Source organism: Tyto alba, unplaced genomic scaffold (genome assembly GCF_018691265.1).
Source record: "Tyto alba isolate M040663 unplaced genomic scaffold, T.alba_DEE_v4.0 Super-Scaffold_14, whole genome shotgun sequence".
Lineage (NCBI taxonomy): Eukaryota > Metazoa > Chordata > Aves > Strigiformes > Tytonidae > Tyto > Tyto alba.
The window spans coordinates 58,793,964-58,849,003 of NW_024881276.1; the positions used below are offsets into that span (position 1 = coordinate 58,793,964).

The 55,040-nt window shown below is 49.1% G+C and overlaps 2 protein-coding genes across 15 annotated transcripts in view; both read left to right on the forward strand.

Moving 5' to 3' along the window:
* LOC116962314 (PILR alpha associated neural protein) overlaps positions 1-9,489 on the forward strand; it is a 12,827-nt gene extending 3,338 nt beyond the window's left edge. The window contains exons 2-6 of the mRNA XM_032995670.2: positions 3,514-3,582; positions 3,732-4,297; positions 4,473-4,554; positions 4,812-5,039; positions 5,186-9,489. Coding sequence (XP_032851561.2) covers positions 3,566-3,582; positions 3,732-4,297; positions 4,473-4,554; positions 4,812-5,039; positions 5,186-5,207 — 915 coding nt within the window. The 5' untranslated portion in view covers positions 3,514-3,565 and the 3' untranslated portion in view covers positions 5,208-9,489. The remainder of the gene's footprint in view (positions 1-3,513; positions 3,583-3,731; positions 4,298-4,472; positions 4,555-4,811; positions 5,040-5,185) is intronic.
* A 20,718-nt stretch (positions 9,490-30,207) lies between these two features.
* Positions 30,208-53,129, forward strand: ZNF384 (zinc finger protein 384). Of its 14 annotated transcripts, none has more exons than XM_042788194.1 (13): positions 30,208-30,728; positions 31,269-31,317; positions 32,014-32,167; positions 32,253-32,442; positions 35,122-35,192; positions 35,345-35,585; positions 35,935-36,265; positions 40,875-40,952; positions 48,259-48,483; positions 49,136-49,318; positions 50,127-50,205; positions 51,102-51,260; positions 51,424-53,129. In XM_042788194.1, exons 5-13 carry the CDS (start codon positions 35,127-35,129, stop codon positions 51,697-51,699), a joined length of 1,638 nt encoding a protein of 545 aa, XP_042644128.1. In that variant the 5' UTR covers positions 30,208-30,728; positions 31,269-31,317; positions 32,014-32,167; positions 32,253-32,442; positions 35,122-35,126; the 3' UTR covers positions 51,700-53,129. The 14 variants fall into 14 exon arrangements, with proteins under 14 accessions (XP_042644128.1, XP_042644120.1, XP_042644132.1 ...); XM_042788186.1 differs by having other exon boundaries at positions 35,126-35,192; XM_042788188.1 differs by lacking the exon at positions 30,208-30,728 and adding an exon at positions 30,733-30,790 and having other exon boundaries at positions 35,126-35,192.
* The last annotated feature ends 1,911 nt before the right edge of the window (positions 53,130-55,040 follow it).

Below are 55,040 nucleotides of genomic sequence, written 5' to 3' on the forward strand. Positions count from 1 at the left end.
GGAGGGAGCACAGCTGGGTGCCTGACACTGGGGAACAGCAGCAGGATTTGTGCTTCCATCCTGCATGCTCAATGAGAGCAGCTCCTAATAGATTAGCCCCAGGGGTCTCTGGTCGGAACCAGCAGTGGGGTCCATACGCAGTAGCAAAGAGCAGCGGAATTCTTACTCCCAGCTTTCAAGCACCAAGATTCACAAACTGATCTCAGTCAAGTGCCCATGGGAAATAGCTTTGTCATTCACACTCTGTCATCTGTGCATCACGGGATTAGAACATTGCGATAAAGGCTAAAGTGAAAATACACAGGTCCATCTTTGGACCCTGGGAGTAGCCCTGTCTGGTTTTATCACAATTAGACCTTGGAAACAGATCTGAAAGCAAGCGCTATGCCATGTGGTGCTGGTGCAGAAATCCAGTCTCTCTGCTCTGGCACACAAAGGCCTCTTAAACGGTGTAAGGTATGCGGATACTCAAATTTTTATGTCCAGGTAGTAGGAGCATGGGCGTCCTCTCCTCCTCTCTGAAGATCTACCAGTGTGTTCCACACTGGGAGCTGCATACAGAGCTGAATGAAGGGCATTTGTTACACTTGCCCTCCAACACAGGAGGGTCTGTGCCCAGGACACAATCCCCACTGCCAGTGGCTAACTGCAGAGTGCCCCAGACAGACTTTATCTGCTGCTTTATCAATAAGCCACAGGGACATCCATGCTCTGTTTTGAACATGTAACGCTCTATGCACAGTGGAGTCCAACCCTCACCGGCTGGCATTTCCACCTGACCCCTTCCTTTGCTCTCATGGCATTCATGCTATGGAAGACACCTCTCTGCTTCTCCCAACTCCTCCACAACCATGCCTGGGTGGGCCAGTGCAGGACACACTCAGTCTCCAGCCACTGTATGATCAGTAAACCAGAACGCGTTGACTGAGACCGACTGACATTGCCTCATTCCTGCGCTCACCTGGAGACGTCTTTGGGGTAGGGGCACCAGGAGTCATCTGCTCTTCACCGTTGACAGCAGGACCTGTGCACAGTAGTGTCTCAGGCTTACACCTGATGTCTGGGCTGTCGCTTCCACAGCATTATGTGTTCACAAGGGCTGGGGGTCATTCCTTCCCCTCAGCTCCAGTTACAGCCGTTACCTGCTCTGTAGGGCTGAAATTCAGACTACCAGGTGTGAAAGCAATTCAGGATGTGGCTCTGTAGGGTTTCTTATTCTCAGGATTTAGACCCTGGGAATCCATGGTCTGGGGTGCTGTCGCTGGTGCTCACAATCACTGAGAAGTACAGCAAGGCCTCCATTATAAGACAGCCCAACAAATGAGAAGAGCTTCGTGAGCTGGGTGACCCAGCACACTGCACCTATACCTACACCCAGGCACGTTTCTGCCAGTAGAGCCAAGGAGGAGTGTTAGCAGTTACAAATGCACCCCTAATGTACCATACTCCCCTGGGGGACTGGCACCGAGGTCTACCTGCACCCGGAGATCCCCACTCCTGGAGCGGCACTGTCCAGATCCACATCTGCTGCTGGCTGATGCAGAACAGCCTTCAGCCCCTGAAGACCAGAGCTGTAACTGAGAATGCTGTGCCACAAGCAGCACCCTAGGGAAATACTGTCCCATGGTGAGTCCCAGGCATGGCCCCGGGCACTCCAGGCCAGGCTGAAACCCTTCCGGCAGTTTGTGTGCACCAAGAATCACACAAGGAGGGCCCTGATGCTTGGAATTCCCTCCCTTTCCAAAGTCCAAAGGAAATTCTGTCACGGATTTGTGTTGCCAGACATGATCTTCCACAGCATCGTGATCATAATCCAGATGGCCAAGATCTTGCCAGCCTCTAGCTTCGGAAGAAACTTGTTCCGTTTTGTTGCCTCTCTGCAGAACCGCATTTTAATACTGAGTCTCCTCCAAGACTTAGAGGTTCAGAAGCAAAGTACAAAGAAATGCTGAGAATAGCTGCTCTTTTCTCCTTGTCTTCATCTCAGGATCCCTCCAGAGACTGATCTTACCCCAGAGGGAAGGGCAGGGCACTAGCCAACAATTAGGGGTTTTTTGTTGTTTTTTTTTTTTTTTTGTTGGTTTTTTTTTTCTTTTTCTGTTAACTTTGTTTAAATATTTAACAGAAGGAAACTAAAAATATCCCCAGTTCATGCAGCAGGAGCTAGACAGCTACTCACTCTTGGATGCCCTTCCTCCCAGACCCTCTCCTCAGGTATACATTGCGGGGCATGAGTCCCCTTACTGCAGCAAGCACCAGGATCTTCCCTCAGCAAGAGGAAGCCTCCCATTCAGGAGGGGCTGCAGTTTTGGTTCAGGGCATGGACTGAGCAGGAGGGGAGGGCAGTAACCCCTTGGAAGCCAGGAGGTGCAACACAGCTGGCTGGGGGATGAGGTGCAGGGTTGGCTTCTGCGTTGACTTCCTCAGCCAAACAACCCTGTTCCTCCACCCCAGCAGCCACAGAAGGGCATGACCATGGGTTGTTGGCATTCATGTTTTCCTCTTCACAACGAAGGAGCGAGCTGAATATCTTGAATGATTTCTTTTTTTTTTTTTTTTTGTATGCATGTGTGTGTGTGTGTGTGTGTGCGGGGTCTTTGTTGCAGAGAGGTTCCCAGGTCAGGCACATAATATCTGAGCAAGGAAGGGCTGGCGCTGTGCTGTGCCCAGCCAAGGGAAGGGGCAGACAGCATGAAGGGCAGCTGTGCTACTGCCGGACTGATGCCAGTGGGTGGTGTGCAGCCGGTGTAGAAATCCAGCCGGGGGGACCAGCCGTTGCTGCCTAGTGCTGCTTGGCCATGGGAGGTGGGAGAGAAAGGGGGGGAATAGGGGAGAAAAGGAGGGACAGTACAGCACAGAGGACACTAGGACAAGGAGTGTGGGAAGGTAATTCCATATTAGCTAAGAGGAAAGTAATTACCAGATATTTGATAGGCATATTTTTGCTCTTAAATTCTTTAGTAAGGCTGGACTTTTCTCGCTGATTCACTCTCTCAGTCTTCTTCGTTTATCACTCTCATGCTTCCCCTCTCACTCCCTCACTCTGGCACACAATGAAGAGGCTCTTTTTTAATAAATGGATTACACGCTCTACACTATAAATAAACACAGGAGTTAAGATTCCAACTTGTTCCAGTGATAAGCAAACAAAGATGCCGAATCCCCCTTCTCGTCCCTCAGACAGGAGAGTCCCTGGGGAAGCTGCGCATGTGCCTCTGCACGTGTGCTCCTGAGATTGTTCCTTGCTTTTGTGTGCATATGCTAATGCGTGTGTTTCTGTGCAGTGTTGGGGTCGGGGTGTGGGGGGGGGGACACGATGCACCTCTGTGCAGGAGAGGGCGCAAGCACGGGGGGCACAAGAGCTGGGGTGGGTGCATGTGTGGGTGCAGGGGCACCCCGTTGCCCTGCCTGCCAGGGCCAGGAGCTCACCTGCAGTGGCACACACTGCCTCCGGGGAGACACCAGTTGCTGCTGGATGAAGGGACGCCGACAACTCTTCCTTTTGGTTTCCAGTGAAGAAGATGAGACAGGATCCTCGCTGAGCAAAGACGCGGTTGCACCTGAGATGGAGCCTAGTGCCTGGTAGGTGAACAGCTTCCCACATTTGTCAGCGTTGTGGGAAGACAAGGGGAGCATGGGTGGTGGGCTGCTCCTGGCTGCTCAGGGCTTGGCCTTTCGGCAGGAAAGATGTCTCAGATAAGGCTCTCTTCTTCCTCCCTCCCACCCTGCAGCAGGATGCCTCCGCTCCTCTCCTGTGTCCACTCCCTGCAGCTTTGGCATCTCCTCCTCCTGGTCTCGGCTGTCCCTCCTCCTGGTGTCTGGTCTCTTCGCTCTCGGGGCCCAGGGGCTGCTCGGCCTCTTTGCACCCGTCGGAGCCCCTCGGCCCCGCGGTCCATTTGCATCTGGGACAGGACCTCGCTGCCGGAGAGGGATTCTCGCTTCACCCCGCCGCGCCAGCGGGCCCTGGCACCCAGAGGGGGAGAGCTGCGGCACGTCGTGCGGCTGAGGCGCCAGGCAGCGGGGGCCCGCCCTGCCACCCCCTCCGGATTTGAGGACGGCATGCCCTCCTCCCAGTACCCCTGGGCCATCGTCTGGGGCCCCACAGTGTCAGATGAGGACGGAGGGGACACCAACTCGGCCAACCCGGGCTTCCCGCCGCTGGGATACACCTTTGTCTCGCCACACGGGATGGCAACGGCGCAGCCCAATTCCCACTCGCTCCTGCACAACGCAGGGCTCAACTTGCGCGAGACCCCGGCCACCCTGCGGCCCTTCTTGTTTGGGCCCCGGGGAGAAGGTAAATCTGCCCTTTGGTCCTTTCGCCCCCTGTCCCCGCAGGAGCAGCTCCTTCTGCAAAATTCACAAGGGCCCCAGCAGGAACCTCCCCTTGTCCTGCTGCTCTGCTGGGACCGGTGGGCATGGCCATTACACACACACCCCCTCCCCGTCCCCGGCTCCCCTTTGTCTCACAGGTGTGGACCCCCAGCTGTACGTCACCATCACCATCTCAATCATCATTGTCCTGGTTGCCACGGGGATCATATTCAAGTTCTGGTGAGTGGGCTTTGGGCCAACGGAGGCTGTCGCCATGCTGGTGTCTGCGGGAGGGCGGCTGGGAGGACTGTGGCCCTGGGACCCCTTTTTCCCAAGGGTGCAGATCTGGTGCTGCAAGCCCTCGTGAGCTTTGGCACACAGCTGAGCTGGGCTCTAACGCTGAGCACAGCAGGTTCCCACAAACCTCTCTGTCACCGAGGGCTGGGGCTTGTCTGAGGGGGGACATCCTTTATCTCACCCCTTGTTTCTCTCCAAAGCTGGGACCGTAATCAGAAACGCCGGCGTCACTCAGGGCAGCAGAGCGGTGGGAGGCAGCAGGAGAGCCAACAGCCCCTCACGGACCTCTCTCCCACCACTGTCAGCATCCTGGGGCCCTACGGTGACTCCCTGGCCCCCACGCCTGAGGCAGACGAGTCTGGGAAGGGCCAGGAGGGTGTGGAGAAACTGGGGGGCCACGGGAAGAGCACGGCCTTCCAGCTGAACCGGTGAGTGGCTGGGGCAGGAGCGGGTGGCTGGGGACAAGGGGACAGGCAGGTTGCAGCAGCGCAAAGGCGTCAGTCGGATACTGGGGGGCAGTGGGGCAATGTAAGCGCCTGTTGCTAATTAATTTCAAATTCCTTTTCCCCCCCAGAATCCCACTGGTGAACCTGTGATGCTCACAGGAGACGCAGAGCTGGCTCCCTCCACCCTCCTGTCACAGCCGGCGAGCACAGACTCCTGCCACCTCTGCTACCCCGGGATAAAACGACCTCCTTGTGCCACGGCCCGCCACCACCATTATTAACCAACTCCACCAGGATGTGCCTGGGCAAATGGATGAGCTGGGCCTCCTTAGCCTCCTCACGCAGGACGGGGTGATGAGAGAGCAGGATGGCGGGAGGGAAGACAGCTGGTGGTGGTGCGAAAGCTTGGCCTCCCCGGTCCCTCTCCTAGCACACACGCACGCACACACACACACGCACACTTGGATCTCTGTGACACTCTCAGCAGTGCATGCCTGACACTGGGGGTAGGCAAGGTGGAAAGGCGTACCCCTGTCCCTGTGGGCCCTAACCCCTCTGTATGTCCCTTCCCATGTTGTGTGCTTTGAAGTGAACGTCTGGAGTTTAGTGGCTGCAGGATTGCCCGCCGGGGCTCGGTCTCCCCTGAGCCGTGACTCAGGTGGTGGCAGGTTCTTCTGTACCCAAGGCTCTGGCCCTCCTGAGGGTCCCAAGGGTGGGTGAAGCTTGGGCAGAAGAGGCTCACATAGCACCTGGGCCCCCTCAGCAACCCATATCCTTGAAGGAAACATTGCCTCCCCCCTAGATGGAAGATATTCACATCTTTCCGTTTTCTTTTTGCCTAACACTCCTCTGGTTTTTTTCTCTTCAGTTTGTATCTTTCTTCATCTTTCTCTCTCCAAATTTTTTCTTTCAGTTCCTCCCCCTGCCGTTTCTCTTGCCAGTTACAGTTCGAAAAGGCTCCTTTTAGCTTTTCAAAAGTTTTGGTCTCTTGGAAGCCTCCTTGCTGTCCCACTCCACCCCTTTGGTCTCCTTCGACAAGGATTTTCTGAAGAACATCAGCTCACGGTGGTATTCTTCAGAAAATCTGAGGCAAAGCCCTCGGCCCATCATGTTACTTAAAAAGTGTGTTGTACATTGGGTTACTGCCAAAACATTTAAAGCATGGCATGCAGATATAACTGGGCATAAGGAACTTGAGTTTTGCTGGGCTGAGGTAGGGAATTGCTTTCAGACACTCATGCCACAGGCAACGAGCAGCCAACATGACTCTGTGTGCCTGGGATGGCAAAGAGCAATTTAGACTTGACCTTGGAAACGTTTGGAGGGTTGCCATGTACTGCTGGTAGGTCTGTCCTAGAATGCAAGGTGACTGGAGGCTCACAAGGCAACGCTCACCACGGGCATGAGAGAGGGGATATCTGCAGTGCCAACCTTCATAAGTGTATTGCCAAAACCTATGGCACGGGTATTGGTGCAAACTGATTGCCTGAGCATGTACTGTGGTGGTCTGTATGGCAGGCAGCCACATTGTCGACTACTTGTGTGAGCAAGATCAGTGCGTTTTAACCTCCTCCTATGTGTGGACCCATGGATGTCACTTTGAGGAAGTGTGAAATGGCAAATTTCAGCTTAATGACAATAGTTTCTCTCCCTTGGCTTTTGTGGACACCTTCAAAGTAATTCACAGATCCCCCATTGACAGCCACTGAGCTGAAATGATGCAGATTTAGGTAAGGTTGCCCTTATACTGTACAAACACCATCAGCTGCTGGGCTGATGTGGCCAGAGACAGAAATCTCACCCACAATTTGAAGGTGCTAATGCAAGGTCTCTGACAAAAGCCATGTTGGAGAAAAAGGAAATTGCTCTTTCATCTTTTATCTCTGCAGTAAAATCCTATTCTTTGTAGGACAAAGCACAGGGAATTTCATAAGAGGACTGGTTCTGCCCCTTTACCCAGCAGAACTATTAGGTGATCTTGGGTCCCATCTGACTCACTGTGAAGAACATTCAAATGAGAGTGTAAATTGCAATAGGCTTCACAAAAAACAGTAGAGATTTGGAGAAAATGACAGGTTAAATAAAATTACTGGCTTATTAAAAGCACAGAATGGCTGAAAGATGTAGGTGGGAAAGGACTCTGGAGGTCTCTAGTCTTAGTACAGGTTAAGTCTCTGCTTATAGCAGGGGATATTACTGCTTTACCCTAGATCGATTTATTACTGAGCCTGTTCTCATTCAGGCTCCATTCAGAGCTTTGTTGGACGTTCAAGCTGCGGATGGGCAGGTCAGGGAAGGGGGCAGATGGCTGCTCCCACCTGCTGCCCCACTCACCACAGCCCCTGAGAGCTGAGAGCAGCTCAGGGCTCTTCCCCACCCTCCCTGGCACATCAGTGCCGAGCAAGGACATCTGTGTGCAGTCTGCACGAGCCTGCACTGCTTATTGCTGGCAGTTTACAATATAATGTCTTGAACTGGTTTAAGTAATCTTTCAGACCAGATTAATTAGATTGCTCTTTGATCAATAGCACTTGTTGAAACAAGGCCAGAGTTTAGACTCTACCACTTCAAGAGCTGTCCTTGGACTTTCCACACGCTGCATGGAGAGGTTCTTTAAGAAAGTAGCAGGGCACTGCAGGAGGCACAGTGAAAACATTTTCCGACACCTGATGTGGGGAAGCCCTGTGCTCTGCTGGCCAGGCTTTTGTAAACTCTACAAACAAATCAGATTTCGGTGTTTTGGGTTGTTTTTCCCCCCTTAATGTGACTCTGTTTTTGTTAAAAGTAACTCCAGGGAATGAAGCCCTCCACGGATGCTGTGGTAAGGGGGAAGCTGGGAAATGCAGTAGAGGAAATTCTTACAATGACAGAAGCTTGGATATGCTGAACATCTTTTCTAAGACCATTTTTTTCTAGCCAAATATGTTTTTATGACAGTCATTCAGTCTCTCTCACAAAACAGGTTAGATATGGGAAACAACTTCATTGCCCTGCCCAAATTTTCATTGCTACATTTTGTCCCTGGAACAGAACATTCAAAGCATGTGTGGACACAGGAGCTTCTTCCAGTTGATGATCTCACTGGGTCTGTTTTCTCTACGGCTGGAGCCTTATAAACTATCTTCCCCTATGTAGACTGGAGCCAGAGCATGCCTGCAGTCTCTTCCCTGACCCAGTCTAATATTCTGTGGGATGTGCACACAGATGGGTTGACAGCACCAACCACCAAGCCAGGGCAGCGGCCAGCACCTTCTCAGTTACAGCCCATCAGGTTTCCCTGTCTTTTAGGTAACTGGAGGAGAAAGATCTGGATTATTTTTTTCCAGTGGAAATTTTACAGAGAGAAAGGCGTGCGGGGAAAACGACTGAAAGTTGTGCTGACCCTGCCCAACGTTTGTGTGCAATTAAAAGGAAATGCCTGGGTGGGTTGGGTGAGTTGAAGGCACCGTGTCTGCACTGAGCTCCTGGAGAGAGGTGGCTTTGTTAACGCAAGGGCGGTCTCTGTGAGCACAGTGGGAAGGAGAGAAAGGCTGGGGGAGAACCCCTTCCCTCCACCCGGTATTGCTTCAGGGCAGGAACTGGAGTCTCTCCCTGTTTACCCAGCAGGGTGGCATGATCACAGGGCCAAATCCTGCTTGGGCTTTCCCATCTGGTCGGTTGTGTCTAGTAGGCAGGGGAGCAGACCTCCAGTGTGTGCTTCCACAATGCTCCTCTGGTCCAGTTGACAGAGACTCGCGTCCAGCCAAGCATCCCATGGCTTCAGAGAGGGTTATCTACCTCTTCCTCAATGGCACCTAAGTGCCCTTGCAAATCTGGTCCTTTCATTCCCCACTCACTTTCCCAATAAGGAAAAATGCTTGGAAAGGAGCAGTTTGTTCAGTCCCCACAAGTTCTCAAACATGATCACCCCCAGACTACTCTGAATTAAACTATGGCACTGCCTTAGAGCCGAGTCCTGCAGCACAGAAGTCCTGGGCCACACTCCAGCTCCCCGACTGCACCCCTGCTGACGCCTCACTGTAGTCCTGGCCTTACCTTGGCAAGACCATAGAGGGGGCCCCCTTTCTTCACTGACTGCTGGCTCTCTACTCCTTTTTTCCTATTGTTTCCCCTCTCCCTCTGTTTGCCCGCTCCCCACTCCTGTCCTGTACCATGGTCTCCCTCTTGGTTATCTCTCCCTTCCTGCTGTTTTGCTCTCCCCACTCCTTTCTTGTTCTCCCTTTGCCACACAGTCTTGTTCTGCCGCAGCTCTCATCCTCCTCTCTGTCCTCACTCCTGCTTCCCTGCTCGGTCTCGCTCTTCCCCCTCCCCTGCCCTTGTGCGCTGTGATATATATTTTTGTAGGATTTCTCTTTTCCTTGTCGTGAAATATTCAATTCTTGTGGGATGTTAGTTTCAACATTTTTAAATAAACCTTTGCAAAATACTGAAAGCAGAGCTCTTGCTGCTGTGGAAGAGGCCATAATGAAGATGTCAGGGTGGGATGAGAGGGACTTCACCCTGGACAGATCCCAGTGGGACGGGGACTCAGACATCTGGCATCCTACAGTCTCTTCTGTGCGGGTGGGTAGTCGGGGCAATTTGGCCCCACATCCATCTTGCCTTGGTCTCCTTGCTGGCCAGAGAGGCCCTTTAACCATCTTCATGCATTTTCCACAGGAGGTGGCCCCTGATGGAGGAGGCCTTGCACACCTACTCCTCCACCCAGAGCGGCTCTTCTGCCTCTGGAGCTGCTGCCTTCCAGCCATGCTTCGGGGCTGTTAGTCACACGCTGGTTTGTGCTGGGAGCTGGGCTGGCCGGGATGTGTGAGAGAAGCTGAAGGGAATGGAGGGAGACGGAGCGATGCAGGCGCAGAAGCCTCCCTCACTCTGTTCCCCGTGGCTGCCTCCGCAATTTCTATTTACAGCCCTGCTGCCTCCCCTCCTGGCCACAGTGCCGCTGCCGTTGCTGGTTACCAGGGCTGCTCTGTAATTAAGCATCCTGTCTCCTGCAACTCCCCCACTTCACAAACCCTGGCGGTGATTGGTGCTGGGGTGGGGGCGCAGAGGGGGTGCTGGAGACCAGCACCAGGCGCAGTGGCTACTCTGAAGGGCCGCTCCCTGGAAATGGTAGGAGGACTGCTGGGTGCAGGGGATGGTCCCTGGCCCCTGCTCTCTCTGCCCGCTTGCTGCCCCAGTCCCTTGAGCACTGGAGGTGTCCGTGATCCACTGCTTTACTGTCAGAGGAAGGAGCAGGCTCCCCAGACCAGACCTGACCTCGAATTCTGTCCTGGGGTCTCTGCCCACTGGAAGGACTCAGGACCACCTCCTGCCGTGGGGTCAGATCCCTCCCCCATGGCACCCTGTGCCCCGGACAGAATCTCTGTGGGCTGGAGGTGGACCCAGGTCCGCTGGAGAGCAGGCACATGCCTGTGGTGGCTGTCCCAGGGCATGCACATAAGAGAGGCTGAATGGCACCTCTTCTGCCCCTGTGCCGAACGTAGGAGGATGGAGCTCCTCACCCCTGTTGCTTTAAGTGGCTGGTCACCTGTCCCTCCAGCTGATCCTCTCCAGTCAACCGCACACAGCGGCTCTGGGGCTGGGCAGGCTGGAGAGATTTGACTGAGGAGGCGAAAGATGCTCACTGTGCTGAAATTACAGTCTCACGTACTCATCGGTGCAGTGAAATGTCTTGCACAACCCTCATCTGCTTCCAGCCAGAGCTTCAGCTCTTCCTGCTGACTTCTCTGTCATCAGATGCTTTTTCTCCAGTGCCCCCTTGGCACAGGCTGAGGCTGCAGGCGTTCAAACGTTCCCTTTCTTCACCGGCACCCGTTCTCTGCCTTACAGGAGAAGCTCCACAAGCTGCCCCTTTTCCTTCTGACTTCCTGAAACACCAACTCCCTCCCTCATCTAGTCCCCTCCCATCACCACTCCCCACTACATCACTCTTGCCCACCTGCCCATGTAGCTCCCCACCCTTCCAGTCTGCTCCCAGCCCTGCCTTCTTCCCCAGCATCTCCCCAGCATCCTGTTCTCCAGCAGGGAGCTAGAATGGGGAGCTGCATACTGAACAACGGGAGATGGGAGCAATGGCTGTGATCATTTAAGCCCAAGAAGAACACCTAAAAACTGTATGACCACATGAAGACACGTGGAAATCACTCCAACAAGTGGTCAAAAAAAAAGCATGAGATGTTATTGACCACTGTGATTTCTGGGGAAAGAGAGTACTTCAGAAAAACATAATGAAAACATATCCCAAAGCTGGGATTCCCTCCAGCTGAGTGCCTTCTACAACCTGCAATAAATTATCCCATTATGAAAAAAAAAAGTAAAAAAACTCAAGCAACTGTCAGCTGGAAGTGCCTGTCAGTGCAGGGATTTGGCAGTGAGCTAGAGTGCTTGCTTGCCTCCCCTGCTCAAGGAACTTCTCCAGAGTTGGGACTGGAAGTGACGGCTCCATGTGCTCCATCTCTGCCCTCCTCCCCGGGCCTGTCCTGTTGGTTATCGTCGCTTCATGTGCCTTCGCAGCGTGCCCTGCAAGAGAGCCAGCCTGACACTGTGGGCACAAGGGTAGGGGTGGGAAAGCACTCGTGGAGCTGTGGGCATCACTGTGCTCCCTGGGGCTGTGGTGTGGACTGGGCATGGCAGCCTGGACGAGCTGTGCTAACTCAAGTGTAAGCAAGCCTTGGTGCAGAGGGGATGGTCAGCTTACGTTAGAGGTATTGCCGCACTCTGCTAAAGGGACGTGGCTGTGTAGATGGCCATTTAATTAGGAGCAATGCACAACTTCAAACTGCGATGAAGAATCACCCTGAAACAAGCAACCACTCATTTCAGCATCATGTAAAGGAGTTGAGTAGTTCCCTTGGTTCATTCCTGCTTTGATCCTTGGAGGCAGAACTGAGTCTTTATTGAGGGCTGCTGTGTCTCCGAATGCACATGCACTCAGTAAATAATAGACCATTCAGTGACGCATTCCACATTGATCCAAAGCCCAGCTTTCTCTAGGAGTGACCAGAATACAAGCAAAACCATCTTCAACTTCAGATCAATCCCCACAAGGGATCTGGCAGCAAAACAAATGCCAGTCTCTGCTCCAGGGACCTGTCCTGCATCTCTGTGGCTCCTAGTTAGAGCTCCAGTGGCAGGAGAGCAGATGCTGTAGGGCAGCCAGTCTAGTTTGAAGCCCAGACTTTGTCGATGGCTGGACATACTGTGAGGGTTCAACAAACAAGCAAGGAAACAAGCCTGGGGTGATTAATTTTCTGAATGTCAGAGGAACATAGTGAGATGTCTACGGTATGCACTGGTCAAATCTGCATCACAGTCTGGCCTGGCCGAAGAGACGGTTGGTTTCCCAGTTAGTTTGACTAAGGAAGGATGTTTGGACAGGCATAGTGATTCCCCCAGGTACCATCCGACCCTTGGTAAAGGGACACAGAAAGGAGCTTTTTGATCCTTTCCTAAACCAAGGGGCAGTCAGTGGTGGGTGTCCTCTCCTAGTGTCAGGGGAATTAGTCTATCCAGGCTAGGCTATGAATGCACACAGCTTTGGTTGAAGGTGTTCATTAACCAAAACATGAGTGCAATTGTTAAACACACCTACAGTGGAGGCTTCTCCCAGTCTCATTACATTGATTCAGACCCATTCGGCGACACCAGGATGAGTTATTTAAGCCTGAAATGATTTTTCTCCAATGCCTTTTTCTGACTTGCCAGTTCCTTTCTTGCATGACAGATTGCATGTGAGTGGACATCACGCAAATGAGGTCCAAGGCTCAGCTTAGTGTTACCCTGTGTTGGTTGTATATGCAGCAGGAGGTGACAGAGATTTCTCTTATTCCAGGCATCAGGGCCTCCATGGCAAAATTGAAGATTAAAAATTCCTGGCTAAATGGGGGTTTCTTATAGCTACGCACGTTGGCCAGCTTACTTGTAGCTAACCACGCAGTGCAGTAATTCTCAGTGCAGCAAATGAGAGAGAGACAGATTTTCCCCTGGCACCTGCAAGTTAGAGGAGGGCTGGGATGAAATGGTGACTAAGCATAACACTGCCTCTTCCAAAGTTTTGGTGACAGTTCTTTGCTGATGCTCAGCCAGTCCTGCGGAGAGAAACAGATTTCCCAAGAAGGAGCTGAAGCTGTTGAGCACAGACCTCGAAGAAGAGAGTTATGAGGGAACAGGAACATGAGGGAGGACAGGAAAAGGCAAGGTGAGGAGAGAGTGGGTAGAACCAGCAGTTGTGACTAGAATTAAAAGTTGGGGCAGGAAGGAGAAGTAGGATCAGAGGAAAGGATCAGGATGGAAATTTGGAGCTCGGGGGCTTTAAAAGAGCTGGGTAAATGAAGACAAGATGGGTGAAGCAGGGGTCTGGAAGCTCCCGGTTATCAGGGTGCTGCTGGTGCTGAAGCCTTTGTTTAGCCTGATTCCCGCGTCCCAGATCTCCTGATCTGGGATCAGGAGCAGCAACCAGATCCCCCGCTGCCCGCCTCCTGGGGAGGGAAGGGGGAGCAGATGTGATTGTACGTGCTCATGGCTCAGCCCTCAGCCTTACTGCCGCAGTGCACACCCAGCCGATGTGTCAGAGATACGGGATTGTCACAAGATGTAGGTCAGGGGGTGAAAGTCCCTTTTGCAGGCTTAAAGGTCTTAGCCCTCCTGATGTTCGCTCTGAAGGATGATGCATTCCCAGTTGAGGGATGTTGTTCTCTTTTCTTGCCAGCTTCCTTTTCTAATGTTAATTCTTTGGTCATAATTTTCCAGGAGCTGAGATGGAGGCCACATCATCCGATCTGCAGGGGCACCGAGAACTAAGCCACCGCCACCGGGATTGCACTCTGAACATGCACAGGACTGAGACCATCAAAAATGGGGCTGTCAGTGCCTGACCTTGGGCTCACCCCAGAGCCAGTATTTTGGCCTCTGGCCTTTACCAGTAAAGGGCAAGAAACACCACCCTGGGGTGGTGCGTGGTGAGAAAGGAGTCGCTCAGATTCGGAGATGAATGCACTAGGAAGCCCAGAAGGAATGACACATGAGAAAAGTGTTTTGAAAAGATGAAGCCAAGGATGCAAATGTGAAGGAGTGAGCAGTGGCATGATACAGTGAGCACCATCCTCTGCACCAGAAGGGCCTGGTGGAAAAGTAGCACATGCTTATGTATATGATAATGTGAATTCATCTATCAGGATGGTGGATGAAGGAAGAGGCTGGTGTTTCACAACTTCTGAGCTGGCTTTGCATCCTGGGTGGTTGCTGCCATTTGTTTTCTTCTTCTGTGGTAATTGTACGTCGTCTCTCTGCATGGTTCACTGCACAAATGATTTCACATACCTGCCCGAGTTGTGCTTTATTGTATTTTGTTTAAATATGCAAAATTGTATGCAACTCCATGTGACGTCTTATGCAAATTGCTTCTTGTGTTACTGTGCATATTTGAAATTAATTTGAGTATGATCACAACTCTGACTCTGAAGCCATTGTTTAGGCTGAGGACTCACCCAGCTCCCCTGATCCTTCCAGTTATCTCAGGAGCAGCAGCCTGAGCCTCCCCCGCCTGCCTCAGCCTTGATCCAGAGGCAACGTGCACTGGAGGTGATGCGGCTTAGATGAAGGTCACATTCCAGGCCTCTGCTGAGTTTGCCAGCTAGTTCAGTCAGAGCGTGAGTATTAAATGGGGAAGCTGGAACACCAAACTTGTGTCCCAGAAGAGTTCGCAGACACGCACTCACGGGGAACGATTTTTAATCCCTGCAGAGCCAAGCTAGACTCTGGACAGTGACATGCTATCCAGCAGTTCAATAGCTCTCTAAAATGTCCAAAGGCATCTGGGCTTAGAAAAAAGCACTTGTGTTACAATGTCACGAATTAAAGTTGCTTTCTGGAGGTTTCTGCTTGTTTCTTAAAGATTTGCTCTTTATGGCAGTGGCTCTGCAGATATAGGCAAATGCTCTACGTACAGGTACCCCATGTTCTTAAAATTATAAGATTCCATTAAAAACGTCTACTAAACACACCAGCCATAACACAGGCTGCAGTACAATATCTACACTAATCTCTGAACACATACAAGCCATTGCAGCAACATTCTTCATGCTAATTTTCCCTTTTCTCTTCTGCCTGATTATGACTCAGCAGCTAGGCTTGAAACCCCTAACCTTCATCATTGAGGAAGATGTAGACGTCACTCCGGCAATGCCTTAATCTTCTATTAAAAAAACAGAAAAGAGACAGTCAACCACTGAGTTTGCTGTAACACCCATTTTATCTGCATCTTGTATAATCCACTGTGACCTGGCAGTGAAGTATTTCGTGCAAGGATTTCTGCTTTGGGCAGCCAAGTGCAGACAGGTGCCTAGAAGCAAGGGCGGATGGGAGCTGTGTGCCATCTTCCAGGGCTACTGGTGGCCAGGGCTGTTGGTGGCCAGGCCTGGCAACAGGAGGGGGCAAGGCAAGAGGTGCTCCAAGGCAGATGCTGCTGATTCACTGCAGCACCCAGCCTGCAGCTGCCCTGGGAGAGCTACTTGCCATCTTTCCCCTTGACAGCTGCTCTTGGGTGTGGTGGGGCATCCCCTTCTCTCATCCTGTCCTGGGCTTCAGTGAGTGGTGGGGGCTTTGGGTAGCAGGGGAGCTTGTGAGAAGCTTCCCAAGATCCTCTGGCTCCAAGTCGGACCCACCTCTGCACCAAGGCTGAGCAAACCAGCTGCACCTCTGCAATAATGTATTTAAGAAGGGACCTAGGAGGAGGAGCTGGAGTTGTGAGGAGGCGTTGAGACATCTCCATGAACACCAAGGTCACTGGAGGAATGGAGGAAGAAAGGAGGGGAGGTGGGGAGGTGTGCCAGAGCAGTAGACCCCGCTGTATCCTGTGGTGGGACAGGAGGGTGGCCCCCTCCTACCACCCATAAAGGTCTACAGTGGAGCAGATGCTGCTATATGGTCTGTGAGGGGCCCCACACAACCTGTTAAGGTCACTGCACCCAAAGGAGGCCAGGATCCTGTGGGAAGAAGCAGCCCCCACTGTTGTAGTTCAGTGCTGGGAAGATTGCAGCATGCAGGGGATGTCCCATGCCCGGCTTGGGAAGGGCTGCATCCTGTGGGAGGGACTCTAGTTGGAGAAAGTTGGTGTCCCACACCAGAGAAGCTAGGGAAACACTGCGGCCTGTGGAAAGGACTCAAGTTGGAGAAAAGTTGTGGAGGACTGTCTCCTGTGAGACGATGACCATGCTGGAGCAGGGGGAAGATGTTCCAGAAGTTCCCCCCCCCCCCAAGATGGAAGAAGCGGCAGCACTGACTGCACCCCCTGTTCCCTGTCCCTGTACCACTGGGGGAGGAGGTAGAGATATCAGAAGCAAAGCTGAGCCCAGGAAGAAGGGAGAGGTGGGGGAGAGGTGTTTTAAAGATGTGGTAATGTCCTACTCTGTCTGTTAAGTGGCAGTGTTGTTAGCGTCTGTAATAAATTTATATTCCTTTTTTTTTATTTCCCCTAACAAGTCTGTCTTTTTCCCGTGACCATAATGGGTGATTTATCTCTCCCTGTCCTATCTCGAATCCCAAGCCTTTGCTTATTTTCTCCTTCTCGGTGCAGAGGGGGAACAAGGAAGTGAGCGGTTGCGTGGTGCTCAGTGGTCCCTGAGCTCAAACGACAACACATCCCCTTTTGCTGTCCTGTGACAAGCTGGTCTCATCCAACTGACTGCCCTTTCTGGGAAAGCAGTGAACAATGGGCCCTGGCCCAGGCTAAGCCTTGGTTAACGAAGATGAGCGAAGACAGTAGAAGAGCTGGCCTCAGAGCCCCTAAATACCCAGCTCACACAGGTGCACAATCCCCTGGACTGCGGTGTGGAGGATCCCTCTTCTGCTCATCAGAAATCCCCTCAGATCTGCAAGACACCCAGCTGTCACCTGAGGCAATTGTTCCTGGGCCTATCTGTCACTTGCTGTCCCCTCCAATTTCCATGCTAGCTCTTTACCCACTGGAGGTGGCCGGGATGCGCATCTTGCGCTCCCAGGGTAATTACAGCCCTACAGCACGCTCTGCAGTGTCCTCAGGACACCATCCCCACAGCCCCAAACAGCCAGCATCATTTCCAGGCGAGCCCTGGGCACTCGGCTTGGCTTGTGATGCTTTAAGAGCAAAGTCGTTATGAAAATGTCCTGCAATTGCATAAGAAGAGGAGACTGGCAGAGATCTCCTGGCCAGCGGCAGGCAGCCCCATTGCATACTCTTGCTCAGAGACTTCCAGTCCCAAAACACATTCAGTCTCCTGGCCTCACTGCTGCTGTTGCAAGGCTGTTCCAGATCCTTGCACTGGCAGGTAGGAAGCTCCTTCTAATTTCCAACCTCAGCATACCCATGGCCCAGCCTGTGACAATTCATTCTTGTGCCAGCATTGTCCTCAGGCTTAAATTCAATGTCAAAACCCTTTGTTAACACAGAGTTAATGTTGCTTGGTGATAGCTCATTCCTTCCTAGAACATTATGTTCATCAAAATGCAAACTTGTGGAAAAACAGGACATTTAGAGTTAAAGTACATGCCCAAGCAACCTTACTTCTGCTCTTTCTGAGCTGGTAGCTGCCAGAAGGACTGCCAGCTCTCCGTCTGCATTTACTGCGTCAAGTATAAAGTGTTCTGCCATGACTGGAGGGAGCATTACCTGGGACACATTGCAGGACTGTGGGCACCGGAGGGGGTGAGCAAGGAGGAGAGAGCCAGTCCCTTGGGAACAGGCAGGGGGATATGCCTGACTCCCATCTCTGTGATGAAAAGCAAAGTGTTTCCGTCCGTGGGATACCCAGGCACTTTCGGTGCAGCACTTTCAAGGACAGAAGGAGATGATACATGATTAGGATGTTCTGAGGTAAAGATTTCACCTGGCACTCCACTCTGCAACAACACTGAAAGGAAAAACTTTTTGGCAGGCATCAGCTCATAAAAATGCAGATGTGTGGCATCAAGTGTCCTGGGAAGAACACCACCAGTGTTCACTGAGAGAGCACGCCCTGACCCACTGCACCACAAAGTCACTGGGGTTGAGGAGAGCCATCTCCAGCACCAAGTTTAGATAGCCCAGCAGATTCAGCTCTACCACAGCTGGGGGAGAACTCGCTTGATTTCTGGCAGCAGCAAGCAGTTTTCCCTTTCATGCAGTTGCAGTCATGCTGTTCCTACCAGGGAGGCTGCTGTGGCTAAGGTGAAGGATGCTAGGAGCCTGCCATGAGCTTCAGCCCCATCCTGGGCACTCCATATTAAAAGCAGGGAATTCAGGTCAGAATTGCCAGCAGGGCCATGGAGATGCACAGTGCACAAAAGCCAGGGCTGGATATTTTGGCAGTTTTAATACATCATGATCACAGAAGCAGAGAATGACCAGAGGGACTCCATCTCTACACCCCTCCTCAATTATCCATGCTGCTGCCATTTCCAGCTCACCTTCCTCACTGCATTAAACCATTAGTGCTTTAGAAACTCCTAACGCTTAAAAGGGTTTCTTACAGTCTTTGCTGCTAGGTATGCACTTCCTAAGCAGTGCCTTACAGGAGGTTCAGTACAAAGTGCAGCCACAAATCTGGTCCTGCCCTAGACAGTCTGCTCGGCGTCCTTCTGTCCAGCCAGAATTTGTGCTAGACTCCTGATCTTTGGCAGTTTTGGGGTCTCAAGCAGCATTTCTAAAATGTATCACTTACTTTTCATAGTTATCTAGATGTGAATTGTGTGCAGGACCGGCTCTCTGCCCAGAATGGTCCCCTTGCTGACCCAGAAGGGCAGCTGGCCATGCCTGCCATGCAGATGATGGGAGCTGATCTGGGGGAAGCTAGGGATGTCAGCTGGCAGGCCTGAAGGGCTCCATTCCAGAAAAAGGAGATTGGGAATGATCATGGAGTGATTTCTCAGGTGGCAGCTGCTCCCCAGACAGAGCCAAAGGCTTCTGTGACAGATGCACACTCTGCCTGCGAGGCTGGAGGAAACAAAGCCCCAAGTGACCGTGGTGCTGAGGGAGTCCCTGGAAAACACAAGCATCCTTGCTAAAATGAGGCCCAGCAATAATGCAAAAGATTTTCTAGGAACTCTTGAGCATCTAGGTGAGACTGAGAACTGCCCTGAAGATGTGGAGATCATCATGCCAGCCTGCCAGGGAGGAGGAGCTCAGCCAGCTGAGTGGGAAGGAGGCACTTGAACCTGCAGAGCACTACCTCCTGCAGTTCTGGACTCACCTGCCCAGGGACTCACTGCTTCCAATGAGGGACTACGCAGGAAACTTGTGCCCCTGGGGCCCACGTCCATCTGGGCAGAAGACTCAGCAACTTCTGGATTTTCTAAACCTGTATTTAAACTTATAGGTGCTTCCACCTGGAGAAACAGTAAATAATCCAGGATTTTAGTTTTGGGGTCTATCAAGAGGCCCCAGGAACAACTTTGCAGCTATTGTGTGCTCAGCTTGAATAGTGGAAACCTACCCAGAAACCAGACTGCACTGTGGAGTGTGAGGAACATAAAGATGGAGTGTACAAAATGAGAAAAGGACAGTGCCCTGTCAAATGGACAGAACACACTTATAGATACAAGGCAGCTGGACCTGCTTGCCTCTGAAACAGAAGAACCACATCAAATCCTGATGCGATGCACCCACAAGTGCTGAGGGAGCTGGCAGATGTCATTGTAAGGCCACTCTCAATAAACTTTGATCGATCATAGCGCCTGGAAGAAATACCTGAAGACTGGAGGAAAGCAAACATCACTCCTATCTTCAAGAAGGGAAAGAAGGAGGACCCAGGGAACTCCAGGCCAGTCAGCTTCACCTTGATCCCTGTAAAGGTGAAGGAGCAGCCAGCTAATCCTGGAAACCATCTGCAGGCATGTGGATGACAAGAAAATCATCAGGAAGAGTCAGCATGGATTCATCAAGGGGAAGTCATGCTTGTCCAACTTGATAACCTCCTGTGATTAAATGACTAGCCTGGTAGACATGGGGAGAGCTGTGGATATGGCGTACCTTGAATTCAGTAGGGCCTTTGACACTGTCTCCCATAAGGTCCTCACAGACAAGCTGTTGATGTATGGGCTGGATAAGGAGACAGTGAGGTGGGGTGAAACCTGACTGAATGGCTGGGCCCAGAGGGTGGTGATCAGTGGTGTAAAGTCTAGTTAGAGGCCAGTACCTAGAATTGACCCCCTGTAACTGGGGCTAGTCCTGTTCAACATCGTCATTAGTGATGTGGATGATGGGGCAGGGTGGACTCCCAACAAGATTGCTGATGACACCAAACTGGGAGGAGTAGCAGATACACCAGGAGTTGTGCTGCCATCCAGAGGGACCTCAACAGGCTGGAGAATGAGCTGACAGGAGCCCCACGAAGTTCAACAAGAAGTGCAGAGTCCTGTACCTGGGGAGGAACAACCCCATGCACCAATATATGATGGAGGCCACCCAGCTGGGCAGCAGCTTTGCAGAAAAGAACCTGGGGGTCCTGGAGGACACCAAGTTAAACATGAACCAGCAGTGTGCCCTTGTCACAAAGACAGCAAATGGTTTCCTGGGACGAATTAGACGAAGTAATGTCAGCAAGTCAAGGAAGGTGAGCTTTCCCTTCTACTCAGATCTGGTGAGGCCACATCTGGAGTGCTGTGTCCAGTTCTGGGCTCCCCAGTACAGAAGAGACATGGACATATTAGAGAGAGTCCAATGAAGAGCTGCTAAGATGATGAAGGTACTGGAGCATCTCTCCTATGAGGAAAGGCTGAGAGATGGGCTTGTTCAGCCTGAAGCAGATAGGGATCAGAGGGGTCTTATCAATGCATTTAAACATCTGAAGTGAGTGAGGGTGCAAAGAGGAGGGAGCCAGGCTCTTTTCAGTGGTGCCCAGTGACAGACCTAGAGGCAATGGGCACAAACTGAAACACAGGAGGCTCCCTCTGAATACCAGGAAACCCGTTTCTACTGTGAGGGTGACCAAGCACTGGCACAGGTTGCCCAGAATTGTGCAGTCTCCCTCCTTGGAGATACTCAAAAGCCACCTGGATGTGACCCTAGGCAACTGGCTCTAGGTGGCCCTGCTTGAGCAGGGGGAGGTTGGACCAGATGACTTCCAGAGGTCCCTTCAATCTCAACCACCCCGTGATTCTGTGAAACCTCTTACTGGGAATGGTCCCTGAAGTGTGCCACCTCTAGCTATGCCTGGGCTTTGCCTCAGGCAGTAGCAGCGGTAGTGGGATTGGGCTAAAACTGTACCAGTGGTGTGACAGAATGGGTGGTTGAAGGTCCCCACTCAGCTCTGTGTTCTGGGGCTGTATACTCTGTAGCACAAATACAGTCATGGCTTCTCAGAGATCACCTCAGGAGATGGCAGGCTGAGGCTGTCTGCAGTTGTGTCTTCTTGCAACAAGGTCAGGGTGACTTCCCCATCCCAGGTGGAGGTGGAGTGAGGGAAGGATGGAGCTGTTATGGGGAAGAAGGACATGATGTCAGGGATGCTGACTGTAACTTGCTCTGCTTCTCATCAGGAACTATCCCCTCTTGCCATATGGCTACACACCTTGCCTGCTGGGGAAAAGAAGTGTCCAGGTATGTGATACGGGTTGAGAAACAGTAGAAAGCTTGCAAGATATGCTGTGACTAGGTAACACTACTGCTGCTGAGCTTAGCAATTTGAGAACTACAGCATGAGGAGGACGATGAAGTAATCCTGGGAGATAAGTTGTCTGCGATACAATGAGGGGAAGCAAGGCAGCTGGTGAGTTTTCCCTGATGATGTTGTAAACAAATCTGAAAAATTACTTCCCTGAACATTATGTTTACCTGAAGCTTGGGAGCCCTGCCCAAGGGGATTTGCTCCAGACACTGGGGAAGCTTAATAAAGGGGCAAGAGCTGCTGAAACCTGAAAAGCCATCCAGAGTGACACAGCTCAGGCCTGTTACTCTGAAAACCTCGCAGTGCGTCCGAGTCAGTAATGAATTCCAGAGGGGTTCATGGTGCACAGACTTGACGCAACCCTGATGTTACAGACTGTTAAAACACTTGTAGCAGGCTGTCCTTCCAGAATTCTGGTGCTTACCCAAGGGGGGCCCTATCAGACCCTGTTATCCCCAGAACCCCAGCAGCAGACTCCTTGTTCAGCACTGCATTTTATCCTGGATGGATTTGCCTCCTGTCCCTTCAGCTTGCCATAGTCCTAAGTCCCTCTCCCCCAGCCCCTTTCTCATCCCTGTCAGGCAGCAGCTGTGCGTATGTACTAGCTTCCCCTCCAATATGTACTTCAAACCTGATAAAAACCCTCCAACAACAACAACATCAGGAAGATCCTATCAAGCCCATCTAATCTCACTGTCTGACAGTGTAGCTGCCCTCACGGACTGAGGGGAGTGTAGATGTGATACGTCTTGACTTCAAGGCTTTTGATGCCGCAAAAAGCATGAAGCTCTCATAAACAAACTATGGAAAAAAAACACAGTTGGAATTGCCGAAAGGTGCATGCAATTGCCAAAAAGTATATGTAGCAGGTTTGGGGACAATGCACTGTCAGAGTGGAAAGGCACTTTCCAACAGGGCCATGGAAATCGGCAGATTCATTTTCATCAGCGAAAGCTTAAGCTGTGTGGTGGGAAAAGCTTTTTAAGTATCGAGCAATAAAAGGCTGGACTAGATTGGCCAACGGAGCCCTGTCACTGGAGGCAGTTGAGAACAGGTTCAACAAATATCTGTCAGGGATGAGTTGTACTTAATCTTGTCACTGGGTCAGGAGGATGAATTAGATGATTGCCCGAGGTCTCGTCCCAATTTCATTTCCCCCAATTAAATTAAATAAACCTCAGAAATCATTGGCAGAAGCAAGCCAAAGCAAGCAAGCTGTACTCACTGTGTGCCCCCCTCCCACCTTCAAGTCAGGCGTTAGATCAGCCCTAACTCTGTTCGGGTGTAAACCAGGTTTTGGACCTATCACTCATGTCCCTGGTGCTGAAAAGCAGCAGGATGAAACCCTTTCAGCTCTGCTGTCTGCAAAGGCGTGTGTGGTACATTTAGTTCAGACAGGCTTTTGTCTATTTCTCCGAAGAACCAAGCCTTTTCTGAGACACTGGGGTTTACAGTTGCTTCCTCAGAGGGCTTATGGGAGCAGGCGTTACGTGGGAGAAACACCAAGCAGTCACCTGCATAGAGAACACAAGACTTTAGACTGATCTCTTACCCTTTGAGGAAAAACTGCCTGGGTAATGGAGCAGGAAAATATGGGCTTGCAGGACTGTGTTCAGCACCTCTTTTCTTATAACGCTGTGCTTGTCATGCTAACCTGTTCTGCCTGCCAAGGAAGCATAGCAAATTGCAGGCAGAGGTAAATCTGTGCAGCCTTAAAAAGAGCCAAACTCTGAAGAGAAAGGGAGTGTCCGACTCAAACATGGCTGAGCTCCTTCCCTTCCATAATGGCTCATTTCTCTGGGCACATCCCCGTATATAAAATGGATTTCTAGAGAGAAGTTCACCCATTTCAGCCTTTCACTAAGCTAAAGAAGCCAACCCTCTTCTCATCCACTCACACAGAGAGCAGGGGGGGGCACGGAGACAGACTGTTATTCCAGCTCCCTCACACTGCTGCCAGCCCCGAGCCTACTTCCGAATATGGGTGACAAATTGTATATAGCATCCTAAATAAGATTAACGTAATGATCTCTTTAAGGCTGTTGTCTTTGTGATCACGTCACATCGGAGCTTCATAATAATCTCGTGAATGATGAATGAACCCAGATCTGTCTCTTCTTCTGTCATTTCTAACCAGTGAATCTCTGTGTGTAAAAGACATTCCCGTTAGCAGGAGTGAAGAACAGGACCTCACACTTCTCCGCTCCAGACTGTGAGTAATTCTTCTAAATGCATTTAATCAGCAAACTTCCTTTTCATGCTGCTTTTTTGCTGAGCTAGAGCCATTACTGCAAGCAGAATTATTCCCAAGGCCAGTAACATTCCTCCATGGTGGCAGTTCCCTTTTGACTCCACGTCATCTGCCTTTCCCCAGCATTTTACTCACCTAAAATTCTCCTACTTCAGTTTATCTAGCTGCCTTCCAGCCTTTACTGCATCAAATGCCCTACTAAAATCCAGCTAGATTAAATTCACTGATTGCTTTTTTTTTTTTTTTTTTCATTCAGGTAAGGGAAAGGAGGTAAAGAAAAGGATCAAGCTAAGGACATCCAGTGCTTTTGTTGATAAACCCATTCTGAATTTTCCACTTACATTCCATTTTCCACTTACTGTTGTCGCGTTAATTTTGTTTTCTTTCTGCAATTTGTTCTTAACCTTATGCTCTATTGAGACTAGACTAATGGGTTTGCAGTTGCCCAGAGTACTTTGTTTTCTCTCTTTCTGAAATATAGCTCCCTTTTACCAGCCCTGGTATTCTTACCCTGAATTTGATGGACATGCTGCAGATCTTTGCTCCCAAACCTGCAGTTTCCTCAGGCACTTTTGAAAAAGCAGAAATATGGAGGTGAGGTGGTGAGCTCCAGTCTTGCTGTGATGGACCTTCTTGAGTTTCACTTCTACTTTAACACAATAATTTACTGTTCTCCACCCTTTCTTCTATCCTCTTCTCCCACCTTTTTCAGCATCATCCTCCTTATTGAGAAGTGATATGAAGCAGCTTGTAAAGACCCAAAGGTGCTTTCGCAGCACTGTGGTGAGCACAGAAGGTGGTGTGATGAGCACATCAGCCAAGCACCTACCTCTATGCCCTCCTGGCGGACTAAATGCTGCAGTTTAGGCTAGTGGAGGGGTGTGTTTCTCAAAAAGGAGGGACTTGTGAAGTGACTGTATAACTTCTGAATGAGAACAGAGATCCCCTGAATCTTGTTACATTCTCTGACTGCACAGAAACATGCAGACACCTAAGCCAAGAATGTACAGGAGTTATCAAGGTTTCTCTCCTTCTGAAGAGGTGAAGTTGGTGTGTGTGGGGAACTCTTATATGCTGTAATATAGTTTTAAATGACATTTTGGTGACTGCTGCCATTCAGAAGAACACGAGTGTCATGGCTTAAGAAGTCACCCCAAAACCAACCAGCTTCTGCTGATAGGAGATTCATCTGTACTTGGAACTGAATAAGATGGGTCAGTTAGGGCTACAGAGGGTGGCAAGCCAGATGGAGAAGAAATGTTCATGTGGAAGGGCTTTACAGATGCTAACGCTGCTGTCAACATACATGCATTTCCACAAGGCCAAGCAAGCATACTACCCTTTTGGCTTCCAGCATTATAAAAACACTGAGCATAGGCTCATGGCAGATCAGCAGCACAAAAACACTGTCTCAAATTGAAAATCAGGTGGGAAGGGATCTCCAGAAGTCTCTAGACTTGCTTAGAAATCTCTAGTCTGTGCTTACAGCAGGGTAACTCCAAAGTTAGACTAGGTTGCTCAGGGCCTTGCTCACACAACTTCTGAACATCTCCAAGGATGGAGATTCCCTGGTCTTTCTAGGCACCTGTTCTGTGGATGAACTGCTCTCAAGGGGAAGAAATTTTACCTTATATATAGAGAGAGAATTTCCCTTGTTGCAACTTCTGTCCATTGTTTCTTGTCCTTTCACTATGCTGCTTTTTCAGAGTCTGGCTCCATCTTCTCTACAGCTTTCTTTTAGGTAGGAGCAGACAGCAATTAGATGCCCCCATGGCCTTCTCTCTTCAACAAACCCAGCTCCTCCGGTCTTCTTGTGCACTGTGTGCTCCAGCACTCCACTGCGGGGCCCTTTTGCTGGCCATGCTGCAATTTGTCAACATCCATCTTGTACTGAGAAGCCAGTCTTGGGCATAATCTCCCAGCTGGGGCTTCACACCTCTCAAATGGAAGGGAACAATAATTTTCCTTGATCTGTTGACTACACTTTTGCTAATGCAGCCTAGACTGCAGGGATCCTTCATTCCTTGAAGGGCTTACTGCTGAATCATGTTCAGAATGCTTCTTGAGACTTTTTGTGGTGATCCAGTAATTTTGGTTTAAGCCTGTTGGGGTTATTGCCACGGAGAAGCTATCACTCCACTAGAACTGGTCTTGCCTGTGCACATGTGGTGTGCTTTGCTGTGACCATGCAAGAGAGGTCCCCCTCAGGCACTTTTTGACCTATGCTGAAGGTCCTCAGGCACAGCCCCTCTGGCTGTCTTGATGCATCCAGTGATACTTCTTCCCCCTCCCAAATGAGGGGATTTGTATTTGTGGCACATTTGCCTGAAAGTTCGGTAACTAATTGCCTCTTAGTACAGTGGCCAAATGAACTCAGTCTGTAGCTAAGGTTGAGCAATCGCAGGTTACCACATTCCTGCCCAACAGGGACCCCCACATCCCCAGTTCCAGAGCAACCTACTTCTTCCAGTGAAAAAGCATTGGGTTGTTGTTGCATATGCTTCAAATTCCAAAGTGCAACCCAGGTGTGTGGTTTCTGCTCCATGCCCTTGAGAGAGTAGATGTCACTATAATGCAATGATTCAGGCAAGCGTGTGCAGGATAACGCGCACTATAACTCTCTGTTACCATGTATTTCTTCAAACCTTAAACACTAACCATAGAAGTTACCAAGCAGGGGAAGATGCAATCTATTTCCATGCAGCAGAAAAAAAAAAAAAACAGGAATGACGTGCTGAAATGCTCTCTGCTGTGTGCTGCCAGGGGATTTAATCAGCCGATTGCCAAAGAGATGTCAGTTCCCTGAAAGAGTGAGGACAACACGCCTTGCTGAGAAATGTACTCACAAGATTAAAATACCAGCTTCAGGACAAACCTAATATTGTCCCACAACCGGATGAAAATTTGGTCAAGAATGAACAGTCTCCATCCTTAAAATCTGTGTCACTACATCATTACACCTTCCAAGCCATCTGTCCCTCTCTGCCTACTGCTCAGGTGCCCCCAACAAATTCAGGTACCACTAGAGGCAAGTGACTGAACACGTCAGGCCAGGTCTACCAGCCCTAGAAGCCAGCCAAGCAGGATCCCATGACACAAAGTACCATCTAGATTATTGGGACAGCTGCTGTGAACAGTGCAGTTTACACACAGCAGGCAAATGGTGTTCAAGCACAGAGCATACAGTGGCACCGTGAGCGGATGGTCTGTAATCATTATTGAAGGTCCAGGGGTGGGTGCCTTGTGTTAGGGTGTCAAGGAAGGTGAGAGATGAAGAAATCAGGTGAGCAGAAAAAAGAAGGGAAGAGTTGAGGTGGGAACATGACACTCGGATGTGACTGTGGAGGAGGTAACAGGGATAAGAGATGGAACAGGCAGTCAACATGAAGGTGTGTGTTTGCCACCCTCCTGGGTGAAGGTTGTGTAGAAGAGCTCGTTACAAAAGATGTGAGAGAACTGTTATTGTAAACTTGGGCTCAGCTGACTTTCTCCACACATTTTCTTTTCTGAGCTTGTCAGGAGCTGGTGCCCTGAGCAGAACGTGGGCATCCAGATGTACTATTTGCATGCTTCTGCTCCCAGGAGGGAGGCCCCGCTAACCTCCACCTACCACCTCTGCCAGGGCTATGTTACATTCTGCAGCTGCTTTTACGTTGCTGCTGGCTTATTTTCTCACCACACAATTGTAAACCTCTCTCAGTCACTCCCTCTCCAGCTACCAGCCCGGGCTGGCAGTGCCGCTGGGTGAACCTCACAGCTGGTGCAGCACGGTCGCCCCTCCTCGCGCAGCTCTGAGCCTGGAGATAGCACGCTCTGAACAACAAGTTGTATAGATGGAGACTGTACCAAAGCTGACTTTTCTAAAGAAATGAGCTGGTCTGAAAGCAGCCACTGGGCCTGGGGGTCTCCACTACGTGCAGCGTGCTACTTGCCCAGGGGCCAGCTCTTGGCCAAGCTTGCCCCTGTGCATGAGCATGGGGTAAGGAGGGCACCTCTTCGTGCCCCCGCCCCCCCCCCCCCCCTGCTGCCCACACTGCTCCTCCCGCCCCCAGCACCAGCAATTATACCCAGTTTTTTAACTGCTGCAGTCCTCAGTCAAGCCCAGCTGGCAGGTGTTATGAAATGCCAGAAGCCCTAAACACGTACGTGTGGGACATGGACACACCCCACCGGGGAGAAACCTGCGGTGGCGGCCAGGATGCTCTTCCCTGGTGTGGAGAGGGAGCAAGGGCAGGCAGGATAAGTAAGGGAGGGGGAGGGGAGGGCAACAAAGAGCTGGGAAAGACGGTGAAGAGATCATTTGTACTCTCCAGAGATGCATACCCGTGTTTCTCCAATTTTGCCTCCTCCTAAGGAAAGGAGATAAGAGAAATCAAGTGTCTGTGACAGATGTTAGTCACGCTGCCTCACGTGCTACTGAAGGGTGCTCAGCAGTGAAGGGAGGGAGGGGAAGCAGAAAACTCTAGGCACAGTAAGAAAAAATTAGCCACTTGTCCCACTCCTCAGCTGGCAATTACCACTCTTCCTTGTCCAATATAGAGTATTTTGACAAGCTCTCCCAGTTACCAAGCCCAGGCCAGCCCTCTTCTTGGAGGAGATTCTTGCTCTTATTTCTTTCTAGGCAGCATGCAGAGAGGAAGGAGGAAAGCTGAGAGGCTACAGGCGCCTCTGGGGCAAAGAAGAGGCAAAACAGACATCAGTGCCAGGACACAGTTCCTCTTCCAAGGCATAAGATTGAATACACTTGCCGCGTTGCAGAATAAGGAGAGAAATGTCACCTTCAGAGGTGAACTGACAATCACAAAAATAAATTACATAGACGACAGAAGAAAAAAAAAAAAAAAAAAAGAGATGAGCATTTGTGAATATTCATGAGCAAGTCAAAACCCCCAAATTAACAAGGAAATTAATTTCCAAACTGATTAGGCTGCCAACTCCTTTTATTTAAATAAATCAACAATTGCCTTCATGTGACTCCTGCTGAAGAACACAGGGCTAATCCTGGCTCCTCCCAGGAGGAATTTCTGTGCTGCCTGGGATGACCAATACCCCAGCACCTTCTGGGGACAGGTGGGTGCTGCGGCTCCAGCCGCCTGCCTCTCAGCTGCCAGGAGATTTCCCTTTGCCCACTGCTCCGGATGTTGTGGTTTCATGATTGCTCGAGCCAATCTTACCGCTGGCTGCTATAGTTGTGCTTTCCCTGGTCCCACCCTCTTACTCATGCTAGCTCTGAGAAGCTGTTCCAGCACGCCAAGCTGGCAGAAAACTCAAGCAACAGAAAAAAAGATTAGAAAAAAAATATTTCTCCCAAGTCAGAAAACAGCTCAGCCAAGTGCCCAGTGAGCAACACCACGGGTGAGGAAGGTAACTTAACCTGACTTGGGAGTTGGGTCCAGTGCCAAAGTTAGCCCTGCTGCGAGTGGTGGAATGGAGTAGATGGTATCTAAAGGTCTCTTTCCACTGAAATTGGAGTGTAAGGCAGGGCAGAGCTGCAGCTGCCAGCTTGGCTATCTTGTGGGGTGTCTCCAATTTGATGTGGGGGTGATGAGCGAGCCGGGCTCAGCAATCTTGCGGAGTGCCTTCGTGTTGTCTTCCCGGGGAGCAGGCTCATGCCTTCGCCCGCACCATCGCTAAGGCTCGAGGGACTGCCTGCCTGCAGCTTCGAGCGCGGGAACTCGTGCTGCACAGCAACGCGCCTGGTAGTGCCAGAGCACACGGGAGACGGGGGGAAACTGCCAGCCAAAACTTAGGTGGGTTGAAGCTGTCAAACTGAATTCTTAATGAGTGATAACGAGGGTGAGCTGCAGCCCTGCTCTGGGGGTCAAACTGCAGTTACAAATGAAAAAAATCACTAGTTGGGTGTGGTTATACCGAGCCACTGCCCTGCAACCGTGGAGAGAGGGGGAACCCTGCTCCCCTCCACACCTCGCCCTGCTGTTTTCCTGTTCCCTAGAGGCCTTGGGTGACTGCGACGGTCGTTTGCCAACCCGGTAGAAAAAGCAGGTTGCTAAAACTCCTTTACGTTGACTTAGCACAACGAAAGCGTTCAGCATTCGGCCAGGGAAGCGCTAGAGCCAGCACACGCAAAGGGGCAGGCAGGGACCGTCCCGCCGCGGTGGTGGCGAGCCTTCGGGCCCAACTCAGCTGCAACAACCGAGCCGCCCCGTCTCCCCGGGCTGGCGCGGCTGCCCGAGCCGCCGCCCGCCCCGCGCCGTCACCGCACAGAGCTCCAGCCGGGCCCTGCGCAGCGGCCGCCGGGCCGAGGCGGAGCCGGCGGGGCGGCCACTCCCGCGGAGGCCGGAGCGGGGCAGGCGAGGGCGGCGGGCCGAGGCGAGGCGCGGAGGCGGCCGGGGCTATTCATGGCGCGCCGCCATGAATTATTCATGAGGGCGGCTGTCGTCCCCCCACCCCCAGCGCCGCGCGCGTCACGCCGGGAAGGCCGCCTGGCCGGAAGCGGGCTCGCGGCCGGGCTCGGGGACGCCGCGCGCCCGCCCCCGCCGGCACAGCCACTTCCGCCCTTCCTCCAGCCCGCGGTCCCCGCGCGCCGGCTGCCCCGCGCTTCCGGTAAGCGCGCGCCCGCCGCCGCCGCCACCGGTCGGTCCCCGCGCCCGGCTCGGCTCGGCTCGGCTGTCCGCGGCGGCCCCGCTAAGGGAAACCTGCCCCAGGCTGTCGGCCACCACCGCTCCGCCTCTTTTTCAAGCGAAGCCGCCGATGACGCCGTTCCGCCGCTCCGGTCGGCGCCCCGGAAGAGCTGAGGCGCGCTCCGCCCCCTGATCCGGAAGCGACTCGCCGCTCCTCTTTCCGGTGAGGAGGCCGCTGCCGCCGCTGGAGTCGGGGTCGGGGTCGCCGCTGGGGGGTGGTGCCCGGTAATCCGCCGGGTGGCGGGTGTGGGCGCGAGGGGGCCCGGGGGAGCGGGACTTCCGGGGTCGAAGCGATCCGGAAGCGGAAACGGTGGAGGGCTGTCTGTCTGTCCGCTCGCCCGCCCGCCCGTCCCTCCGTCCCGCTGTTGGGCGCAGAGCGCGCCCGGGGGCTCCGTCGCGGGGGAGCTGCGCCGCGGGCCGGCCCCGCCTCGCCCGCAAACGCGCCGCGCCGCGGGGGGCGACCGGGCGGCGCGCCCCGCTCTCGGCCGCCGCCGCCGCCGTGTGCGCGCGGGGCCCCGCGGGGGGAGGTGGGTCTGGGCTCCCCCTCCCATCCCGGCCGGTCCCCGTGGGGAGCGCCCGCCCCCGCCCATGGCCGCTCCCCCGGGGGCTGGACGTGGCCGGCGGGTCCGGGGGCCCCGCGTTGCGCCGCCCGCTGTCAGGCCGGGCCCCGGGCGCCCCCGTAACCCTGGCGGTTTGTTTGCAGAGACGGCCCTGGAAGGAGGAGAAATGCAAGAGGAGGGAGAGTGAGAGGGGTAAGGAGCTCCTGGAGCTGCGTGAGTGACCCTCGCCCCGGGGGCTCCCGCCGGCTGCACTGCGGGGGAGCGGGGGGGGGGGGGTGGTGGGGGTGGGATGGGCTGCAGGGCCTGGCGGTGGGTGCTGGAAGTCACTTGAGCTCCAGGGTGTGGGAGAGGGGATTGACTGTCTGGAAGGAGCTGAGGCATAGGGTACGTCCCCTGCCAGGCACCTGTTCTGACAGAGGCTCAGTCGGTTGGGGTGGAGGCTACGCATGCGTTGGGGGATGGCACCAAAGTTGTTCCAGCTCTGGTGTGCGGGTTTGGGATTCAGGAGATTGTCCAAGCATGTTTGGGGTATTCCTGATGTGCATCTAGATGTGCTTGTTCTAAAGGTGTAGTGGTGCTTGAACTTTTTGGTGCTTATGAGCTTTGTGGAAGGATTTTTGCATTTGACCTAACAGCCTGTGTGGCCTTCAGCATCCTTAGTATTTTGCAGCAATTAAGCCTAAAAGCTCCTTGTTATTGAACAAAGACCTTGGGCAGACATAAAACAACACTGTAAATCACACCTGAGTGTTATACTCAGGGCCTTTTGTCAACTGAAAAATCTACACCGAATAGAAAATAAAAGCTAGGTATCTGGAGAATAAAGAAAACTGTATTAAAAGTCAACCTCTAAATACCTGCGTATCCAACCTTGATTGTGCCTTCCAGAAACACAGCCTCTACCTCACCGTATACTTGCACGTGCTTTTATCTGTCTGTTTATGATTAAAGTGATGACCTGCAAAGAAGTATAAGTCCAGCACGTTAAGTATGTGATTCTGTGAACTACTCTGAGATCTAAACTCCAGATTCCTTGTCCCTTGTGAGTTCGCTGGTTCACTCGGTTGTTTATTTGGTGTATGTACATTTGTGGTCTGTACATAGAAGGTGTTTTTGGTTTATATCAGGAGGGTACGTTGACATCTGTCTGATACTAGACTGGTGAATAGGAAGAAGGTCCCATCTCTGGCCTGTTTGTGGAAGCTGGGATGATGAAGGCACTGCAGTGGGAACGTGCTGTGGTACAGGGTTGAAGCTCCAGCCCATGTCTGGTAGTTATAGAGCAATTGGAAGGGTTACGTGCAGAGTTCTGGTAAAGTAAGTGTAAGCAGTGTTAAAGTGGGGGCTGCGAATAGGGGTGCATGTTTTCAAAATATCCTTTAGCCTGGAAGTGGGGTAGGGGAGGGACAACTCGGGGTACTAGGGCGGTAGTTTGGTGGAGGAATCTTATCTTTGTTTTTTTTCTCCCTTTGGAAGACTGGCTTGCTAGTGAGTTTGCATGAAAGCTTCAACTCTTACACCATTTCTCCTTTTCCTCCACATTCTTACAACTTTATCACACTTCAGCCTTTCAAGCCAAAAGTTTTGAGGCCTGATATCTGCTCAGGCATGAAGATTTTTGGATGGGGAGGTGGATTCTAAGAGTTTAAACGAAAACAGTGTAGTCAGTTTTTGAGATTCAGTAAGAGCCTTATTTTGACTTGCACACTTTGTAAATTGAGCAAACAAAAAGTTAGATGCTTTCTGAAGTTCTGGTAGGGGACTAGAGGGAGACAGGCAGTCACTGAGTGCCCTGGCCTGTGCTAGTCTGGAAATGGCCTTTCATTCCTTGTACTCTTTAAATAAGAAAGCTGTTGTGAGACTTTTGTTTAAACTGGCATCTTTCTGTTTAATGCATGAAGTTTGCAATTGAATCCAAGGGAGTCTTGGACCATTACAAAGTTTATTTGGAAAATGCATCTGATTATTGTATGAGACTTTATGTTTTTACAGAATGAGGTTCACTTTGATGTTTTTGATGTGGAAGCTAAGCAAACAAGGGTTTACTTATTTTAAAAACAAACACAAACAAACAAAACCCCAAACCCAAACTTGACATTCCAAACAAAAAAAAACCCTCTTGATTCAGGTGGTGCTCAGTTGCCAAGAATGTGTTATCTCTTCATGTGTGCTCATCCTGTGGAAGAAAAAAGTAATGTAATTAAAGCATTACATACATAGAGCCTTGCTGTGGGCAGTGTACTTAATAATTAATTTGTCTCAGAAAAGAAAGCAGAGGAAGGAAGGTAAGAGTCTTGCCCCATCAGATTCTGATTGAATCACAGCAATGTAAATCCACAGTAATTCAGTCAGGCAGCTAGCAGTCTGACTGCATGCCACCGATGCAAAGTAAATAATTCATCCTTAAGTGTGTTTATTGGTTGATTTGTAGTGAGTGAGTGAGGCAGGAATACTTGGCTTTGCTGTTGCGTGAGCAATTCATAAAAACAAAATTATCAGGTAATTTGGTTCATTTAAATACTGCCTCTCTACATAGAGGAAAATTATCTTTGCATTTTGGCTCACACGCAGCAATTTCACATGTATTTATTCTGCCCTAATACGTTTCTGGAAAGTAAGTGTTTCATGCTACTCGGGGCATGCTCCTCTGCTTATCTGATGTTTGAGACGGGCCCTTCAGAAACAATATTTACTCATTAATTAGCCTAGTGCTACATCGTAACAGAAACAGGAGTAGGAGAATTTGCAGGTAGCTGTGTGAGAAACCTACAGTGCTACTTTGTTTAAGCAGCTTGCTCTGCCACATGTTCTCCGAGCATAGTTTTTATCACGTGTATTTTACCTACCAATTTTGCCATATTTTTTTCACAAAAAGATGTATCTTCTTCTTCAGGAAATATTATTTTGTCAATTTCTTTAGGTTTTGAATAGCATTTTCACGAGTGTAATGAACTTTGTCTGCTAATGCTACTACAAGAGGAATGTAAGAATTAAGAACGGAAAGGGCTTCTTCAGCCAGGTGTTCCTAAAGAGCTATGCCTCTGTCTTCAGAGGGCTATCTTTTGATGTCTAACTGGTCCCCTGACTGCATGGAGAGTTGAGAAGGAACAGTGGGCACTTGGCTGGGGACAGAATCCTGCAGAATCTTGTCCCAAAGATGGGAATAAAATGGACAACAGGGAGCTGTGACATGATCTTACTCGGAGACAGGGTATCTCAGGAGCAGGGTAATCAGGTTGTTTTTCCACTGCCTAGTCTCATTGGATGAGAGTGGAGGATCTTGTCTGTCAGGAATATTGAGTGATATTTCCTGGTTTCTTTTGATGGTTGGGCTGGGGTGGTCAGAGCGGTGGGCAGCAGGAAGTTAGGAGCCCTGAGTTTGACTTCTTGGTCTGCTGTGGCTGTCTGATATCTTGGGCAAGTCTGTTTCCCTCTCTCTGCCTGTCCTTCTTCCTGTGTAACATAATGCTAATGTCCCCTTGCTGCATCTGGGTCCTTAGTGTTGGGCTGGGTGGAGGGACAGGCAAGGTCCAAAATTTTCGCTGCTTGTGGGGTCAGACTGTCTGTGAAAAATGGTTTTCAGCTGTATTTGCCTGGCTGCAGATGCACAGACTTCATAATTTGTGCCACGTACTTGGGTGGATGATGATTGGGGAATTTTGGAGGTGTTCTGGGTTTGCAGGCAGTCATATTTTTGCATGGAGGACTGTTGAGCAAGAGGTGTTTGAGATGGACACAAGCCCGTGGGAATAGCAGATACCTTTTTCCCCTGAAAATAATTTTTGGATTTGGGCAGATAGCTCAAAAGTGGGGAGAAGTTGCTCAAGTAAGACAGGGGAGATTAAGGAACTGTCACAGCATTAGACTGAGTCAGTTCCATGTTGGAGTCTCTTTGGGTTTAATGTTCTTCTTGTGTGTGTGTGTCTGTCTGTCTGTCTGTCTTCCTTCTTCTCCATTCCTCTTCCCTTCCCCCTTCCTCTTCCCCCCTGTGCCCAGCTAGGATGGAAGAATCTCATTTCAACTCCTCCCCGTACTTCTGGCCAGCAGTGCCCACTGTCTCGGGACAGGTAAGATCTTTGTCTTCCAACCTATTATGCTGGTGTTGCTTCCCGTTAGAAGTTCATGCATGATAAGTGTTCCTTTTGCATTTCTTGCTCAGCCAACTGCTGGGAGAAGCTGTGCCAGGGTATTCTAAAAGCCGTTCTTCCCATGCATTTAGATTGAGAACACCATGTTTATTAACAAGATGAAGGAGCAGCTATTGCCCACAGAGAAGGGCTGCAGCCTGGCTCCCCCCCACTACCCTGCCTTGCTGACAGTACCCACCTCTGTGGCCCTACCCACTGGGATCTCCATGGACTCAGACACCAAGCCGGAGCAGCTGACACCACACAGCCAAGCCCCTGTGACTCAGAACATCACCGTGGTACCAGTGCAGTCTGCTGGGCTCATGACAGCAGGTAGGGAACTCCAAAGACTTCAGCAACGTACGAAGGAGGCTCTGGGGTGGGAGAACAGGGGGTCCTGGAGAATCCTTTTTGGGCTGTAGATTATTCCTAGCCTTACTGGTGGTGTGGACTGCCTTGGCATGGTTCCACTGTGAATCTCTAGGCACTCCATACATCCACCCTCTTTATGGAAGTTTGACTTCCAGCAGTGGAGACTGGGAATGCGTTGGGGAGGGTAAGCTACTCTTCTGTTTGCATTGTAGTCAAAAGTAGGTGTATAAAGCTCGCTTCTGTGGGATAAGGAGGTTGGGCATAATCAGAGGTGTAATAACTGACTTCCTCCATCTTTCTTTGTTTGCAGGTCCTGGTCTGGTGATAACTTCCCCATCAGGTTCCCTGGTGACCACAGCCGCCTCTGCCCAAACCTTTCCCATCTCAGCTCCCATGATTGTCTCTGCACTACCCCCTGGCTCCCAGGCAGCCCTCCAGGTGGTTCCTGACCTGTCCAAGAAAGGGACAACCACCCTCTCCGAAGGTGGGGGGGGTGGCGGGGGTGGGGGAGTTGCCCCCAAACCGCCCCGGGGCCGGAAGAAGAAACGATTGCAGGAGTCAGGGCTGCCAGAGATGAGCGACCCCTTTGTGCTGTCAAACGAGGATGATGAGGACCAGCACAAGGATGGCAAGACATACAGGTGGGGAGCGGGGTTAAACTTTGACTAACATTGCATGGGGATAGGGGTGTATTTAACCCTTCAGAGCGTTAGATGGGGAAGAAGAGATCTCTGCCTTTTCCCTGTAGAGTCCCTGAGTAGAGAATCTTTCAGCTGCAGAAAGAGTTGAGTTTTCTCTCTAACCAGGATTGTTAGAAAGCTGGTGGGTTGACCCAAATCTAAGGATCTCCATCTTAGTGGCCAGCCTTGATTTCCTGAATATACAGATGTTAATGACTGGGATGTTATGAAGGCTAAACCGTATCCTTGATGCCACAGCCGGGTAGTATGGCTGCTGTACTGCAGAATGCAGTACTGTCTGGTGCAGCTGAGAACCCTAGTGTACCTGGGTGCTCCTGAATTAGGACTCCAGTCTGTGTGCATTGCCCCTTGTGATCTCCTCTTATTTCAGCATTCCCAACAAAACAGAAAAAAAAAAAAAAAAAAAAAAAAGTGTATTTCTGAATTAGGTATAAGGGTATTTCTGAGTCCTAAGGATATCAGGTAAGAGGGGGGAGAGTTCTTGAGCCCTGAGGTTGGGTTTCTGAGCTTGGAGGGATGTGGCTTGAGTTTACAAGGGAGTGGTGAGAAAGGGAGAGATTAACTAGGAGGAAACACTTAAACCAGAGGATAAGAAGTGTGAGTGTTTTAGAGAAGGTGGGAACCGGACAGAGCAGGCAAGTGCTGGGGTGGAAGTGTGACGGTCTGTCTTAGTTGGGAAGCGGGAGCACATATGGGTGATTTGGTGATAGATGTGTCTGAGAGATGATTAAGATCAGTAAGAGGCAAAGTAGTAGCCAAATGGAAACAGAAATAGAAGATGGTCCCTACTTGTTCTCACTTTCCTACTATGTGCCCATGATCCTGTCCCAAACAGTTTCCCTTTTTTTGTGGGGGGAGGTAAAGATTTATTTATGTTTCCGGAATTAAGTCATAACAGTATGAAGGCATCTATACAGAATCAGTGCATCCACTCCAGGCTCTGTTTCATTTTTAACTACAGCAATTTTAAAATGTTCACGTTTGGAAATCAATACAGTTAAATAGGTACAAAACCAGAGCTTGGATCAGCCTTTTTATTCTCTTACCCAACATCCCAGTTCTTCCACTTTGAAAATATAATCAGCGTATGGTGAAGAGGGGTGGGAGTGTTAGGTAGCTTGCTATTTGTAATCCCACCATTTATTTTGGGCCTTAGCCACAATTCCACACTACTCAAGCTGCTTACAGTCTGGGTTGCTAATTAGGTTGTTAAATATGTATTTACAGGGGACACAATTGGCACTGAACACTAGAATTAAAGCTGAACCAAGGCTTTAATTATAGCTCCTTGTTTACTTATAAGTTTGGAAAAAAATGCCCAAGACCAGGTGGAGTGACTCAGCAGAAACCTTATGAACACACATAGTCTGTGTAACAGCTCATGAAGAAGACTTTGCAGGGAATAAATGAATGAGTTTATATGTAGGAACATGTAATCAGGAAGATTTCCTGTCTTCATGTGTTTTGTTCGAGTGCAGTACCTCTGCCTCTTCCTCCAGCCCTCATCCAAAGCAGGCCTTCCCCTGAGCAGTGCTGAGGTGCAAGATAGCTAAATTGAGATTTACTGAAGACCACCAAAGCGTACTTCTGCCCTCCTTGGAATCTCTTTTGGCTGATGCTTTCTATGTGCAAGTTTAGAACTAAAAATGATTGTTGGAAAACTAAAGGAAAATGCTGTCTTCTCTTGGAGCTGTGGGAGAGAAAACCTTTGTGAAATACAGTAAAATTGTTTCTCCGTAATATGCATATGAATAGACTTGCATGTTAAAACTTTTGAGGACTCCTGGTTTCCTTCTGTATGCTAGAGGATGACTTGGGTAGTTCCTGTTACTACAGTACACAGACATATCCTAGCTAAATTTAAGACTGTGGGTGAGGTTCATCTACTCCTGCTCCCTTCTCAGGCTGGAGGAGTTGTTGTTTGTGGTATTCGTATGTCTATGTTTGTATGATTTCACTGATTCTTATGATGATACACTGAGGACAATTTAGTCAGATGCCTGAAAGGAGTTGTACTATATTGATCAATATGACTTTTTTTTTAATACCCATTATTATTTTGTCAGATTTAATTATTTTTTGGTCTTACGTTTCTTTTTAAGCTCTGTGAGCTCTCTTGCCCTGAGTGCCTGGGTAGGTGGCTAATTTCCACGATACCTGACCCCTAGTGAGTTGGTGAAGACAGAGTAAGGCGTTGAATGGCCAGCACAGCAAAGCAGACTTGGAAGGAATTGGGGCACAAAGGTGATACATGTATTGCAGCTCATCCCATTCTCTACTGAACGTAGAGATTCCTGTTTCAGCAAATGGCAGCTGTTTTGCTGCTGTATCAGCTCTAGAAGTGAATTAGTAGTCTGCTGTGAAAGTGGTGCAAGAATCTTTGTGGCTAGGTTTTTCTTTGTAAGAAGAGGTGTGAGGCTTTTGCTAATGATGGTATTGCTTGCAGATCATAGACATCTAGCCTTAGGATTAGTCTGACAGAGTCCTTGGTGCTTTGTGTTGTGCTATTAGAAGAATGCTTGAACTTTCAGGGAACAGCATCTAACCCAGTCCTGTGAAGCATTTTCCTTCATGAGTAATGTCACTTCAGTCTTGTCTGAATTCATTGTCAGCTCATTGTTAATGTTCTCTCACATCTTTGTAGAATTCACTTTTTCCGTGGAAAATTATATAGGCATCAAGAGCCTTTCTAGTAAGATGCTGGCAGCGTGAAACACATAGCTGCTTCTCAGTGCTTTAAAAGGTGCTGAGGAAGAGAGAGTGAGCATAGGTCCTGGTGACAGTAGTATTGTTTCTTAGTACTGTTTTAGTGCCTGTACCTGTGCACTTCTGGAAGTTTGTGGAGTGATGTGATCAGTGGACAAGGCTGATGAAGTGGTTCAGCCTCTCTGGGCCAGCTCATCCATTCTCTCTCTCTGACAAACAGTTGCCTAAATAGTTTCTTCTTTGCAAGAGGAAGAGAGCTCTCTATAGACATTGCTTGTTTCCAGTGTTAAGTTTGTAAAGGCTAGGGCAAATACTGGTATATAATCTGGAATGGTTTTGCAAACTGGGCTTTGGAGCCTAGGATACCAACAGAAGGCTTTGCAGGCTTGAGAAGAGCCTTGCCATCATACTGTAACCAACAAGCTCTCTGTTCCCTACTGCTAGTTCTGAGTTTCCCTACTTTCACTAGGCTGTGGGAACAGCAGGGAGTTTGGGTTTGGGAGGCAATAAGTAGCTTAGGGACATACGAAGCTTCTGAGATGAGTTCAGGGTGTAAAACTGTACAGAAGCCTTGGAAGGCTTAGCAAGAAGCAGAGCTGAGCTGTAGAAGGTGAAGAAGCTGGATGGAGGCCCCTTTTTACTGGATTTAGCATTGCTGTTTGGTAAATTTCCCATGGTTTTGAATAGATTTGAAATCTGGTGGCTATGGCTTTTGTAAGCCACATATATCTGTGAAAATATGGTCAAATTTGGCCAAGTTCTAAGCTTGGAAAAAATCTCTTCAGCATGCTCTGAGATGCTTTATAGTTTAGTAGTTGAAATATGCAAAGATTATATCCTCTTCAGTGTTTCTTGAGGCTTGCATGACTCCAGGCACTGACCAGACGGTCTCTTTCCACAGAAGAGATAAATACACTCTAACCTCTCAGTTCCTATTATGAGGCTGGACTACACGTGTACTCTCTGCAGCGATAAGCATCTTCTAGACTAGCACTGAAGGGCCAGGCGTGCTTTTCCTGCAGTCACAACCACTCCTCCTTCTGCTTCAGAAGGGAGTCTTCTGTGCCCAGTGTTGATAGTAACCTCCCCGTTCTGATGGGCACAAGGGCAAGGTGTGAGAAGACACTGCTTGGTTCAAATGTAGTAGGGACAAGAAAACCCAAGAGTCTACAAACTAGAGGAATGCAGCAGAGGGTGTGGTGGGGAGCCTAGTTGCAAAGGAGAGATGGTACAGAGATTAGCTATGAAGGGCCAAGACTGTGGGGAGGAAGAAGGAACCAGATCTGCTCGGGGCTATGAGGAGATACCTAGATTTAGCAGAACAGGTGGGGACAAGGGCGTGGGATGTGGACAGACCAATAGAAGTGTGGGGGAAAGGAGAGAAATGTTAGGTAATTGAGGGGATGAAATAGGGAGGAGCCACGGCAGCAGAGGATAAAGAGGCTGGGGTATGTGGATAAAGAGCTTGGGCCTGGGACTTGGTGCAGGAGGGAGGGGGTTGCGACAGGCTAGAAGACTAAAGGCAAAGGGGGAATTAAGTTTGAAGTATCAGGCAGAAAGTTTGACCACATTCCCTCCAAAGCCTAGAAACATGAAACCCAGTATTTCTAAATTTTGCCATGTCTCTGATGTCAGCACAAGAACGTGACATCATCTGGCAAAGAACCTCCCCCCCCCCCCCCCCAAGGCTAAAAAAAGGTGACAAACTACCATTGCTATCATTTATCATCCTAGCTGCAGCGGCAGAGGTCTGTGCAGTGGATCTTAAGATTGCTGATGACCAACGTGGGTGTCAGTATGATGCCACATGTTGGAATTTCTGTTTGCTTTTTTTAACAAGTAGTTCCGTGAGCAGCGGAACTAATGAAGCCTGGTTTCCAGCGGCTCTCTCCTGTGTGGATTCTCTGATGTCTAATCAAGGGTGAGCTTACTAGCCTTTCCCTCAGCAGGGGGCTCCAAGAGGGTGTCTCTTCTTTCCCCAGCTGCATATTTTTATGAAAATCATACTGACTTTAAGATCCTTACCCCTTTTACAGATTTGGTTGAAATTGGCTTATGATCTCAAAACTCTTAAGGAGGACAGGTTCCCATGCACATCCATATATACACACGCAGTTTGTACACATAAGCTTTGCTTTGTAAGTGAATGCTGTGCTCTGAGGTTAGAAAATGTCAGAATTAAGATTGACCACATGCCTCAGGATATAATAAGGTAAAAACTTGCATTATGGTAAGTTCTCTCCCTTCTGCTGAGATGTTGTGTGTGTGTGCGCATGCACACTTTCAGTTCATCATAGTGCCAAGCAGAAGGAGCTAACGGTAAAGGTTCTGCAGTCATGAGTTTTAATTTTAGCACATGTTACTTGCATGTCAATGGAATGAATGTGTGCAAGGGAATGAAGGAGGCAGTTACAGTTTCAACTGGGGAGAGAGAACTTTGAAACTATTCTGTTGCACTTTTTATCTGATCACACCTTAATTTGGCCCTGTTGAGTCAATGCACTTTGATACCATCCTTGATTATGTGATTGTAGTTATTGTGTACATGATGGCCTGTCAGAGTTCTGCATGTTTACTCAGAGAACCTGAAAGGAGTGTTTTATTAAAAAAAAAAAAAAAAAACAAAACATAATAGTATGTTGATAGGGTGTTGTAGAATTGAGAAGGATGTTTTGGGGAAGGCTGGTCTGAAGAACTGTAGATTATGCTTGCCTCTGCCACAGATTTGCTATGGTATCCTGTAGCCATGTGGCCTGCAGATAATCTTGCCTTGAAGAGTGTGTAAATATGAGTTAGGTCTAGTCTTCAGTGGGTCTGCATTTGCCGCAGGCTAAAAATCACCACAGTTATTCTGAAATAATTAACATTTGTTGTTCCCAAAACTGTAATCTCTTCTCAAGTGTCATTGAACAGTCTTCTGTTACGTCAGACCCTGCTTTGCTTTGCAGAAGCACTGCATCTCATAGCTGTAGCATAGAAATCTATAGGAGCTGGGATTTGAATGTATGTAATATGAGTTTTCCTTTAAAGGAAAGAAGTGGTCACAGGTATCAGTTTGGCCACTTGTAATTAGCGGGTACGTCTGACTTACTGTGTTTCACTCCTCTGTCTTTTGTCACTCCCTTCCCTTAGAAAAAAATAAAACAGGGACATTGTGAGAATAGATGAGTGTTTATGGAGCACTGATACTTCTGTGGTGGGTACAACAGATGAGTGATTCTTCTTCATGAGGTTGGAATTGCATGTGGTCGATGAGGCTTGAGGCTGTACACAGAGTGGTGATGAAAAAAACTGAACACTTGCTTGTTAAGTATCTGTGCGACATAATAAGGATGCAGTTCTGTGGAAACAGTCAATAAGGCTGTATCAGAACGCGCCTGCATTGCGGAGCCAAATTACGGTGACATAGATGACCTTAATTCTGGCGTTTCCAAATTTGCTAATGCTTTCTCATGGGCCTTTTGTATTCTTTTAATTTTAGCTTTTGCATGTTATTGCTATACTAGGAAACACCTTACTGTGTTTTGTTGTTTTGTTGGTCTTCTGTGCTAATGGTGACTGATGTAAAAAATTGGTAGACAGGGTCTTAGGCCTGGTGTTGTTCAATGATTTGGAGGTCAACAGAAAGTCATGGCTGATAATTTACAGATAGAAGCAATGCTGGTGGCTAGCTTAAAAAAAACAAAACAAAACAAAACCAAAACAAAAAAACAAAACAAAAAAAAAAAAACAAAAAAAAAAAAAAAACAAAAAAAAAAAAAAACAAAAAAAACCAACCAAAAACTCTACCAAAAAAACAACAACAAAAAAACCCCCACAAAACCCATAGTGAAGTTTTATGTGGTTGTTAAATTGGAACTATTCAAGCAAAATATATTTTAATACAGCCCAGTGGAAGACATAGCCCTTTGGGTAACACTGTGTCACTCTTCCAGCAGTCAGGGATTGAGGCCTAGGTGTTTGGACACAGTGGAAAACAGTATCAGACAGAAGTGTCCTGTTGGATACTATTGAATGTCTTTGATCTAAAGATAAGGAATATGGGGAAACAGTATCCTGGAAAGCAATGACTGTGAAAAAGACTTTCAGGAATTAAGTGACATCATGTGAGCTCCCAGTGCGAGGCTGTGACCGAAGAGGGTAAAAGCAACTGTTGAAAGCGTAAATGCTGGAGTCATTAAAAGAAGACAGGCAACGTGTGAAGAATGTTGAAATACCACAGTTCTGGGTCTGGTATTTTTAAGATCATTTGGAAAAATGGACAAAATGCAGGAATGCCCTCAAATCTGAGAACTGGAGGAGTGCTATCCGGTGAGAGCATTTAAAAACAATTGCTGCCTTTCCAGGAGAGTATGCTTTTCTGTAGCCTAATCAATCCACCAAGTGACTGAGGGACTGCAGAAGTAAGTTAACTGAGATCTCTGAGTGTAGCTGATAGATTTGATAGAATGCATGCCACTAGTATAAATTGGTAAATGGAAGCGTAATGTTAACTTTTGAATAGAAGTTGATGCTAGGTGTGGAAGTGTGGAAGCAGAGGTACAATTCATATGCTTTCATTTGGCATCTTCATATTCACTGGCTTTATTTAGGTCTTACCAGAGTTTTCTAGCTGGGTAGCTTGGGTGATAGCTCTGTCTCCTCTCCCCTGCCTCTCACAAAATATTAGCAGGAAAATGTTTAACTTCATGTTTAAAAAAAAAAAAAAAAACAAAACAGGGAATGCAAGGGTTAAATTAGCATTTATCGTGAACTGTGCATCCATTATTGTGCTATGCTTGCATTAGTTACTTCATTAACTCTGCATTGCAAAGGCAGTGCATTTCTTTCCTTGCTAAATGAACTGCTGACTCTGACAGCCTAAACTTACTCTTACCATTTAGTTTAACTTCAGACCTTCCTGGTCTGATGGTTTTTTTTTAAACTTGTGGTCTAACTTTTATTTGTAGCCTAACAGAAAAGGTTCAGTTAACTTCTAAGACTAATCTCAGTAGATACTAGGAATTTGCATTCTCAAAGCCATGTGAAAGCTTACATAGTTTTCACAACTGTGATACTGATTAATTAAGCACTTGATTGAAAAATGCTGTTAATCTGTGTTAGGCAAATTTTACTATGAGATGGTATTTCAGATGGTATTTTATCTCATAGCAGCATCTGATGAATGAGGCGGAACATTCCATGAAAAGTGGGAAAAAATGGCACTGTGTGCCACAGAGTTGTAGTCTAGTTGCTCTAAGCATCATTTTGTTTATGACTCATCGTGATGACTTTCATATGGGAGCAGAATTAGAATTGTACATCCACCTTTTACTGGCATTTCATTATTTTTGAGGGTGTTTCTGTCTAACATGAACACTCTCTGAATGTCTGACTTTATTTTCCTGCAGATTCCCTATAAAAAGAAGGGATTATAAACATTGGAAAGGGTTACTTTTGATTTCTGACATATGGCTGGGTACTAATTTAACTATATGAACCTCTGTACTATTAAGACTATGTTCTCCTAGGCTGTCTAAATTTGCAGAGCCATAACAAGCAGCTGTAGGGACGTTGTGTCACACTGTCAATGGGAATGCTGCAGTCATTTCTGTTCCTTGCTCTCAGAAAGAATACAGCGAAAGTGGTGTTAGTTTAGAAGCACAGTGGGGAGAAAAGATTAAAAATGGATATTAAGCAGAGGGAAAAAAAAAATCAATTATTTCATATTGTCTTTTGTTCATGCTTAGCAAGGAGCACTCCCAACTTTTCTTCTCCCCAGCCAGGAGAATTTCACTGACGTAGAATACTGAGACACTGCCGGTGTCAGATGCAATGTTCTCATTATCCATATAGATTTAACATTTTTTTGAATCCATATTTGCCCACTAGAGGGATGATTGCATTTTCCCCTTTAATATTTGATGTTGTCTGAGGCAGAATGCGAAACCTTTAATTAAATGGATCATTTGTTTCCTTGAAAATGCCTGATACTACACAATACAGAACTCTGAAATGCGGCTTTCTGCTATATTCCAGGGTTTTTTTTAACTCCTAAGGCTCATGAATTTGATAATGCTACGTAACGTTCTTGCTCTCTCAGGGCTGATGCTAATTAGATGATTAGAAAATGAGTCCTTGCAAGACTTTCTTTCTAAATGTTGTTTGAAAAACAGTAATGGAATGTCTATAGCTGCTAAATTCAGACAAGAGGGGTTTGTTGGGGAGGAGAGGGGGATGATTTTGCTAACAGTCAGATTTATCTTCCATTTTTATGCAAGTGCTGGAGAGGTTTTGAAATACCTTCTTTCTAGTTTTATTTTGAAAATGGAAAAGGATGGTCAGTCTGTTTCTTTTCAATAGTTTGTTTTAGGGAATTTCTGACCTGAAGGCAGATACCTGACAAAGCAAATAACTTCTGTGCATCCTTTCCCTTACTTATGGAAAATAAAGTAGGTAGCTTTATGGCACTACAGTTTTAATGCGTGGGACTAGTTAGACTTGATGACATAGTTAAGTTCATTAATTTTTCGGAACAGAATAGGCTGTTTAAAATATATAGTCATGTGTACAGCACAGAAGAGATTAGTGCCCAGCATTGTATTTAAACTAGAGCAAAACCTTTAGAAAGAAATTTCTCTCAGAAGGGTAGATGGATTCTCAAACTATTGATTGTAGGGGCCAAGTGGTTGAGACTATACTATAGCCTCCGAGCATTGTTCTGAGGATGCATTATTCTCATGGTTGGAAAGATCCTATTTCCTCTTGGATTTTTTTTTTTACCTTGTACTGTCAATTATTGTTTATACCTTTCTTTGCTCATTTACAGCCCCTAGTAATTGATATTTCTCTCCCTACGTAGATTTATATGGGTATTAACAAAGCTATCTTTTAAGCTTTTCTCCAAACCTAGATAGTCTGGGCTCAGTGAATCTTTACTGCAAAACCAATTTTCCACATGCCATCATTCTTTAAGTTTGCTGAACTTGTCTGAGTTTTTCAATAATTGTTGACTATATGGACTTCAGAATTAGGTGTGCTGTTGCAAGAACAGTCGCACCATTCCTGTTTTCAAAAATGATAGCTGCTATTCCCCTTTGTTTTGGTTAGCCATATTAGCACAGCATCGCACTGGGAGCTTGTTCTCAATTGAATGGTTCCTTATCAGAGGACTGATACTGTGGAACAGAGTTCAATTGAGAGTAATGAAAGTAAGCGTCTGCTGAGAAGGAGCTTGATAAAAGTCATGCATGGGATTATGCCGTAATTGCTTGCATTATCAGGAAACTGGACTTGCCAACTCAGAGGTATTTTTTAGTTCAGTATTCACTTCAAAGTTCTTTCTAGCGTTGCTGCTTTCAAGGATACAATCCTCATCCTTCAAGTATGACTTGATAACTGCAAAATGCAGGTGTTGTATTGAAGTCTAGCTTTAAACATTTCAGAAAATCTGGAACAAATTGCACAAATGTTTGGGGGTAGTTGGGATTATAAACCAAGAACTACTTTTTTAAAAAGATTATTCTGATGTTCCTTTTTACTCCTCGTATTTCTAATAGACCCAGGGATAAACAGCCAAATTGCTTCTGTTTGTTGATTCCAGAAGGGATTGTTGTGTGTGTGAGGGGATTTAGGTAAGGATGCATTTAGCTTTCATTTTCTGTTAGGGTTTGCAATTAAAGTGAATTAAGAGAAAGATGAAGGTAGGAAACGTGGAAACAACTGTTAGAGAAGATAATGTAAAAGAACAGTGATGGAGAGGAAAAAAATGTTACGGCAGGTGTGTGGTAGAGTGGCTTGCTAGGGAGGCATGGCTTCCAGTTAACTGGCTTAAAATCAAGCCATGGCTTGGAAGGGCCTATGGAAGTTAAGGTAGGTGCTGGATAAATACTGTCTGCATTACATACGCTAATCAGACTGCACACTTCATAAAGCTCCTGGCTCCAACATAAATAGTCACAATAGTAGATGTAATGAAGTATCTTTCTGGGAGGAGATGAATACGATGAAGAGCATGATCAGCTCTCTGTAGCTTGTAATACCTGCAGAGACTTTTGTCACTGAGTAGTTTTGTAAACATTTGTAAAATGTGAGGAAATTCCCAGACAAAAACACAAGTCAACCTGCTGTGAAGGTTGAATCCATGTTAGCCAGACTTCTTCTGGGTGACATTTTTTTTTCTCAGATGTGACCCTGGAAGTTCCAAGTGCAGGTTCAATTTTGCCTTGTTTAATTGAAAAGTCTGCAAATGGAAAAAACGAGTTCAGAGAAACATTAACTCTGCCCCTTGGTTGGCACATACTTGGGGAAAAAAAAATAAAAAGGTCCAGTAACGTGGATGCAGCTTCTAACTCTCTTGTCAAATGGTGAACGACAAAAGCTTTTACCATCTTGAATTGTAAAACAGGGCAGGCTTCTCTTAACAGCCTGGTGTCATGGTGGAGGAACATTTTTGACAGCAGTATCCGTAGCACATAGATGCCAACTGCTTCTTCCTGTTCCAAGAGTCTATGTGTTACCCGATACGTTTCTGATCATTATGGGAACAGATGGATTCAGACTCTTAGACAAAATATTTTGCATCGCATCAGTAAGGCTGAAATGATGAAAGCCCATTAGACCAGTGAAATCCCACATTTGATATCCAGAGTATCTTTGTGAGAGCCGCTAGGAAAGCAGCATTGTTGTTGTTCTCAGCATTTTGTATTCTAAATCCTTGAGTATCTTCTCCCAAAATGGGAGCAGAGTTAAGTGGGTTTGGTCATAACTGCTTTTGCAGACTGTGCAGTACATGGAATTAACTTTTATTATGAAGATGAACCTTAACTTGGGATTTCCAGGTTTTCCAACCTTTTTTTGACTGAAAAAAAGTCTTAGATGACCAAAGTGGGTTTTGCCTGGGAATTATTCTTCCTGTCCCCTTCAGATTGCTGTTGGAAAATTTCCAAAGTGCTGCCCTGTCTCCCTTGTAAGCCTAATAAATTAACCTCTTTGATTCTTCCAAGACCTTTACTTGTCCGGCTGCAAAGTATTATTTGGTCTCTTCTGCCAGTTCCTAGTTTAAGTTTGTCCCCTTGGGGCTGGAGTTCTGCGCAGCCGAGCACAGTGTCCCAGGTGAAAGCTCCCCAGAACCATGTAGTGAGAAAACATCCCTTCACTCAGTGTGGAAGACCCCATCCAGTTAGAGTTGATGCATATCGGGGCTTGCCCCCCTGTGACGCTGTCTCTTCCCCTCACCCCGGTCCCAGGTGCCGGATGTGTTCGCTGACCTTCTACTCCAAGTCGGAGATGCAGATCCACTCCAAGTCCCATACGGAGACAAAGCCACACAAGTGTCCTCACTGCTCCAAGAGCTTCGCCAACAGCTCCTACCTGGCCCAGCACATTCGCATCCACTCAGGGGCCAAGCCCTACACGTGCAGCTACTGCCAGAAGGCCTTCCGCCAGCTCTCCCACCTGCAGCAGCACACACGGTAAGGGCCAGAGGAGGCTGGGGGCCCTCCACACTGCATGTTGCCGTCATCCCAGCATGCTGTGAGCACCCTCAGTGGGCGACTGCCTGGGGAGGCCTTGCTGTTTTCTGCAGGCTGGTCAGATCTCGTACACGACAAACCGGCAGTAGCGGTGCCTGACACAGGAGACTTGTCACTTTGCTGGCAGGGGCTGGGTGTGCACAGAGGTTAGCACTGCTCACCCCAAGGGGCATCTGCAATGGAGCGATGCTTTCTGACAGAAGGTAGGGTTGGTTGTGTCAGAGTGAGAGTAGAGTGGGCGTAGGAGGATTGTTCCCTGTCACCCCGGTGTAGTTCTGCCAAACGTCTCAGTCCAGGCTTGCAGCCCCCCTGCTATTTCAGCTGTAGGCTTCCCACACACATCTCTGCCAATGCCCCTCAGTCCAAACTCTATAGTTCCTCTCTCTGGATCCTCCCCCGGTGCAGACAGACCATGGTCTCTTGAATCCAAGGGGAGCACGGTTTGAGACAGAGCAAGCTCGTGCTGTGTTTGGAGTTCCTCCATGTAGCAGATAGCGTGGTGCTGTCCCACCCCCTTTGTGCCCTCATTCCATCAGCACTAGCCAGATGGCGGTCATGTCCAACTGCTGCTGCTCCTCCTCCTCTTCGGCAGGATCCACTCCAAGCTCCACACGGCGATTGTCAAGCCGCACAAGTGTCCTCACTGCTCCAAGAGCTTCGCCAACACATCCTACCTGGCCCAGCACCTCCGCATCCACTCGGGGGCCAAGCCCTACACCTGCCGCTACTGCCAGAAGGCCTTCCGCCAGCTCTCCCACCTGCAGCAGCACACACGGTAAGGGCCAGAGGAGGCTGGGGGCCTGGCCCTGGCCCCCCCGCGCTGCCGGCATGCACCTGTGGAGCACGCGCGCCAAGCATGCGGGGGGCGGGCGGGGAACGCGGCCGGCTGCACCCTCGGAAGGAGGTGACCCACCAGAGTGGACGGAGTGGAGGCTGCGCAGGAGACACTGACCACGGCAGGGCTGAGGTGGGCACGTGCTGTCCCTGGGGATCCTTGGTCTTGCACCGCAGGGGGCACAGAGAGAGAGAGCGATAGAGAGAGAGGCATTGGCCGTAGGGGATCCCTGCCTGTCACCGTGGGGGTTGGACTGAGTGTGTGGAAGCTTCTCCTGGCATTGCAGGGGGACAGGGACAGATGAACACTGTAGGTGATCTCAGCCTGTAAAGGGAAAAGTGCTGGAATGTCTGTCCTGAGAAGGAGTAGAGCTGCTTTCTTGGTACGGCAGAAGCAAGAGAACAGACTCCTCTTAGTCATATGAGACTCCTGAGCTTGGAACAAGGAGCCTGGACCTCCAGACCCCTTGCAAACCCGCTTTCAGGTGGCCCACAGCTGGCCAGGCATTCGTAAGCTCTTGCTCCTCAGTCCTAGTCACTCTCTGAAATCTGCTTGACTGCCTATCTTGTCTAACTTCTAGCTGGACACAGGAGCTGGGCAGAGCTCTCTTTGTCCAGATAGAGAGCATCTGGAGGCAAAATCATCCCCTTCTCTCCTGAGCGGCTGTAAGATTTGATCACAGCATCAGGCCCTTGCAGTCTGCCCTGCCTGCCTGCTCACTGCTTCTCATTTGTGCTCTTCTCAACAGTATCCACACTGGGGATCGACCCTATAAATGTGCTCACCCTGGGTGTGAAAAGGCTTTCACCCAGCTTTCCAACCTGCAGGTAAGGGGCTGGGCTTGTCCTGCTCACCGGTGGGGGTGGCAAGGGCAGCTGTCAAGTGGGAGGAGACGGTAACTTGCCTGTGGTGGAGGAGATGGAGAAATTGGGGCAGCTGGGAGGAGAGGGAAAGAATACAGAAAAGTTGTTGAAACCCTGCATGGGGAGAGATTCCTGGGTTTTGTGGTACTAGTGACCCAAAGAAGTCACATAAACAGTCGCATCCTTTAAAATTGTAAACTTTACTTGAAAGCGGTGAGACCTTGGTAAAGTTCCTCTCATCTGTTATGCAGAGTTTTCTAATTTAGCTGGGTCAAGACTTTTGCTAGACGTCACACAGAATAAAATCTGCATATCCGATTGGTTTTTTGTTTGTTTGTTTTACAATGAAATGGAGGGCATAAGAACAGGGATTTAGGGAAGCAGAGGTGGTGTGTCCTGTTGCAATATCCTGGCAGAGAGGAACTGCAGGGTGTGCCAAAAGGCAAAGAGCTGTAAATGCCTGTGAGCAGCTAAAACAGATTCTGCCCTGAAGGGCAGTGACAGGTGCAGAGGGCAAATGTGTAGTGAGGCAGAAGAGGAGAGAAAAGGAAAAGACTGAGAAAGAGTTGTGGTGGAGACTGAGAAAACGGGGGTTATGGAGCGTATGGACTCTGCTCTTCAACTGCCTACTATGTCTGACAAAAAAAGGGGCATCTGGGGGGGAAGATGTGTGGTGGGTTGGAGAGAGAAGCTCTGTTCCCTATGCTAGGAGCCAGGCGTACCTCCCTCAGCAGACGGGGGCCTGGAGAGCTTGCCCTGGCTGGAAGGGGGTGTCAGAGGTAAAGCCTTCTCCAGTACTAATACTCACTTCCTTCCTTGTGCTTGCTTTCTCTTTCCTCCACCCCACTGCTGCCCCCCAGTCCCACAGACGGCAGCACAACAAAGACAAACCTTTCAAGTGCCACAACTGCCACCGTGCATACACGGATGCTGCCTCATTGGAGGTACACCTGGCTACGCACACGGTGAAACACGCCAAGGTCTACACCTGCTCCATCTGCAGCCGGGCCTACACTTCGGTGAGTGTTTGCTGCTCTGGGGGGGTAGCAGAAGTGGGCACGCTTCCCAGGGAGTAGCTCCTCGAGATCCAACGAGAGCAGCCCCCCTGAGCCGTCGTGTCCCTTCCCATTGCCTTTGGTCTTTGCAAATGTCCCTCCTCTCACACCATTCTTCCTGTTGCAGGAGACATACCTGATGAAGCACATGCGGAAACACAACATCCCTGACCCACAGCAGCAGGTGGTTCAGGCACAAGCCCAGGCCTCGCAGCAGCAGCAGCACTTCCAGCCACAGGGTGGGGGGGCAGCAGGGGGCCCTTCTGGAGACACTAACCAACCCAACCCTCCCCCCCAGTGCTCCTTTGACCTGACCCCTTACAAGACTTCAGAGCATCACAAGGACATCTGCCTCACTGTCAGCACCAGCGCCATCCAAGTGGAGCACCTCTCCAGCTCCTAGAGAGACCTCAACCCAGGGAGCAGAAAGCCTCTTGTGCATAGCCTGCGCCCAGGGGCACTGCTTGTGCAGCGGCCCTCCTCGTGCAACAGTCTCCGGCCTCTCCTTCTACAACAGCCTCTTCTGGCCGTGTAACCCTGTTCATGGCAGCCCCTTGAACAGCCTGTCTCAAGGGGGTGCTCCTTCTGTGCAACAGCCTGCCTGGTAGGAGGATGCTTCCTTGTGCAAGAGCCCCTTTCCTGTGCTGGGATCACTTCCTCATGCAAGAGCCCCTCCTTTCAAACCCAAAGAAAGGCCCCCATTTTGCCTTCTCTCTCACTGTAGGATGCGTATGAAGGGGGGGTGCGTGTTGAGACATGCATGGTGGATGGGATGGAGAGACAGTCCTTGTGCGTACAGGGGCTCGGACACATGTTTTCAGCAGGCCACAGAAGAATGTGGCAGGGTTCACAGCTGGATTGGGGTTCTTTGAGGATTTCCTTGAGTGTCTAAGAGAGAAATATCCATTCCTGTCCCTCCTGCTTGTGAAAGGGAGGAGGGGTCGCTCGTCCTGCCCCAGGGACTGGATGGGAGAAACCTTCTCCCCAGTGGAAGGTGAGACCAGTGAGGGGGGAGAGGTGAGGCATGTTCTCCGGGCGGGACAGGTGCCTACACTGCCCGAGGGCTGTGGAGTATTGCACTCTTTCTCCTCCCTTGGCGGGGAGCAATAGAGAGGAGTCTGTCAGAACTGGCTGCTGCCTCTCTCTCCCAGCTGTCTGAGCAGCACGATGGCCAAGGCCCCATAGGAATGTGGGTTCCTGCTCATTGCTCTTCCTGCCCGTTGTGGATGATGTCCTAGCAGCTTGTACTCCTCCTCTCCTTCCTGCTTCCCCCCCCACCCCCCCACCTCCTCAGAAAAGCCTGCAGGCATCAACAACAAACCAAAAAGCAACTGGAGGGGAGGGTAAGAGACTGCCAAAATAATCATCACCCTTCTCCCTACTCCCTTTCCTGAAGGGTGGAACAGCAGTTCTGACTCACATGCCTATCCTGCCCCCAGTTTCCCAAAGGGAAGGAGGAGGAGGAATAGACCAGTCTTTTCAAGGAGCCGGCAGGAGGCAGGGAAAGGCTAGCTTCTCCTGCTCACCTCCCATCCGTGCTCTCCCAGGATCCCTCTTGCCAAGACGGGCTGGACTCACATGGCAGTGGTGGCCTCTTCTGGACCCTGGTCATGGGAGAGAATCCCCAAAAGGTGGACAGTGGAGAGAAGGGGATGAAGATCCCCACAGAGAGACCAATCTAATGAGAAGGGGGAGCCAACAAGAATAAACTGAAGGCCCCTTGAATTTATATATATATATATATATAAATATCTATTCCCCACCCCTGGCCCGCTCTGTCCTTGCTGTAACCGTTTCTATCTCTGTGTTTATAAAACGCATTATCCTGGCGAATTTTTATTTTCAATCTTTGTTTGTTTTTCCCTTTCTCTTCGTCTTCAATTCTCCTTCCCTTTTGTTTTTATTGGTCCACATGACTACTAGTCTTGTGTGTCACTTGTTAGTTTCTTTGCATCGTGGAGGCTGACTCGGAAGAGAATGAGAAGGCAAGGGAAAAAGCATGTGTTGTTGGGATTTAAAATCAATCACCCACCCGAAGCCTATAGAATCCCAGACTTCTGTATGAACAACCAATAGGGGCTGCTTTTTTTTTTTTTTTTTTAACCACCTTGTATAGAAATAAATTGATGTAAAAGGCTCCTTGAAGGTGCTTCTGCGAGCACGCTGCCCGTGATGTGTGTTCCTTCCCCCTGCACCAGACCACTGCACGAGCATCTTGCCACTGTGAGTCCTGAGCGGCTGTGTGGGTGGGCGCAAGGATACCACATCCCTGCCTTGGGGCAGCCTTGCAGTTCGCCCAGGGAAAGCGAGGAGCTCTGTGTTCTACACCTGTGGAGCCTGCGGCGGAAACCTTTTTTCTTTACATTCAGTCACCAGGGTTGGCTGCAAACGGTTCGAGTGTTTTGTAGATCCATAGGTTAGGCTAGAAGAAGCTGTCTGGTTTGATTCCTGCATTTCATAGGTGACATTTCACCCATTTATCCTGTACTGAGCCCCAAGAACTGATGTGTACTTGAAGTATGTGTTGACAAAATGCAGTGGCTTGATTTTTGAGGCACTGGGACACAGAGAATCCCTTCCATTGGTAGCCTGCTGCAAGGGCTTCGTGTTCTCACTGTTTAGATATTTCAGCCCAATTTCTCCTTTGGATTGGTTTGGCTTTGGCTTCCAGGTACTACTTCTGGATCCATACATCCCACTGATTCAGAGAGCCTCAGAGTACAGTGGGGCCTTTTCCCCTGGACTGGTATTTAAACACTGCGATATCACTTCTCAATCCCCTTTTTGACAAGCTAAGGAGATGGAACTCAGATCTTCCACTGTAAGGGATTTCCCCCAGCCCATAAATTATTCTTATATTTTCTTTCTACATCCTGTCAAATTTTTCAGTGTCTTGTGAAAACGTTCCTTTTGGAATTGAGTGTTCAAGCCCCAGTGCCATGGACAAGGTTCCCCTGCCCTTTGCCTTAAGTCTGCAGAGGATTGCGTTCGTCATTTTCTCGCAGCGTTATACGGAGCTCACGTTAGCTGCTTGTCTGGTGTGACCCCTAGACCATCTGGAGTCAGCTTTCTGTGATAGTGTTTCCCCCTTTCTAAAGGTATGGTCTGAATTTTTATTTCCTAGATACTTAATATGAGGCTGTATCAAAGTCCAGTTTGTGCGAAAGGACCTGGCTTACTGATGGACCAGGTTACTTGCCACTTTCTCAGTTTTGTCATCCACAAACTATCAGTTGTTATTTTTTACTTTCAGATCCAGGTTGAAAATGCTATATTGCATCTGACCTACACTAACTTGAAAAGCATCATTCAGTGCAACTTTTTATTAGCTTCTTTTTGAGACTTGCAGGCTAGGCATTTCTTAATCCTCTTAGTGTGTGATCATGTACAGTAAATCTTTTTGACTTATGGTGCTAGGTCAATGCCTTACAAAAATTTAAGTATGTTGCACCTATGCAGTCCCATTTGTTAAACCAAATATATAATGATGTCATCTAAGAATGAAATTAGGGTTTGGGGGGTTTTCTTTTTTTTTTTCCTTACTAAATCTGTATTTCATAAAACCTTTGGGATATAGGTTTTATTTTTCATTCACTAATTCTTAACAGCTTTTCCATAATTTTGACATTAAGTCGTTTCATTTGCCTTTTGGGAATACTGTCATGAATGTCTTAAGGTATTTTTCTAATATCCCAAGTTTCATTAAAATTGGAATCGATGGGCTAGAGAGCTTGTTAGTGAACT

Excerpts from the sequence above, each read along its gene's own strand:
- ZNF384 (XM_042788186.1), top strand. The coding sequence starts at position 32,390 with ATGTCTGGTAGTTATAGAGCAATTGGAAGGGTTACGTGCAGAGTTCTG. Across the intron at positions 40,953-48,258 it reads TCTCTGATGTCTAATCAAGG|GTGCCGGATGTGTTCGCTGA; the intron begins GTGAGCTTACTA and ends CCCCGGTCCCAG. Across the intron at positions 48,484-49,135 it reads CACCTGCAGCAGCACACACG|GATCCACTCCAAGCTCCACA; the intron begins GTAAGGGCCAGA and ends CCTCTTCGGCAG.